Below are 72,089 nucleotides of genomic sequence, written 5' to 3'. Positions count from 1 at the left end.
CTGCTTTTCTCCTTCCTCACCTCTGCCCGGGGAGAAATTCCAGCGGCAGGTATGGGTGACACATCCTCTTCTTTAGCAGGTGGCAGCCCGGCAACGCCTGCAGAAAGTCCAGCAGAGCCCCACTCACACCGGGCCACCCACAGAGCCGTGGGCCCTACTCCCTCCCACCAGCCCAGCCCCGAGACTGCTGATGGGGCAGAGAATATGGCGTCAGGCACGGCTGCAGGGGCTCTTGCTGCCTGGATCGGTGTTTATATTGGTCTCAACCCAGGCACACCTGGGGAGGGCTGGCGGGCCAGGTCAGGCTGCCCAGGTCACCCAATCCTCGCCCCTCAGGGGCTCATAGCTGCAGAAAACGGGCCTTGCTGTACTGGCCAGGTCCAAGGAACAGGTGTGGGGTCCTGAGAGTCAGGATAGACACGGGGCTGCAGCCCTGCTTGTTTTCTAATCATTTTCTCTGGCCCATGAGTGGGAGACAACTTCAAGACCCTCTCCTAATGAAAGGAACCCAGGAGTCAGGGAGAGGAGGGGTGGTGGGTGGAGACAGAGACCTGGTGCCCCAGCTGCAGTGCAAGCCTCTGGAAGACCCGGTGGAAGGAGGCCGCACAGACTGAAGCCCAGGGTCACAGACCTGTCGGAGCTGCTGTTTGTTAGTTCAGGTCCTGCTCTGAGGTGCTCAGGGTCAGCTCTGAGCGACAGGTGAGCTGGGGGTGCTCTGCAATGAGGGCTACATGCACGGTTCCTGTGTGCCCAGCCTTGCTGGGTGCCTGCCCAGGTAAGCTCCATACCTGGGGAGGGGCCTGGCCATGAGGGCCCCAGGGGCTGCTGGGTGCCTGCCCGAGTGAGCTCCATATCCAGGGAGGGGCCTGACCATGAGTGCCCCGTGGGCTGCTGGGTGCCTGTCCAGATGATCTCCGTATCCTGGGAGGGGCCTGACCACGAGAGCCCCGTGGGCTGCTGGGTGTCTGCCCAGGTGAGCTCCATATCCTGGGAGGGGCCTGACCACGAGAGCCCCGTGGGCTTCTGGGATCCTGCCCAGGTGAGCTCCACATCCTGGGAGGGGCCTGGCCATGAGTGCCCCGTGGGCTGCTGGGTGCCTGTCCAGATGATCTCCGTATCCAGGGAGGGGCCTGACCACGAGAGCCCCGTGGGCTGCTGGGATCCTGCCCAGGTGAGCTCCATACCCGGGCAGGGGCCTGACCACGAGAGCCCCGTGGGCTGCTGGGTGTCTGCCCAGGTGAGCTCCGTATCCTGGGAGGGGCCGGACCACGAGAGCCCCATGGGCTGCTGGGTGCCGGCCCAGGTGAGCTCCATACCCTGCGAGGGGCCTGACCACGAGAGCCCCGTGTGCTGGGGGGGGACCTGCCCAGGTGAGCTCCACATCCTGGGAGGGGCCTGGCCACGAGAGCCCCGTGGGCTGCTGGGATCCTGCCCAGGTGAGCTCCACATCCTGGGAGGGGCCGGACCACGAGGGCCCCGGGGGCTGCTGGGGGACCTGCTCAGGTGAGCTCCATACCCGGGGAGGGGCCTGGCCACGAGAGCCCCGTGTGCTGGGGGACCTGCTCAGGTGAGCTCCATACCCTGGGAGGGGCCTGGCCACGAGAGCCCCGTGTGCTGGGGGGGGGCGTGTGTATGAGCGCCCTCTCTGTACAGCCGGCACTGAGTTGCTTAGCAGCTTCCCTGTGGGCAGTGCTGGGATGAAATGAGAACCAGGAGATGCCACGGGCCCCCTGAACCCCTGTCCATCTAGAGTGATGAGGTCAGTAGGCGGGTGCTGGCCACTGCGCTGCGTGAGGGAGGCCCCATGGGTACCTCTTGTGTCTTCCACCTGACACCACGGAGGCTTCCCCAGGACAGAGCAGACAGCCTGACTGGGGCAGGTGGGAGCTCCTGGTGACCCTGCAGGGGACATGAGAGGGACAGACCAGGCAGGAGGGGGTGGGAGCCCAGGCAGAGCCATGGGACTCGGGGCCGAGGGGGCCTTTCTGGGTCTGAGCTGAGAGTGGACATGCAGGTGGTGCGTGTGATCCAAGAAAGCTGCCCTGGTGACATGAGGCTGATCCTGCTTCAGTGACAAGCCTTCCGGGTGATCCCAGAACAGGACAGTGAGACGGATCCTGTTAGAAGAAGGTAAGTGAGTCCCCCCAGGAGGAGGCTCTGTGAGCTGGCCCCGGGAGGGGGTGAAGGGAGCAGGCGTGGAAGCTGTGGGGAGTGGGCAGTCCCCCTGGGCGGGCGGCGGGTGCAGACCCCACTCCGTGTCCCACAGCTGTGCTTCCGGCTGGGTTACTTGGCTTCTCGGAGCCTCAGCTTCCCGGTCTGCTCGTGGGGTGATGGTAGCATGGACTGACTAGTGATTTGCTCAGAACAGGGTAGAAAGGGGTCTAGTGGAAATTCCACAGAACACCATCAGTGTGGGAATCGCAGGCCCTGCTTCCCGCAGGTCTGTCTTCAGGATCGGGAGAGCAAAGTCGAGCAGACTTGCAGCAGAGCCTGGGGACGGGCTCCATTTGGTGGGTCCCCCTGGTTCCCGAATCTCGGAAGGAGCAGCTCCAGCGGGCAGTGGCAGGTTCATCCCACACCTGGGAGCATCCAGACCTCAAGGCCCAGCAGCCCCCGAGCCCTGTGTCTGGGCCCCCGGGAGGCAGACGGGACAGGCCAGCGTCCTCCTGAGCTCTCTTCCTGCCCAGAACATTCGGGGTCCGGGCCGTCATTAGGGAGAAGCAGGGATGGGGGTGTCCCATGCGGGAACAGGACATGGAGCGGCTTGTGAACGTGAACGTCCACACCGGGAATGTGGGTCGGTGGGACGCGGGCACCGGGAGGGACAGGCGGTGGGCCTGAGGAAGCAGGGCGGGGCCGGCGTTCGGGGGGGGCGGGGTACGAGCTTCGCCTGTGCCGGACCTCAGACTCCACGGGGCTTCCCTCCCCTGGTCACTGGGCAGGAGGGGCCGAGCAGCGTTGGTGGAGGGACCCCTCGCGTCCCCAGGCCCTAGCAGCATCAGCCCTCCAGGCTCTGGGTCGGGGAGCCTGAGGGGTGCAGGTCCAGCTGTGCCCACAGGGAGGCCTGGAGGGGTCGGGCGGGAAGCACGGGTGTGGTCTCGCCTGTGCAGAAGCTCCCGAGCCAGTGTCCAGTGGGAGCCCTCACCTCGCACGTGGGTTTCAAGTTCACAGCTCAGATCACCTTCTAGCCGTTTGGTTTGTTTTCTAGACACAAAGTCCTAATATCTCCTATGTCCCCTGCCCGTGAAAAGGCACATCTCACCTGGCACCAGGTGCTGCCTCTGGTCCCCCCTGACTGGACACCCAGCAGCCAGTGTCACCACGTCACGACTGTCAGGGGGTGTCAGGCGTGGGGGGATGAGAGCACACGGTCCAGGCCCACGAGGCGCCGTGCCGTCCACGGAGCCGGTGCTGTGGCTGTAGGTGTGCCCTCCCCACCACATGGGCAGAGACCACCGTCCCCTTACAGACTGTTACCAGGTGAAGTCATGTGGACCCTGCTCGGGCCCCAGCCTGCGAGGCGCTCTGCCTCAGCGGGGAAGGTTTCCTTTTCCCACGTGGGTTCAAGTAGGCAAATAACAGAACCAAAGCCGAGACCAACACAGCACAGGCTCTACTCAGTGGCCAAAGAATGGAGAAGCGGGAACTGAGTTCACAGGTAACCTTCTCGCCCTCCTGGAGAGAGAGGTTTAATTTTAAAGAGTAAAGACAAAGGGAGGAGGAGGGAAGCTAGTGATGGGATGAAGAGGCCTTCCGGGGAAGGGGCGGGGCTTCTTCCAAGGCGCTGGGGTACCACCTCCTTTTACCCGTTTCTGGTCCTTCATGTCCAGCCATGGCCGCCGGTGGGTGTGTCACTTAATATGCTGATATAGTAAATTCAACATGTGATGAGACTCAGGGTCAGCTGGAGGTCACATTCGTTGCCATCTTGGTCCCAGCTGGGTCCATCTCTTTGTTTGTTTGTAGCTTCCTTTCTTATCTCTGGACCCCTTAACTTAAATACTTAGGGGAACTCCTGCTGAAGGTGGGGGTGCAGGACAGCCCTGTGAAAAGTGGGTACACGGGTCCTGAGCAGAGCCTGGAGCAGCTCTGACAACAACAGGAGGCTGAGACGGGCGGCCGGTCTGACGCCCACACTGGGGCCTGTGGTCGACATGCGGAGGGGGTCAGCCGGGGGCACGTGTCAGAGAAGGTTCTCGGTGTTTACACAGAAGATGTGAACGTGGGCCCAGATGCACAGCTGCCTGCAGACGCTGCTACAGAAACCCCTGATTCTTTCCTGAGAAAACTGGTGGGCGGTCATTCAGGCAACAGGGCAAACAGCTTGCTCTGGAGGCTCTTGTGGGGAAGTGGGGACTTAGCAACAGGGGCTCAGCCTGCGTAACCCCAGAAGCCCTCCCAGGACAGCCCACTTCTGGAATGGCAAGGAGAAGCGGGTCTTCCACCTACTAGGCGTGGTGGAGAGGGCTGGGGTCTACAGGGCCGCCCTCACCTTCAGGGACTGGCTGGGAGGCTAACAGGACCTAACATATGCTTGTGGCTTGTGTCCTCACAGGTGATATGGGTCACAGCACGCAGTAGGCATTACCTCGAGGCAAGTGCGCACGCTGAGCGTCCCGTTAGTGAAACAGCACGGTAGCATGCTTTCTCCTTGAGAAGGGTGACTTCAGGTACGAGGTCCTTGAAGAATTCTAAGCAGAGTGTTTTATCATGGCAGCTCAGACGAGGGCCATGACAAAGACTTCCATGTCACATCAGACTAGCCAGAAATGTGGTCCTGAAGGCTATTCGTGGGCTATGGAAATGTAGCTCTCCTTAAGGAACGTGCAGTGTGTTGCCCATCACTCGGCATATGCAGAGGGCCTCCGAGGGACCGACCTATGGGCCTCGATGATGGTCAGCAGGCCCACAGGGGTCTGGAGGTACTCAGTGATCCTGGAGGGAAATGATGCACATCAGAGGGGCCTAGGAGTCCTGAAAAGGGTACTTCCTTTAAAATAAAGAGGCACAGCGACTAACACTTCATGGAAACAGCTGCATGTCTCCCTTTCTGTACGGATACTCAAGGCCTTTCCTCGAGGCAGGTACTCACGTTGCGTTTCCCTTTAGCAATAGAGCATGGCAGGCTGAGCTCCACCCCGGCCATAGAAGCACCCGCTTTAGATAGAGGAAACTCATTTTCTTCCCAGAACCAGGCCTACAGTGGGTAGTGGTCTGTCAACAGCAGTGAATTTCAGGTCCCTCAAGGCACCATGCATGGCGCTTTCAAAATGGGAAAGCAAGGCTACTTCCATCAGTCCCCCTTTTCCATGGGCACAAGCGGCATACATCCCTGTGGTTTCTAACAAGTCAAAAGGGACACAGGTTACCCAGTGTTTCCTTCCCCGTATCAACTCCTCGAAGCAGAGTGTTCTGCACCTACTTAACTGCCTCAACCAAGGTACGCCCTAGCTAGGCTTCCGGGCCTGTGGCTCTTCAAAAGCCTGCAGTGTTACATGAAGAACTGGGTTTTAGATGCAGTAGGAACGCAAGACGACTTTCCCCGAAGGCAGGATGACTTCAGGCAGGAGGTCCTAGATGGTACGGAAGCCGAGGGTTTCTCTCAGTGCAGCTCAGACTAGGGCCATGAGTCAGCCTTCCCTGGCATGTTGGACGTGCTAGACCAGTGTTGGTGACACTCCGGGAGAGCTGGGGATTTCAAGATGACCCAAGAAGGACTCCAGGGTGTTGCCCTACACACGGCATATACAGAGTGGCTGTGAAGGGCCACGGGCCTGGAAGTTGCTTAGCAGGCCCAGGGGGAAATGGGGCGACTCACTGTTCCTGCCGGGAGTAGGGTGCCCACGCTGGGCTCCTAGGTGTCCTGAAAAGTGTACTGCACTTAAGATAATGCAGAGCAGCGGTTTCGGCCTCATGGAAACTGCTGTACGACTCGGCTTCTGCACGGAAATTCAGGGCCTTACCTTGAGGCAAGTGCTCATGCTGAGTGTCCCAGTTGTGACGCAGCACGGTAGGATGCTGAATTCCACCTCGAGCAGAGTGAATTCAGGTACGAGGTCCTCGAAGAATTCTGAGCAGAGTGTTGTCCCATGACAGCTCAGACGATGGCCATGACGAAGACTTCCATGGCAGGTCGGACTGGCCAGAAATGTGGCCCTGAAGGATGTTCGCAGGCTATGGGAATGTAGCTCTCCTTAAGGAACGTGCAGTGTGTTTCCCATCACTCAGCATACGCAGGGGGACTCTGAGCGACCGACCTATGGGCCCCGATGTTGCTCAGCAGGCCCACAGCGGTCTGGAGGTACTCAGTGATCTTCAAGGGAAAAGGATGCACACCCGAGGGCCCTAGGAGTCCTAAAAAGGGTAGTTCCCCTAAAATACAGCAGACAGCGAGTAAGACCTCATGGAAACAGCGGCATGCCTCCCTTTCTGCACGGCTACTCAGGGCCTTCCCTCGAGGCACATACTCACGATGAGTTTCCCTTTAGCTGTAGAGCATGGCAGGCGGAGCCCCACCCCGGCCATGGAAGCACCCGGTTTAGCTAGAGGAAACTCATTACCTTCCCAGAACCATGCCTAAAATGGCTAGAGGCCTCTCAACAGCAGAAATTTCAGGTGGCATCAAGGCAGCATGAATGGAGCTTTCAAAATGGGAAAGCAAGGCTCGTTCCATCAGGCCCCCATTTCCATGGGCACACGCAGCATACATCCCTGTGGTTTCTAACAAGTCAAAAGAGACACAGGTTACCCAGTGGTTCCTTCCCTGAATCAACTCCTCGAAGCAGGGTGTTCTGCATCTAGCGAACTGTATCAACCAAGGAACACCCTAGCTAGGCCTCCGGGCCTGTGGCTCTTCAAAAGCCTGCAGTGTTACACAAAGAACTGGGCTTTAGATAGTTGGAAGCAAGCCGACTTTCTCCTGGAGGCAGGGTGAATTCAGACAAGAGATCCTAGATGGAATGCAAATCCAAGGGTTTTTGTCAGTTCAGCTCAGACTAGGGCAATGAGTCAGACTTCCACGGCATGCTGGACGTACCAGAACAGTGTTCGGGAACCTGTGGGCGTACTGGGGATTTCAAGCTGTCCCAAGAAAGAGTGCAAGCTGTTGCCCTACACGCAACATACACAGAGTGACTCCGAAGGGCTACGGGACTGGATGTTGCTTAACAGGCCCAGGGAGGCCTGTGGGTACTCAGGCTTCTGGCCGGGAATATGGTGCCGACCCGAGTCTCTTAGGTATCCAAAAAAGGGTACTGCGGTTAAGATAATGCAGAGCAGCAGCTGCAGCCTGATGGAAACTGCTGCACGCCTCCGCTTCTGCAGGGCAATACGGGGCATTACCTACAGGCAAGTGTTCTTGCTGAGTTTCCCGTTAGCGACACAGCATGGTAGGATGGTAAATTTCTCCCCCAGCAGAGTGACTTCAGGTACGAGGTCCTCGAAGAACTGTAAGCAGGTTTTCTCACGGCAGCTCCCCTTAAGTTAGGTGCAGTGTGTTGCCCATCACTCGATAAACAGAGGGCCTCCGAGGTTCCGACCTATGGGCCTCGATATTGCTCAGCAGCCCCACAGGGATCTGGAGGTACTCAGTAATCTTGGAGGGAAAATTATGCAAACCTGAGGGGCCCAGGAGTCCTAAAAAGGGTACTCCCGATGAAATAAAGCAGAACAGCGACTAAGACCTCATGGAAACAGTTGCATGCCTCCCTTTCTGCATGGATACTCAGGGCCACACCTCGAGGCAAGTACTCACATTGAATTTCCCTTTAGCTCTAGAGCATGGCAGGCTGAGCTCCACACCGGTCATAGAAGCACCTGGTTTAGATACAGGAAACTCATGTTCTTCTCATAGCCAGGCGTATAGTGGCTAGAGTCCTGTCCACAGCAGTGAATTTCACGTAGCTTTAAGGCAGCATGAATGGAGCTTTCAAAATGGGAAAGCAAGGTTAGTTCCATCAGGACACCATTTCCATGAGCACACGCACCATACAACCCTGTGCTTTACAACAAGTCAAAAGTGACAGAGGTTGTCAAGTGGTTCCTTCCCTGAATCAAATCAAATCCTCTAAGCAGGGTGTTCAGCATGTAGCGAACTGCCTCAACCAAGGTATGCCCTAGCTAGGCCTTGGGCCTGAGGCTCTTCAAAAGCCTGCAGTGTTACACGAAGAACTGGGCTTTCGTGGCAGTCAGAACGCAAGCCAACGTTCTCCTGGAGTCGGGTGACTTCACGCAGGAGGTCCTAGATGCAATGCGAATCCGAGGGTTTTTCTCAGTGCAGCTCAGACTAGGGCAATGAGTCAGACTTCCCCGGCACGTTGGACGTGCAAGAACGGCGTTCGTGAAACTCTGGGCGTGCTGGGGATTTCAAGCTCTCCCATGAAGGAGTGCAGTGTATTGCCCTATACTCGGCATACACACAGTGGATCCAAAGGGCAACAGGCCTCGAAGTTGCTTTGCAGGCCCAGGGGGGCCTAGTGGTATTCAGTGTTCCTGGTGGGAATATGGTGCCCCCGCGAGGTTCCTAGGTGTCCTGAAAACCGTACTGCCATTAAGATAACGCAGAGCAGTGGTTATGGCCTCATGGAAACTGCTGCACGCCTCGGCTACTGCATGGAAATTCAGAGCCTTACCTTGAGGCAAGTTCTCACGCTGAGTGTTCCATTAGCGACACAGCATGGTAGGATGCTGAATTCCTTCTCGAGCAGAGTGACTTCAGGTATGAGGTCCTAGAAGAATTGTAAGCAGAATATTTTCCCATGGCAGCTCCGATGACGGCCATGACGAAGGCTTCCATGGCACATCGGACTGCCCAGAAATGTGGTCCTGAGGCTCTTCGAGGGCTCTGGAAATGTGGCTCTCCTTAATGAACATGCAGTGTGCTGCCCATCACTCAGCAAACACAGAGGGCCTCTGAGGGACCGTCCTATGGGCCTCGGTTTTGCTCAGCAGTCCCTCAGGGGTCTGGAGGTACTCAGTGATCCTGGAGGGAAATGATGCACACCCGAGGGGCCTAGGAGTCCTGAAAAGGGTAGTTCCTTTAAAATACAGCAGTACAGCGACTTAGACCTCATGGAAACAGCTGCATGCCTCCCTTTCTGTCCAGAAACTCAGGGCCTTCCCTCAAGGCAAGTACTCAGGTTGAGTTTCCCTTTAGTTCTAGAGCATGGCAGGCTGAGCTCCACCCCGGCCATGGAAGCACCTGGTATAGAGAGAGGAAAATCATTTTCTTCCCAGAACCAGGCCTACAGTGGCTAGAGGGCTGTCAACAGCAGTGAATTTCAGGTAGCTTCAAGGCAGCATGAATGGAACTTTCAAAATGGGAAAGCAAGGCTAGTTCCATCAGGCCCCCATTTCCATGGGCACATGCAGCATACATCCCTGTGGTTTCTAACAAGTCAAAAGAGACACAGGTTACCCAGTGGTTCCTTCCCTGAATCAACTCCTCGAAGCAGGGTGTTTTGCATGTAGCAAACTGCCTCAACCAAGGTACGCCATAGCTAGGCCTCGGGCCTGTGGCTCTTCAAAAGCCTGCAGTGTTACACGAAGAACTGGGCTTTAGTGGCAGTCGGACTGCAAGCCGACTTTCTCCTGGAGGCAGGGTGACTTCAGGCAGGAAGTCCTAGATGGAATGAGAAGCCGAGGGTTTTCCTCAGTGCAGCTCAAACTAGGGCAATGAGTCAGACTTCCCCAGCATTTTGGACGTGCCACAGCGGTGTTCGTGAAACTCTGGGAGTGCTTGAGATTTCAAGCTGTCCCATGAAGGAGTGCAGTGTGTTGCCCTATATTCGGCATACACAGAGCGGCTCCGAAGTGCTACGAGCCTGGAAGTTGCTTTGCAGGGCTAGGGGGGCCTGGAGGTACTCACTGTTCCTGTCGGCAATAGGGTGCTGACACGAGGATCTCAGGTGTCCTGAAAAGCGTACTGCCATTACGATAATGCGGAGCAGCGACTACGGCCTCATGGGAACTGCTGCACCCCTCTGATTCTGCCCGGCAATTCAGGGCCTGACCTCGAGGCAAGTGCTCACTTTGAGTGTCCCGTGAGCGACACAGCATGGTAGGATGCTGCCTTTCTCCTTGAATAGGGTGACTTCAGTTAGTAGTCTTCAAAGAATTCTAAGCAGAATGTTTTGTCATGGTCGCCTAGACAACGGCCATGACGAAGACTTCCATGGCACGTCGGACTGGCCACAAATGTGGTCCTGAGGCAGTACGATGGCTCTGAAAATGTAGCTCTCCTTAAGGAACGTGCAGTGTATTGCCCATCACTTGTCATATAGAGGACCTCCGAGGGACCTATGGGCCTCGATTCTGGTCAACAGGCCCACAGAGGTCTGGAGGTACTCAGTGATCTTGGAGGGAAAAGGATGCACACCCGAGGGGCATAAGAGTCCTGAAAAGGGTACTTCTTTAAAATAAGGCAGAAACCCGATGAAGACCTCATGGAAACAGCCACATGCCTCCCTTTCTGCATGTCTACTCAGGGCCTTACCTCGAGGCAAGTACTCAAGTTGAGTTTCCATTTAGCTCTAGAGCATGGCAGGCTGAGCCCCACCCCGGCCATGGAAGAACCCTGTTTAGCTAGAGGAAACTCACTTTCTTTGCAGAGCCATGCCTACAGTGGCTAGAGTTCTGTCAACAGCAGTGAATTTCAGGTAGCTTCAAGGCAACATGAAGGGAGCTTTCAAAATGGGAAAGCAAGGCTAGTTCCATCAGGCCCCCATTTCCATGGGCACACACAGCATACATCCCTGTGCTTTCTAACAAGTCAAAAGAGACACAGATTACAACTGTTCCTTCCCTGAACCAACTTCTCCAAGCAAGGTGTTCTGCATCTAGTGAACTACGTCAACCAAGGAATGCCCTAAGTAGGAATTTGGGCCTGTGCCTCTTCAAAAGCCTGCAGTGTTACTCGAAGAACTGGGCTTCAGTTGCAGTAGGAACGCAAGCCGACTTATTCTTGGAGGCAGGGTGACTTCAGGTAGGAGGTCTTAGATGGAATGCGAAGCCAAGTGTTTCTCTTAGTGCAGCTCAGACTAGGGCAATGAGTCAGACTTACACGGCATATCGGACATGCTAGAAAGGTGTTCACGAACCTGTGGGAGTATTGGGTAAATCAAGCTGTCCCAAAACACAGTGCAGTGTGCTGCCCTACACGCGGCATACACAGAGTGACTCTGAAGGGCTCCGGGCCTGGATGTTGCTTAGCAACTAAGACCCTATCAGTGATCCAACAGAGGCCCTGATGCTGCTGCTACATCATGCCCTGACAGTGTCTCCAGCTAAGGGCCTGACGCTAGGCCTCACTCAGGCCCTGTCACTCTCCCTAAGTCAGGCTCTGACGCTGTCCCTAACTGAATCCTTGATACTGGTTCTAATTAAGGCCCTGATACTCTCAGTGACTAAGGTCTTGACACTATCCCTAGGTCATTTCCTAACACGATCCATAAACTTTACCCTAAACCTAACCGTAGCAAATGTCCTGCCTCTTATGCTAACTGAAGCCCTTACTCTGTGCCTAACACAGACACTGAATTTAGGCCCAAGGCCAGGACACTGTCACTAACTAAGGCCTAGATGCTCGTCCTAAATCCAGCCCAGAACTGTCCCTCACTAATGCCCTAACACTATTCCTAACTCAGGCCCTGACACAGTACCTAACAGAGGTTCTGATGCTAGTCCTAACGCAGGCCCTGACACTGTCTCTAACTAAGGCCCTGCTGCCTTCAATATCTAATGTCCTAACACTATCCTGAGCTCATTTCCTGACCCATCTCTTAAAAAGGTCTTGAAACTGTCCCCAACAGAGGCCCTGAGAATGTCTTTTACGAAGACCGGAAGGCTGATCCTACAGAGACCCTTATACTACTCCTACGTCATGCCCTGACACTGTCCCTCACTCAGGCCCTAAAGACAGGCCTCACTGGGCCCTGTTGCCGTACCTTAATTAGGCTCTGATGCTGTCCCTACATCAAGACATGACACTGGTCCTGATTAAGGCCCTGACACTGGCCCCAGCTAAGGCTCTGATGCTCTCAATAACTAAGGTCTTCACGCTATCACTAGCTCATTTCCTGACACTATCCCTGGCCTGGAAGCTGACTCTGTCCCGAGCTAATTTCCTGCCTCTTATCCTCACTCAAGCCCTAATGCTCTCCATAACTAAGACCCAGACTAGTATTAACAAAGGTCCTGACACTGTCTCTAACTAAGGCCCGGAATCTGTCCCTAATATAGGCCCTGTTACCGGCAATAACTAAAATCCGGACACTAACCTGAGTTAATATCCTGACCCATTCCTAACCAAGGTCCTGACACTGTCCCTAAGAAAGCCCTGTCGCTGTCTCTAAGTGAAGGCCTGAGGCTGTGCCTAACTCAGGCCCTGAAGCTATGCCTACCTGAGGCATTGACGCTGTGACTCCCTCAAACCCTGATCATGTCTTTAACTAAGACCCTATTGCTGATCCAACAAAGGCTCTGATGCTGCTGCTACATCATGCCCTGACAGTGTTCCCAGCTAAGGGCCCGACGCTAGGCCTCACTCAGGCCCTGTCACTCTCCCTAAGTCAGGCTCTGATGCTGTCCCTACCTGAAACCTTCACACTGGTCCTAAATTAGGCCCTGATGCTCTAAGTAACTAAGGTCTTGGACACTATCCCTAGGTCATGTCCTGACACTATCCCTAGACCTTAACCTAACCTTGTCTTTAACTAAAGTCGAGCCCCTTATGCTAACTAAATCCCTGATGCTGCCCTTAACTAAGGCCCTGAAATTAGTCCCGAGGCCATGACGCTGTCCCTAACTGAGGCCTGGAGGCTCGTCCGAACTCAGGCCCTGACACTACACCTAACTCAGTCCCTGACACTGTACCTAACAAAGGCTCTGATGCTCGTCCTAAGTCAGGCCCTGACACTGCCTTAAGGCCCTGTGGCCCTCAATATCTAAAGTCCTAACGTTGTCCTGAGATAATATCCTGACCCATTCCTAACCAAGGTCCTGACACTGTCCTTAAGAAAGCCCTGTCGCTGTCCCTAAGTGAAGGCCTGAGGCTGTGCCTAACTCAGGCCCTGAAGCTATGCCTAACTGAGGCCTTGTCACTGTGACTACCTCAGGCCCTCATCATGTCTTTAAGACCCTATTGCTGATCCAACAAAGGCCCTGATGCAGCTCCTACATCATGCCCTGACAGTGTTCCCAGCTAAGGGCCTGACGCTAGGCCTCACTCAGGCCCTGTCACTCTCCCTAAGTCAGGCACTGACGCTGTCCCTACCTGAAGCCATGATACTGGTCCTAAATAAGGCCCTGATACTATCAGTAACTAAGGTCTTGTCACTATCCCTAGGTCATGTCCTGACACTATCCCTAAACTTTACCCTAACCCTATCCCTAGCAAATGTCCTGCCTCTTAAGCTAAGTGAAGCCCTTATGCTGTGAATACCTCAGACCCCGTATTTAGTCCCAAGGCCCTGACACTGTCCCTAACTAAGGCCTAGATGCTTGTCCTAAATCCGGCCCTGACACTGTCCCTAACTGAGGCCCTAACACTATTCCTAACTCAGTCCCTGACACTGTACCTAACAAAGGCTCTGATATTCGTCCTAAGTCAGGCCCTGGCACTGTCACTAAGGCCCTGCTGCCATCAATATCTAAAGTCCTGACATTAACCTGAGCTAATATCCTGACCCATGTCTTACCAAGTTCCTGAAACCGTTCCAAAGTAAGCCATGACCCTGTCCCTAAGTGAGGCCCTGAGGCTGTCCCTAACAGAGGCCCTGAGAATGTCTTTAACGAAGACCCTAATGCTGATCCTACAGAGGCCCTTATCCTGCTCCTAGGTCATGCCCTGACACTGTCCCTCACTCAGGCCCTAAAGACAGGCCTCACTGGGCCCTGTTGCCGTACCTTAATTAGGCTCTGACGCTGTCCCTACATCAAGACATGACACTGGTCCTGATTAAGGCCCTGACACTGGCCCCAGCTAAGGCCCTGATGCTCTCAATAACTAAGGTCTTCACGCTATCTCTAGCTCATTTCCTGACACTACCCATGGCCTGGAAGCTGACTCTGTCCCGAGCTAATTTCCTGCCTCTTATCCTCACTGATGCCCTAATGCTCTCCCTAACTAAGGCCCTGACTAGTCCTAACTAAGGCCCTGACACTGGCTCTAACTAAGGCCCGGAATCTGTCCCTAATATAGGTCCTGCTACTGGCAATAACTAAAATCCGGACACTATCCTGAGCTAATATCCTGACCCATTTCTAACCAAGGTCCTGACACTGTCCCTAAGAAAGCCCTGTTGCTTTCCCTAAGTGAAGACCTGAGGCTGTCCCTAACTCACGCCCCGAAGCTATGACTAACTGAGGCTTTGACGCTGTGACTACCTCAGGCCCTGATCATGACTTTAACTAAGGTCCTATTGCTGACCCAACAAAGGCCCTGATGCGGCTCCTACATCATGCCCTGACAGTGTCCCCAGCTAAGGGCCTGACGTTAGGCCTCACTCGGGCCCTGTAGCTCTCCCTAAGTCAGGCACTGATGCTCTCCCTACCTGAAGCCTTGATACTGCTTCTAAATAAGGCCCTGATACTCTCAGTGACAAAGGTCTTGACACTATCCCTAGGTCATATCCTGACACGATCCCTAAACTTTACCCTAACCCTGTCCCTAGCAAATGACCTGCCTCTTATGCTAACTGAAGCTCTTACACTGTGCCTAACACAGACCCTGAATTTAGTCCCAAGTCCATGACACTGTCCCTAACTAAGGCCTAGATGCTCGTCCTAAATCCGGCTCAGAACTGTCCCTCACTAAAGCCCTAACACTATTCCTAACTCAGCCCCTGACACGGTACCTAACAGAGGCTCTGATGCTAGTCCTAATGCAGGTCTGACACTGTGTCTAACTAAGGCCCTGTTGCCGTCAATATCTACAGTCCTGACATTATCCTGAACTAATATCCTGACCCATGTCTTACTAACATCCTGAAACTGTCCCAAAGTAAGCCCTGATGCTGTCCCTAAGTGAGGCCCTGAGGCTGTCCCTAAAAGAGGCCCTGAGCATGTCTCTTTAACCAAGACCCTGATGCTGATCCTACAGAGGCCCTCATACTACTCCTAAGTCATGCCCTGACACTGTCCCTCACTCAGGCCCTAAAGATAGGCCTGACTTAGGCCCTGTTGCCGAACCTCAGTTAGGTTCTGACGCTGTCCCGGTATCAAGCCCTGACGTTCTCAATAACTAAGGTCTTCACACTATCCCTAGCTCATTTCCTGACACTGCCCCTGGCCTGGAAGCTGACTCTGTCCCGAGTTAATTTCCTGCCTCTTATCCTCACTGATGCCCTAATGCTCTCCCTAACTAAGGCCCTGACTAGTCCTAACTAAGGCCCTGACACTGGCTCTAACTAAGGCCCGGAATCTGTCCCTAATATAGGCCCTGCTGCCGGCAAAAACTAAAATCCGGACACTATCCTGAGCTAATATAATATCCTGACCCATTTCTAATCAAGGTCCTGACACTGTCCCTAAGAAAGCCCTGTTCCTTTCCCTAAGTGAAGACCTGAGGCTGTCCCTAACTCAGGCCCTGAAGCTATGCCTAACTGAGGGCTTGACGCTGTCACTACCTCAGGCCCTGATCACGTCTTTAACTAAGACCCTATTGCTGATCCAACAAAGGCCCTGATGCGGCTCCTACATCATGCCCTGACAGTGTCCTCAGCTAAGGGCCTGACGCTAGGCCTCACTCAGGCCCTGTGGCTCTCCCTCAGTCAGGCTCTGATGCTGTCCCTTCCTGAAGCCCTGACACTGCTCCCAAATAAGGCCCTGATACTGTCAGTTACTAAGGTCTTGACACTATCCCTAAGTCATTTCCTGACACGACCCCTAAACTTTACCTTAACCCTATCCCTAGCAAATGTCCTAAAAACGCCCCGAAAAAGGCTTTTGCAAAGCCCCTGAGGCTGATCCTACTGAGCCCCTTATGTTACTCCTAAGTCATGCCCTGACACTGTCCCTAGTTAAGGCCCTGACACTAGGCCTCACTCAAGCCCTGTCGCCCTCCCTAAGTCCGGCTCTGACAGTGTCCCTACCTGAAGCCCTAACACTGATCCTAAATTAGGCCCTGATGCTCTAAGTAACTAAGGTCTTGGCACTAGCCCTAGGTCATGTCTTGTCACTATCCCTAGACCTTAACCTAACCACGTCTTTTAACTAATGTCGAGCCTCTTATGCTAAATAAATCCCTGATGCTGTCCCTAACTAAGGCCTGAAATTAGTCCAGAGGCCGTGACCCTGTCCCTAACTCAGGCCTGGAGGCTCGTCCTAACTCAGGCCCTGACACAACACCTAACTCAGTCCCTGACACTGTACCTAACAAATGCTCCGATGCTCGTCCTAAGTCAGGCCCTGACACTGTCTCTAAGACCCTGCTACCGTCAATATCTATTGTCTCCAAGGCCGCGCTGCCGTCAATATCAAAAGTCCTGACATTATCCTGAGCTAATATCCTGACCCATGTCTTACCAAGGTCCTGAAACTGTCCCAAAGTAAGCCCTGACGCTGTCCTAAAGTGAGGCCCTGAGCCTGTCCCTAAAAGAGGCTCTGAACATGTCTTTAACCAAGACCCTGATGCTGATCCTACAGAGGGCATCATACTACTCCTACCTCAGGCCCTGACACTGTCCCTCACTCAGACCCTAAAGATAGGCCTCACTTAGGCCCTGTTGCCAAACCTCAGTCAGGCTCTGATGCTGTCCCGGTATCAAGCCCTGACACTGGTCCTGATTAAGACCCTGACACTGGTCCGAACTAAGTCCTTGATACTCTCAATCACTAAGGTCTTCACGCTATCCCTACCTCATTTCCTCACACTACACCTGGCCTGGAAGCTGACTCTGTTCTGAGCTAATGTCCTGCCTCTTATCCTCACTGAAACCCTACCTTTACCTTAACCCTATCCCTGAAAAAGGCTTTTGCAAAGCCCCTGAGGCTGATCCTACTGAGCCCCTTATGTTACTCCTAAGTCATGCCCTGACACTGTCCCTAGTTAAGGCCCTGACACTAGGCCTCACTCAAGCCCTGTCGCCCTCCCTAAGTCCGGGTCTGACACTGTCCCTATCTGAAGCCCTAACACTGATCCTAAATTCGGCCCTGATGCTCTAAGTAACTACGGTCCTGGCACTATTCCTAGGTCATGCCTTGACACTACCCCTAGACCTTAACATAAACATGTCTTTTAACTAATGTCGAGCCTCTTATGCTAACTAAATCCCTGATGCTGTCCCTAACTAAGGCCGTGAAATGAGTCCCGAGGCCGTGACACTGTCCCTAACTAAGGCCTTGATGCTCGTCCTAAATCCTGCCCTGACACTTTCCCTAACTAAGGCTCTGACACTATTCCTAACTCAGGCCCTAACACTGTACCTAACACAGGCCCAGATGCTAGTCCTAACTAAGGCCTTGACAGTGTCCCTAACTAAGGCCCTGCTGCCATCAATATCTAATGTCCTGACATTATCCTGAGCTCATTTCCTCACTCATCTCTTACCAATGTCCTGAAACTGTCCCTAAGTAAGCCCTGATGCTGTCCCTAAGTGAGGCCATGAGGCTATCCCTAAGAAAGGCCCTGAAAATGGCTTTAGCAAAGCCCCTGAGGCTGATCCTACCGAGGCCCTTATGCGACTCCTAAGTCATGCCCTGACACTGTCCCTAGTTAAGGCCCTAACGCTAGGCCTCACTCAAGCCCTGTTGCTCTAAGTCCGGCTCTGACAGTGTCCCTACCTGAAGCCCTAACACTGGTCCTAAATAAGGCCCTGATGCTCTAAGCAACTAAGGTCTTGGCATCATACCTAGGTCATGTCTTGACACTATCCCTAGACCTTAACCTAACCATGTCCTTAACTAATGTCGAGCGGCTTATGCTAATTAATCCCTGATGCTGTCCCTAACTAAGGACCTGAAATTAGTCCCAAGATCATGACCCTGTCCCTAAATCAGGCCTGGAGGCTCGTCCTAACTCAGGCCCTGACACAACACCTACCTCAGTCCCTGACACTGTACCTAACAAAGGCTCTGATGCTCGTCCTAAGTCAGGCCCTGACACTGTCTCTAAGGCCATGCTGCCGTCAATATCTATTCTCTCCAAGGCCGTGCTGCTGTCAATATCTAAAGTCCTGACATTATCCTGAGCTAATATCCTCACCCATGTCTTACTAAGGTCCTGAAACTGTCCCAAAGTAAGCCCTGACGCTGTCCCTAAGTGAGGCCCTGAGCCTGTCCCTAAAAGAGGCCCTGAGCATGTCTCTTTAACCAAGACCCTGATGCTGATCCTACAGAGGCCATCATACTACTCCTAGGTCATGCCCTGACACTGTCCCTAACTCAGGCCCCAAAGATAGGCCTGACTTAGGCCCTGTTGCCGAACCTCAGTTAGGCTCTGACGCTGTCCCGGTATCAAGCCCTGACACTGGTCCTGATTAAAGCCCTGACGCTGGTCCTGATTAAAGCCCTGATGCTCTCAAAAACTAAGGTCTTCACGCTATCCCTAGCTCATTTCCTCACACTACACCTGGCCTGGAAGCTGACTCTGTCCCGAGCTAATGTCCTGCCTCTTATCCTCACTGAAACCCTAATGCTCTCCCTACCAAAGGCCCAGACTAGTCCTATCTAAGGCCCTGACACTGGCTCTAACTAAGGCCCGGAATCTGTCCCTAATATAGGCCCTGCTGCCGGCAATAATTAACATCTGCACACTATCCTGAGCTAGTATCCTGACCCATTTCTAACCAAGGTCCTGACACTGTCCCTAAGAAAGCCCTGTTGCTGTCCCTAAGCGAAGGCGTTAGGATGTGCCTAACTCAGGCCCTGAGGCTATGCTTAACTGAGGCCTTGACGCTGTGACTACCTCAGGCCCTGATCATGTTTTTAACTAAGACCCTATTACTGATCCAACAAAGGCCCTGATGCGGCTCCTACATCACGCCCTGACAGTGTCCCCAACTAAGGGCCTGACGCTAGGCTCACTCAGGCCCTGTTGCTCTCCCTCAGTCAGGCTCTGATGCTGTCTCTACCTGAAGCCCTGACACTGGTCCTAAATAAGAGCCTGATATTGTCAGTTACTAAGGTCTTGACACTATCCCTAAGTCATTTCCTGACACGACCCCTAAACTTTACCTTAACCCTATCTCTAGCAAATGTCCTGAAAAGGCCCTGAAAATGGCTTTTGCAGGCCCCTGAGGCTGATGCTACTGAGCCCCTTATGTTACTCCTAAGTCATGCCCTGACACTGTCCCTAGTTAAGGCCCTGATGCTAGGCCTCCCTCAAGTCCTGTCGCCCTAGCTATGTCCGGCTCTGACGGTGTCCCTATCTGAAGCCCTAACACTGATCCTAAATTAGGCCCTGATGCTCTAAGTAACTAAGGTCTTGGCACTATCCCTAGGTCATGCCTTGACACTACCCCTAGACCTTAACATAAACATGTCTTTTAACGAAGGTCGAGCCTCTTATGCTAACTAAATCCCTGATGCTGTCCCTAACTAAGGCCCTGAAATTAGTCCCGAGGCCGTGACCCTGTCCCTAACTCAGGCCTGGAGGCTCGTCCTAACTCAGGCCCTGACACAACACCTACCTCAGTCCCTGACACTGTACCTAACAAAGGCTCTGATGCTCGTCCTAAGTCAGGCCCTGACACTGTCTCTAAGGCCCTGCTACCGTCAATATCTATCTCTCCGAGGCCCTGCTGCCGTCAATATCTAAAGTCCTGCCATTATCCTGAACTAATATCCTGACCCATGTCTTACCAAGGTCCTGAAACTGTCCCAAAGTAAGCCCTGATGCTGTCCCTAAGTGAGGCCCTGAGGCTGTCCCTAAAAGAGGCCCTGAGCATGTCTTTAACCAAGACCCTGATGCTGATCCTACAGAGGCCATCATACTACTCCTAGGTCATGCGCTGACACTGTCCCTAACTCAGGCCCCAAAGATAGGCCTGACTTAGGCCCTGTTGCCGAACCTCAGTTAGGCTCTGACGCTGTCCCGGTATCAAGCCCTGACACTGGTCCTGATTAAAGCCCTGACGCTGGTCCTGATTACAGCCCTGATGCTCTCAAAAACTAAGGTCTTCACGCTATCCCTAGCTCATTTCCTCACACTACACCTGGCCTGGAAGCTGACTCTGTCCCGAGCTAATGTCCTGCCTCTTATTCTCACTGAAGCCCTAATGCTCTCTCTACCAAAGGCCCAGACTAGTCCTAACTAAGGCCCTGACACTGTCTCTAACTGAGGCCCGGAATCTGAACCTAATATAGGCCCTGCTGCCGGCAATAATTGAAATCCTCACACTATCCTGAGCTAATATTCTGACACATTTCTAACCAAGATCCTGACACTGTCCCTAAGAAAGCCCTGTCGCTGTCCATAAGTGAAGGCGTAAGGCTGTGCCTAATTCAGGCCCTGAAGCTATGCCTAACTGAGGCCTTGACGCTGTGACTACCTCAGGCCCTGATCATGGCTTTAACTAAGACCCTATTGCTGATCCAACAAAGGCCCTGATGTGGCTCCTACATCATGCCCTGACAGTGTCCCCAGCTAAGGGCCTGACGCTAGGCCTCACTCAGGCCCTGAGGCTCTCCCTCAGTCAGGCACTGACCATCTCACTACGTCAGGCACTGATGCCGTCCCTACCTGAAGCCTTGATACTGGTTCTAAATAAGGCCCGGAAACTCTCAGTGACTAAGGTCTTGACACTATCTCTAGGTCATTTCCTGACACGATCCCTAAACATTACTCTAACCCTGTCCCTAGCAACTGTCCTGCCTCTTATGCTAACTGAAGCCCTTATGCTGTGAATACCTCAGGCCCTGAATTTAGTCCCAAGGCCGTGACACTGTCCCTAACTAAGGCCTTGATGCTCGTCCTAAATCTGGCCCTGACACTGTCCCTAACTCAGTCCCTGACACTATTCTAAACTCAGGCCCTAACACTGTACCTAAAAGAGGCCCAGATGCTTGTCCTAACTAAGGCCTTGACAGTGTCCCTAACTAAGACCCTCCTGCCGTCAATATCTAATGTCCTGACACTACCCTCAGCTCATTTCCTCACCCATCTCTTACCAAGGTCCTGAAACTGTCCCTAAGTAAGCCCTGACGCTGTCCCTAAATGAGGCCATGAGGCTGTCCCTAACAAAGGCCCTGAAAATGCCTTTAGCAAAGCCCCTGAGGCTGATCTTACCGAGGCCCTTCTGCTACTCCTAAGTCCTGCCCTGACACTGTCCCTAGTTAAGGCCCTGACGCTAGGCCTCATTCAAGCCCTGTCACTCTCCCTAAGTCCGGCTCTGACAGTGTCCCTATCTGAAGTCCTAACACTGGTCCTAAATTAGGCCCTGATGCTCTAAGTAACTAAGGTCTTGGCACTATCCCTAGGTCATGTCTTGACACTATCCCTAGACCTTAACCTAACCATGTCCTTAACTAATGTCGCGGCTCTTATGCTAAATAAATCCCTGATGCTGTCCCTAACTAAGGCCCTGAAATTAGTCCCGAGGCCGTGATCCTGTCCCTAACTCAGGCCTGGAGGCTCGTCCTAATTCAGGCCCTGACACAACACCTACCTCAGTCCCTGACACTGTACCTAACAAAGGCTCTGATGCTCGTCCTAAGTCAGGCCCTGACACTGTCTCTAAGGCCGTGCTGCCGTCAATATCTAATGTCCTGACATTATCCTGAGCTAATATCCTCACCCATGTCTTAGTAAGGTCCTGAAACTGTCCCAAAGTAAGCCCTGACGCTGTCCCTAAGTGAGGCCCTGAGGCTGTCCCTAAAAGAGGCCCCGAGCATGTCTTTAACCAAGACCCTGATTCTGATCCTACAGAGGCCATCATACTACTCCTAGGTCATGCACTGACACTGTCCCTCACTCAGGCCCTAAAGATAGGCCTCACTTAGGCCCTGTTGCCGAACCTCAGTTAGGCTCTGACGCTGTCCCGGTATCAAGCCCTGACACTGGTCCTGATTAAAGCCCTGACACTGGTCCTGATTAAAGCCCTGACGCTGGTCCTGATTAAAGCCCTGACGCTGGTCCTGATTAAAGCCCTGACGCTGGTCCTGATTAAAGCCCTGACGTTCTCAATAACTAAGGTCTTCACACTACCCCTAGCTCATTTCCTGACACTACCCCTGGCCTGGAAGCTGACTCTGTCCCGAGTTAATTTCCCGCCTCTTATCCTCACTGATGCCCTAATGCTCTCCCTAACTAAGGCCCTGACTAGTCCTAAGTAAGGCCCTGACACTGTCTCTGACTAAGGCCCGGAATCTGTCCCTAATATAGGCCCTGCTACCGGCAATAACTAAAATCCGGACACTATCCTGAGCTAATATCCTGACCCATTTCTAACCAAGGTCCTGACACTATCCCTAAGAAAGTCCTGTCGCTGTCCCTAAGTGAAGGCATTAGGATGTGCCTAACTCAGGCCCAGAAGCTATGGGTAACTGAAGCCCTTACACTGTGCCTAACACAGACCCTGAATTTAGGCCCCCGCCCATGACACTGTCCCTAACTGAGGCCTAGATGCTCGTCCTAAATGCGGCCCAGAACTGTCCCTAACTAATGCCCTAACACTATTCCTAACTCAGGCCCTGACACGGTACCTAACAGAGCTTCTGATGCTAGTCCTAACTAAGGCGTTGACAGTGTCCCTAACTAAGGCCCTGCTGTTGAGTTGAGACCCATTGAATGTGTAGCATGCAGTATTACTTCAAAGCGTCTCTATTTGCTCCCCGAACCTCATCAGTCCTCTCAGCCTCAAGTGTCCAGCCTTATGTCTCACCCAGCTGTGTGTGTAGATAATGTCCTGACACTATCCTGAACTAATTTCCTCACCCATTTCTTACCAAGGTCCTGAAACTGTCCCCAAGTAAGCCATGACGCTGTCCATGAGGCCCTGAGGTTGTCCCTAACAGAGGCCCTGATATTGGCTTTAGCAAAGCCCCTGAGGCTGATCCTGCCGAGGCCTTTATGCTACTCCTAAGTCATGCCCTGACACTGTCCCTAGCTAAGGCCCTGACGCTAGGGCTCACTAAAGCCCTGTCGCTTTCCCTAAGTCCGGCTCTGACACTGTCCCTATCTGAAGCCCTAACACTGGTCCTAAATTAGGCCCTGATGCTCTAAGTAACTAAGGTCTTGGCACTATCCCTAGGTCATGTCTTGACACTATCCCTAGACCTTAACCTAACCATGTCTTTAACTAATGTCGAGTCTCTTACGCTAACTAAATCCCTGATGCTGTCCCTAACTAAGGCCCTGAAATTAGTACCGAGGTCGTGACCCTGTCCCTAACTCAGGCCTGGAGGCTCGTCCTAACTCAGGCCCTGACACAACACCTAACTCAGTCCCTGACACTGTACCTAACAAATGCTCCGATGCTCGTCCTAAGTCAGGCCCTGACACTGTCTCTAAGACCCTGCTGCGGTCAATATCTATTGTCTCCAAGGCCGTGCTGCTGTCAATATCTAATGTCCTTACATTATCCTGAGCTAATACCCTCACCCATGTCTTACTAAGGTCCTGAAACTGTCCCAAAGTAAGCCCTGATGCTGTCCCTAAGTGAGGCCTTGAGGCTGTCCCTAAAAGAGGACCTGATCATGTCTTTAACTAAGACCCTATTGCTGACCCAACAAAGGCCCTGATGCAGCTCCTACATCATGCCGTGACAGTGTCCCCAGCTAAGGGCCTGACGCTAGGCCTCACTCAGGCCCTGTTGCTCTCCCTCAGTCAGGCACTGACGCTCTCCCTACCTGAATCCTTGATACTGGTTCTAATTAAGGCCCTGATATTCTCAGTGACTAAGGTCTTGACACTATCCCTAGCTCATTTCCTGACACGATCCCTAAACTTTACCCTAACCCTGTCCCTAGCAAATGTCCTGCCTCTTATGCTAACTGAAGCTCTTACACTGTGCCTAACACAGACCCTGAATTTAGTCCCAAGTCCATGACACTGTCCCTAACTAAGGCCTAGATGCTCGTCCTAAATCCGAACCAGAACTGTCCCTAAGGCCCAGATTAGTCCTAACTAAGACCCTGACACTGTCTCTAACGAAGGCCCGGAATCTGTCCCTAATATAGGCCCTACGACCAGCAATATCTAAAATCCGTACACTATCCTAAGCTAATATCCTGACCCATTTCTAATCAAGGTCCTGACACTGTCCCTAAGAAAGCCCTGTTGGTGTCCCTAAGTGAAGACCTGAGGCTGTCCCTAACTCAGGCCTTGGAGCTATGCCTAACTGAGGTCTTGACGCTGTGACTACCTCAGGCCCTGATCATGTCTTTAACTAAGATCCTATTGCTGATCCAACAAAGGCCCTGATGCGACTCCTACATCATGCCCTGACAGTGTCCCCAGCTAAGGGCCTGACCCTACGCCTCACTCAGGCCCTGTAGCTCTCCCTAAGTCAGGCACTGATGCTCTCCCTACCTGAATCCTTGATACTGGTTCTAAATAAGGCCGTGATACCATCAGTTACTAAGGTTTTGACACTATCGCTAGGTCATTTCCTGACACGATCCCTCAACTTTCCTCTAACCCTGTCCCTAGCAACTGTCCTGACTCTATGCTAACTGAAGCTCTTATGCTGTGCCTAACTCAGGCCCTGAATTTATTCCCAAGGCCATGACACTGTCCCTAACTAAGGCCTAGATGCTCGTCCTAAATCCGGCCCAGAAGTGTCCCTAACTAATGCCCTAACACTATTCCTAACTCAGGCCCTGACATTCCTAACAGAGGCCCAGATGCTAGTCCTAACGCAGGCCTGACACTGTGTCTAACTAAGGCCCTGTTGTCATCAATATCTAAAGTCCTGACATTATCCTGAGCTAATATCCACATCCATGTCTTACTAAGGTCCTGAAACTGTTGCAAAGTAAGCCCTGATGCTGTCCCTAACTAAGGCCCTGAAATTAGTCCCGAGGCCGTGACCCTGTCCCTAACTGAGGCCTGGAGGCTTGTCCTAACTCAGGCCCTGACAATACACCTAACTCAGTCCCTGACACTGTACCTAACAAACGCTCTGATGCTCGTCCTAAGTCAGGCCCTGACACTGTCTCTAAGGCCCTGCGGCCGTCAATATCTAAAGTCCTGACATTATCCTGAGCTAATATCCTCACCCATGTCCTACCAAGTTCCCGAAACTGTCCCTCACCTTAACCCTAACCCTCACCCTCACCCTAACCCTAACCCTGAAGTCTGACTGAGCCCCTCTCTGTGCTGCCCAGCCTCCCACTATTGCACACAAGTCCTGGCAAAAAGGTATTCATGGCATTCACCTGGCAACCTCAGTCCCTCTAGCACAGTAAGCATGACCACAATGAGGTACTTGCCCCGAAAGTGGGACAGGTGTGCCACCTTACCATCAAGGCACCCAAGAATGCTATGCACAGGACACACCACCACAGTGGTGACACAAGGGGTTTGCTGGGAATAGGAAACAGCACTGCTTGATTTTCAGCACCTGAGGGACAACCTGTACAACTCCAGAGGCACCACAGAGAGTAGGTGACATATGCTCACACACCAAGGAGGCATGCAGCAGAGCGGGGGATGGGTCTTGCAAGTGGCCCTCCGTGCCCTGGGGAGAACCATCCCACCAGTCTGCTGCATGCCTCCTAAGATAAAAAAAGCATCTGTTGCATCAGAGGACCACAGCCACACTGATGCCCTGAAGCAAAGGACAAGAGACTAAGGTCGGGATAGAGTCACCACTCCTGAGTTCCACACACCACCAATAGGCAGGGGGGAAGAGGCAAGGGCCCCAAGGGCAGGACCAGAGTGGCCCCATTTGCTTTGAACTTCCAGCCCTCATCTTGTTCAACTTAGCCCCAGCCCTGGAGAGCATGACATAACCACCAATCCATGTGCATGGAATCCCCAAAGGGGAGACCCAGGGAGACCGTCACCAGCAGGCCCTGCTTCAGCCTCACCAGCCACCTCTTCTCAGGTGACAGTGCCTAACAATTCTGGGAATATTACATCTCACGTATGACATGACACCTGTGAGATGAGGTTATCACAGCCACAAGAGACTAGAGGACCCACACTGCATGGCCTCACTGCCCTCGGGCTGCCAGGGGCCAGAGATGGAGTATGATGTAGGATTGGGTCAGCTGGACACACACCTAAGAGCCGATGCACACGCCCAGCAGGCAGCTCAAGAAGCAAGGGGAGAGCCAGGTGCAAAGTTGTGGTCAAACCCAGAGCACTATGCACGTCCAGAAGCCCAATGTCCCTGGCAACACACACTGAAGAAAACCACACCTCTCTAGCAGCAAAAAAACCCCGCCAACATTAGGTGAAAAACTTGCCACACCCAGCAATGGGGGCTGGCTATTCACAAATTACAGGGGTCCCCCAGCAGCTCAGTCCAGCCACCGGTCCCCAGCACTACCCCATCACTGCCAGCCCGAGAGCTCTCACGGCCATCTCAGGGGTAGCGTGGCAGCAAAGGGGGGCGGGGGGGGGAGGAGTGCCAGGAATGAGGGGCAGAGTGGGCGGGGCATGCCCTCTCCAGTTCGCCCAAGTTGGCAGGTACCGGTCCATCAATGTCTCTCGACGGCGACTTGGGGAAAATTCTGCAGACGCACCTCCGACGACTGGGCCCTAAGAGGGACAACACCCACACCCGTGCCACCCTACCCAGGTTACCTCTCATGGCCCGGGGCGGTCCCCACCTCCTGCGTGCGACTCCGAAAACTCTATCAGAAAGAATCCAACCACTGGGACTCAAGCGTGCCCGCCACTGCGTCCATTCCACACTCCACGGGCCTCAGCACGTACCCGTCGGCCTTCTCCTCTGGAGCAGGAAGTGTAGAGGGAGTGGGGAAATTAATACGGTCGGCAAAGAACACCCGCGCCACGGGGGTCTGCGTGGGTGCACGACGCCCTCCCTTTCCTCCCCGCAGCGCCGGGCCATGGCAGGGTGGCTGATGCAGCCCAAGGGGCGCTGGTGGGTACCGGTACGCCGGGCCAGGCGGCTGCACGTCCGGGCGGAAGCGCGGCGCGACCACCCCCAGTGAGCCTGCGCGCCCAGAACGCGGCGAGCGAATGCCGCGCCCACGCCCCTGCGTGACCCGGAGAGGTTCCGCCAGCTTCGCCGGGCGCCCGGGACTCCGCTTCACGCTCGGAGGCCGCGTCCCATCCATCGCCAAGGGCGCCAGAGCTCCAGACGGAAGAGGCGATATAAAAGAGGCCGCCAGAGGGCGGCCGACAACCGGCGCGAGCGTAAGCGGGACAGACCCCGAGCGCCCGGGAGCGAGGACGCAGCGCTGGCCGCCCCAAAGCCAGAGCTTGTCCCGGGGCGGGTGGAGGGCGTCCGCCCCGGCCCTGAGGCATCCTCGTGGCACTTAGCTCCCGGTTTCGCATGGCATAGCACGGCACGACCGACCCCGGCAGCAGACAGGGGGAGCGGGGGTGGGGAGAGGAGGCTGGGAACATATTGGCGGGCATCTGCCGCCTTGGAGACACACTAGCCACGCGATTTCCAGGTGGTTAAAATTCCACGGAGACGCCAGCGGGGCCTGGTGGCCAGCAAGGGCTGCCCAGAGTGCAAGAGCGAGATCCTGGCTCCTGCGAAGGAGGGAAGCCGTGGACTGGCAAACCGAAACCAAGCAAGTGCTCAAAGAACAACAATGCATGCATCGGTTTTCATTCCATACTTTCGAACGGAGGAAGTCTTTCAAATGTACAGGGAAAGCCCAGAAGCTGGAAAGGAAAGGCTGATACGCTCAAACCGATACAAGTGGAAATAAAAATCTCTCTCTCCATAGACCGTGACAAAGTCCAAAGACAACAAATTGGTGTGTGGGGGACACTGTGGAAAATGCACTTGCGGTCACGATGACATGGATTTCAGTGTGACTTACCACAATAACAGGGGGGAAAGAAGTGTGTGTGTCGATAGCTACCCACTATACACCAAGTTCCAGTACATCTATACAATGCAACACTGTGTGTTGTGTGTGTTTGAAATACGTTAAATGATGATGATAAACTGTAGTCCAATAAAAAAAATAAATAAAACAACCACCCAAAACTCAAGATGTAGAACTTCCAATGTCAGGCATTAAAAAATAAATTTTACAAAATGGAAAAAATATATATATATATATGATAAGGGGTTCCTATCCTATCCCTAACCCTAACCCTAACCCCTAACCCTTAACCCTAACCACAACACTGTGAGATTAGAAATCAACTACAGGAAGAAAAAAACAAAACACTGTAAAAAACACAAACACATGTAGGCTAAACATTATGCTGCTAATAACCAAGAGATCACTGCAGAAATCAAAGAGGAAATTTTAAAAATACATAGAAATAAATGACAATGAAACCACAGTGACCCAAAACTTATGGGATGCAGCAAAAGCAGTTCTAAGAGGGAAGTTTATAGCAATTCAGTCTCACCTCAAGAAACAAGAAAAATCTCAAAGAATCTAAGTGTACACCTAAAGCAACTAGACAAAGAAGAACAAAAAGTCCCCAAAGTTAGTAGAAGGAAAGAAATCATAAAGATCAGAGCAGAAATAAATGAAATAGAAATGAAGAAAACAATAGCAAAGATCAATAAAACTAAACGTTGGTTCTTTGAGAAGATAAACAAAATTGATAAACCTTTAGCCAGACTCATCAAGAAAAAAAGGGAGAGGATTCAAATCCATAAAATTAGAAATGAAGGGCTTCCCTGGTGGCGCAGTGGTTGAGAGTCCGCCTGCCGATGCAGGGGACTCAGGTTCATGCCCCAGTCCAGGAGGATCCCACATGCTGCGGAGTGGCTGGGCCTGTGAGCCATGGCCACTGGGCCTGCGCGTCTGGAGCCCGTGCTCCACAGCGGGAGAGGCCGCAGCGGTGAGAGGCCTGTGTACCGCCAAAAAAAAAAAAAGAAAAAAAAGAAAATTACAATCCAATATCACTGATGAACATAGAAAAATCCTCAACAAAATACTAGCAAACAGAATCCAGCAACACATTAAAATGATCATACACAGTGATCAAGTAGGACTTCTCCCAGGGATGCAAGGATTCTTTAATATACATAAATCAATCAATGTGATACACCTGGGGTCCTCAACCCAGGGCCATGGACCAGTACCGCCCAGCACGAGGTGAGCGGCTGGCAAGTGAGCGAAGCTCCATCTGTATTTACAGCCGCTCCCCATCACTTGCGCCACCGCCTGAGCTCCACCTCCTGTCAGGTCAGTGGCATTAGATTCTGTGTCCCCTGCACTGGCAGGCAGACTCTTAACCACTGTGCCATCAGGAAAGTCCCTTTTTTTATATTTAAATATTGAGCCATCTGGAAATTTATTTTAGTGAAATGTAAACAGGTTAAGAAACAATGACATCGAGTGCTTTCTTCAATCAAAAATTGTGCTACCTTCCCATAATACAGAATTTAACTGAAACATGGCTGCCCAATCAAGGACTACATTTTCTAATTCCTTTGATTTATACGTGTGGCCATGTAACCAGTAGAATATGGTCAAAATATGCATGGAAGTGATGTGTTTCATCTATAGGCCAAGACCTTTAAGAAGTTCCCTGTCCCATCTGCCATCTAGACACAGGCAACAAAAGAGGCCATTTGGACTGTGACACCATAAGTTGGCAGGAACCTGGGTCCCTGAATCACCATGGTCAGGATAGGTACTCACTCACCAGGAACATGTACAGTGACTGTTACATGAGTGAGAAATACACTTCCATTGTGGTAAACCACTAAAATGTTGGAACTTACTTATTAGAGTGGCCAGTTTTGCTTCACCACTAAAGAATCCAGTGATGAGATAGCTGTCCCTAAGCACTTGTGTCTGAGCACACTTCATTTTATTCAGCGAGCACCCTGCCCACTGCCAATGTATTGTTCCTGAGCCCTAGGGGATCAAGAACTTCTAGAGTTAAGTCTCCTCAAAAAAGAAGCACACAGAAGAGGAGAAACACAAAAAGGAACCAAGGAAGACAAAAGCGATTGACCCCCCTCATGAAGTACATGATGGGGTGATTGGGAGAGGGCAACCTAGATGAGTTTATCCGAGTCAAGGAGGTGAAAATGGGCAAGCTTTAGCTAAACAATGAACGGTCTGATAATTCAGTAACTCATTGACTTCATATTTCTGCCTATGCTAGACCTTCCACATCAAGATGAGAGGACTATGTTAGAAAACAAATATCTGAGCCCCAAATCAAGGGAAATTACAATAGTCCTTTGGTATCCGAGGGAGATTGGTTCCAGTACCCCCTGCAGATACCAAACTCCGTGGATGTTCAAGTCTTTTATATGACCTAGCCAGTACAGTCAACCCTCCACAACCTCGGTTCTGCATGGTTCGAGTCAACCGACTGAGGATCGATAATCGGTTGGTGGAATAGAGGATCTCACCCACGGATATGGATTGTAATCAAGGGAGAGCACTCAGTCCTAGCAAACAGAGCTGGTTTACAGGTTTTTCAAGAAGGCAAGGGATCAATGTAAGGGTCAGGATAAGAAGTATAAACCTAAGGGAATTTTCCTGAAAGGAGACAGGGAAATGTAGCCACTGAAATGTTGGGGCTTATTTATTAAAGTGGCCAGTATGGCTTCACCAATAAAGAATCCAATGAGGAGATAGCTGTCCCTAAGCACTTGAGTCTGAGCACACTTCGTTTTATTCATTGAACACTCTGCTCACTACCAATGAAAGGGAAATGTTAGTTACATAGTATTTGTAAAGGATCTGGAAGGGAGGCAGTTTATCAGTGGATGACTTTCACAGTTAACTACATGTTAAAGTGAAAATTCTATTCAGGGCACTTGTGTCATCCACATCACTAGACTAGACCATGGAAGAATCTGAAAGTAAAAAGCAGAGGTATATCAAACCAATCCAGGCTTATTTCAATTCATCTCTTAATAATAATACTTCATTTAAAACAAGACGTCCAGGACAAACTTAAAATAGGTGGTATACCAGAACAGCAGTAGAAACCAGTTTTAGCTACTAGACACAGAATTAACAATTGCATATGGATTTATCAATGACCTGAGCAAAATAGGCTTCATTTGTAAATATGAATGGGTAACCAAAGATTCCTCCAGAGGGATACATGAAGAAGGAGGTGATGAGCTAATAAAATACCTAAAGTTAGTGAACAATTATTTGCCATTTAAGTTGAGGTTGAATTAAAAATATTCAAGCATTACAGTACACACTTGTCCCTCTTAGCTGCCCAATATTACACAGATTTTACAAATGTTTGATTCTTTGAGGAACTACTTTGAAAAGCAATCTAGTGCCCTACAAAGTTATTCAACTAGTTTGTGAACTAGTCTTCTATTATTTTTTGTTGCAATTTGCTCAAAATCACTTGTGAATCTTTAATCAAAGTGTTCAGTGAGTGGAACTTAAAGTTTTGAAGCCTTTAGCAAATTGGAATTCTCGAAAACATGGTGTATAAATAGGAAGTCATTGAATCTGTCACTACAAAAGTGAGGAAGAAAAAGACCAAATCAAATAAGGGAGTTCAAACAGTGTACCTGACGGACATTTTATAATTATGCTTTGTAATCTCATAACTTGTGAGAAAAAGTTTTGGCTGAGCTTCCATTTGGGGGATAAATTTACATTCTGGAATGAATAGAAAAATTGAAAAGCTCTATTATTTTGTGATATCTCTATTTTGTTTGGCAAAATATTCAAGATAATTAGAAATAGAGACAACATAGTTGATGAGTTTTGTGTTAAAAAATATTTGTCTAAGAATGACAGTCTCAATGAAATAAAAATGGACAGTATGATGAAAATATTTGGACCAAAATATTTAAATATCTCCATACATAAAAGCATAATTAAGTACATTTACTGAGCAGAATTTTCCTGAGCTTACCAAGAATCTCACCGTAAGTAGAAAGAGTATTTTTCCAACAAAATATGGGCTACAGAGAAGAGTTTATCAAAGGTATCAATAAATTTCAATTTATTAATAATAAAATGCAACCTTGGAGACAATTACAATTTTAAGAACCAACTAAAAATCATGAGAACATATTTGTAATTAAAGTCGCTGAAGGAGAGGGGAAAGACAATGTGGCAGGAAAACATTTGAAGAAATAAATGCTAAAATATTTCCAAATATGACAGAAACTATCAAGCCACAGGTCCTCAGTGCTTAAAGATACCTAAGAAGATTGAATAGAAAAAACACCATATACAATCTCATCATAGTCAAATGGCTGAAAACGAATAATAAAAAAAGCTTAAATGAAGCTAGAAGAAAAAAAGGCACATTGCATAAAGAAGATCAATATAACACTGAAGGGGAGAAAATATTTGCAAATGAAGCAACTAACAAAGGATTAATCTCCAAAACATACAAACAGCTCATGAAGCTCAATATCAGAAAAAAACAACCCAATCCAAAAATGGATGAAAGACCTAGATAGACATTTCTCCAAAGAATACACACAGAGTGCCAACAAACACATGAAAGGATGCTCAACATCACTAATCATTAGAGAAATGCAAATCAGAACTACGGTGAGGTATCACCTCACACTGGTCAGAATGGTCATAATTAAAAAAAAATGTACAAAAATGCTGGAGAGGGTGTGGAGAAAAGGGAACCCTCTTGCACTGTTTGTGGGAACGTAAATTGATACAGCCACTATGGAGAACAGTATGGAGGTTCCTTAAAAAACTAAAAATAGAACTACCATATGACCCAGCAATCCCGCTGCTGGGCATTTACCCAGAGAAAACCGTAATTCAAAAAGACGCATGTACCACAATGTTCATTGCAGCACTATTTACAATAGCCAAGACATGGAAGCAACCTAAGTGTCTATCAGAGGAATGGAAAAAGAAATTGTGGTACATATATACAATGGACTATTACTCAGCCATAAAAAGGAATGAAGTTGGGTCATTTGTAGAGACATGGATGGACCTAGAGATTGTCATATAAAGTGAAGTTAAGTCAGAAAGAGAAAAACAAATACTGTATGTTAACAGACATATGTGGAATCTAGAAAAATGGTGTCGATGATCTTATCTGCAAAACAGAAATAGAGACACGGACATAGAGAACAAACATATGGACACCAAACAGGGAAGGGGGTGGGATGAATTGGAGATTGGGATTGACATATATACACCACTGATACTATGTATAAAATACATAACTAATGAGAACCTATTGTATAGCTCAGGGAACTCTACTCAGTTCTCTGTGGTGACCTAAATGGGAAGGAAATCCAGAAAAGAGGGGATACATGTATACATATAGCTGATTCACTTTGCTGTACAGTAGAAACTAACACAACATTGTAAAGCAACTATGCTCCAATAAAAATTACTTAAAAAAAATAACAGTGAAGGATGAATTCTAATCAAAGCATTGCATCAAGAAGACAATGCAATGACATTTTTAAAGGGCTGAAAGAAAAACATCTTCTCAACCTAGAATTCTATATCCAGTTAAACCAGGGGTCCCCAATGCCCCGGGCCACAGACCAGTACAGGTCCGTGGCCTGTTAGGAACTGGGCCACACAGCAGGAGGTCAGCAGCGGGTGAGCGAGTGAAGCTTCATCTGTGTTTACAGCCACTCCCCATTGCTCCCATTACCGCCCGAGCTCCACCTTCTGTCAGATCAACAGTGGCATTAGATGCTCATAGAAGCGCGAACCCTACTGTGAACTGCACATGCAAGGGATCTAGGTTGCGTGCTCCTTATGAGAATCTAATGCCTGATGACCTGAGGTGGAGCTGAGGTGGTGATGCTAGCGCTGGGGAGCGGCTGCAGATACAGGTCATCATTAGCAGAGAGGTTTGACTGCACAGAGACCATCATAAATCAATTGCTTGCAGACTCATAACAAAACCCTATCGGTGAGTGGCAAGTGAAAACAAGCTCAGGGCTCCCATTGATTCTGCATTATGGTGAGTTGTATAATTATTTCATTATATATCACAATGTAATAATAATAGAAATAAAGTGCACAATAAATGTAATTTGCCTGAATCATCCCAAAACCATCCCCCACCCTCCCTGGCCCATGGAAAATTTGTCTCCCATGAAATTGGTCCCTGGTGCCAAAAAGGTTGGGGACCGCTTAGTTAAACTATTCTTAAATGATGAAGAGAAAATAAAGGTATTGTTTGATTCATGGTCAAAGAAGAAATCACAAGGAAAATACGAGCTTATTTCAAAATGAACGATAATGAACACCCCTCATATAGAAATTTGTGGATAGTTAAAAGACTAGTTAGAAGGAAATTTATCACATTAAAAGCTTTCTTAGAAAAGAATAAATGTTAAAATCAGTGACTTATCCTACCACCTTAAAAAGCTAGAAAATGAAGAGAAAGTTAAACTCAAAGAATGAATAAAGAGTGTGGCAATCAAGTAGCACATAGAGAAATAAAAGAAATCAATAAAGCCAAAAGCTGGTTCTTGGAAAAATTTAATAAAATTGATAATCCCTTGATCAAGAAATAAAAGGTACATAATACAAATTACCAATATCAAGAACTGCACATGGGACATCACTAGACATTAAAATGGTAAGAAAATAATCAATTAGCCAATTAGCAAAATGGGCAAATTCCTTATAAAACCAAACATGCCAAAATTGACCCTAGAAGAAAAAGAACATCTGAATGGCCTTCTATTTGTTAAAGAAAGTGAATCTGAAATAAAAATCCTTCCCAGAAAAGCTCCATGCCCAGAAGACTTCACTGGTGAATTCTACTGAACATTTAAGTAAGAAATGAAAGAATTATACCAACCATACATCATATATTTCAGAAAATAGAAGAGGAGGAATATATATTTACTGGCTTGTTTCCTGAGGACAGCATAACCCTGATATAAAGACCTGAGAAAGGCATCACAAAAAAGGGAATTGTAGACCAATATGCCTCATGAACACAGGAACATATACCATTGACAAAATATTAACAAAACAAAGACAGCAATATATGAAAATAATAACATGCCACGACTAAATGTGAGTCATCCTAGGAAGGCAAGGTTGGTATGATATTAAAAAATCACTCAATATAAATTGTCACATTCACAGATTAAGATAGAAAAATAGACATGATAATCTCAGTCAATGGACAGAAATTATTTGACAAAATTTAATACCCATTCATGTTAAAACATCCCAGAACACTATATGTAGAAAAGAGCTTCCACAATCTGACAGAAGACGGCTATGAAAAACTTCCAGGTAATAATCATACTGCCTGAGATATTGCACGTTCCTTACAAAGTTGAGAACAAGGCAATGATGTCTGCTTGCAGTACATTTTCCCACATTTTACTGGACATTTTAAGCCAGTGCAATAAGATAAGTACAAGATAAAGTTTATGTAGGGAGAAACAGAATTGTCCTTATGTGACCTTTACATAATTGCATAGATAAAAACTATTAGAGAAACTAAAAAACTCTACATGAACTAATAAATGAACCTAAAAAGATTACACAGTATAAGGTAGGTATACCAAAACCAATTTTATTTTTATGTACTAGTAAAAAAAATGGAAAGGGGATTTAAAATATTTACAATGATATAATAAATTAATGTTCTTAGAAGTAAATCCATGTAAATCTATAAGACATGCCTGAGAGAAATTAAAGAAGATATAAAAAATGGAGAGATAAACCATGCTCACAGATTGGAAGATTCCATACTGCTAAGATATCTATTTTCCCCAAATTGATCTGTAGATTCACCATAACCCAATCACGATCCCAATCAAAAATCCCAGATTTTTTTTGATGAACTGACAAATGATTCTAAAATTAGTATCTAAATGCAAAGAAACTAGAATAGCCAAAACAATTTGGAAAAGAGGAAAAATGTTGGATACCTTACCTAATTTCAATAATTAATAGAAAGCTTCAGTAATCAATGCAGTGTGGTATGACAGAAAAACAGATCAATGCACAAAAACAGAGCCACACATAAACTGTCAATTGATTCTCTGACAGAGGTGCCAAATTAATCCCTATGGTGAAAGGACAGTCTTTTCACTAATGCTGCTGGGACAACTGGATAACTAGAATGGGAAGACAATGAACCTCTATCCATACTTCCCAACAAACATGGGTCTATGAATTATAGACCTAAATGTAAAAATAAAACTACTAGCTTTGAGAAGAAAACATAGATGAATTTTTTGTAATCTTGGATTAGGCAAAAATTTCTTAGAGAGGACACAGAAAACACTAACCATTAAAAAAATGATAAATTGGATTCCAAAACTTAAAAACTTCAGTTCAGCAAAATACAGCACTAAGAATATGCATAGAAAAACCCCAGACTAGGAGAATAAATAATAATCAGTTGCACTTTTACATAATAATGCATATGGGAAGTACAATGAAAATAATATTCCATTTATAGCATAATACATAAAATATCTGAATTCCAGACATAAACTACTAATGATGAAATAAAAGGAAAAAATAACTGGAAAGTTATACTTATGCTTGATTGTATAGACCATAATAAAGATGACAACACTTCCTAATTTAGCAAAGATATTTTAATGTAAGACTAATTAATTTGTCTCAGGATATTTTAAATAACATTTTAAAATGGGATCTCCACACCAAGGAAACATCCCTTTGTTTTTAGTTTATTGACTATTCTTAATAGCACATTTTTATCAGATTGGATTGGGGCAATCAGGAATTCTATAATTGGTCTTTGATTGGTTAGTGACTAGTCAAACTTTCAAAAAAAGGTTAAGAATACCGGAATAAAAATTAGGCCATGAGCAACTCCAAATACCATAACAAGAAACATAATCTTAAAAAATGTCCTGAAGATGTATGCTTTAGCTGCAGATAAGACACACACTCCTATTATTGTTGAAATTGCACTTTGCAACACAGGGTAGCCTAGCAGATACAATGCCTCGATGGTTTTTTGGTTTACTGAGGGCTTTGAACTGGAAATAAATACATAGGAAATGTGGGCAGAAAAATCAAAAGAAAACCCTATACAAATGACAAGATTAATCATGGATATGGAATCAAGATTGATGTTCCAGAATGCCATGAAACCCGTTACTCCCAAAATCACAGAAGCGATAGCAAAAGTTACCCACAAAGAACACAGCAGGTGAGGGATTAACAGTAAGGAAACAATGAACATGGGTGTTGAGGCAACAATTACATTTCAAACAGTGTTTTCTACTATTGCAGAATACTGATCAAAATATATGAACGCCTGGTTATACACCATTAGGGGAATTTCACACTTTTCGGCCATGTCTCGGAACTGGAGTAACATCAGCTTCTTATTGGTTGAAGAAGAAACACCCATGGTCTGAATGAAGGCCCGGGAACAGATGATTTCCTGTGATGATGTAATGTTAATATCATACATAAAAAGTGGAGAATCTATTACAAAATTGGGAATATTTTTTACAAAAGTTATCATTTACATCGTGATGGTGGTTTTCCATATATTTCACATATTCTCGTAATCAAAACTCTGTAAGATTTTAATCTACATAGTCACTGTTTTCAAAATCTACAAGACATTTTTCCAATTTTTGCCTAGCATCTCCTTCCCAACAGTCAAGAGCTTCAGTAACAATAAGCATAACCCTGGGACCATAAGTTGAAAAATGTTCTTCTTCTACATTAAAATACGGTGTGATGTAGGAGTCATCACTTGCCAAATTTCAGAGGTCTAAACCTTTCTGCACTTGGAAACACCCATATATACTACTTATGATGTACAAAATGTATACAAGCACTACAAAAACTTGGACTCAGTGCTTGTGAGAAAAGGACCAAAATAGTCTCTAAAGAACAAATTCATTGGGCGGATATCAGCTTTATGTTTGTCTCGGAGAGAATTACATGGGAGGCCGCAGGGCTTTTTTAACGAGGAACATTTTTGGTCAGGAGTTTCTGGTTTCTTCAACCAGCATAGACAAACTACTTCTCTATTACCATCCAGGGCCATAAATGCTCCAAAACAGGTGATGTTATAAAAATAACAAAAGAGAAGGGTTGTTCCTGTATAGATGCAGAAGTACTGTACGGACCTGAAAGAGGTCATAATTCCTGTATAGAAGGCCAGGATGTTGGTGATGGTGGTGATTGTAATGGACACTGCCACTTTTGAATAGACATTGGACATCCGTTCTTTTATGCTATCCATGAGGTTGGTCTTCTGCCAGGCAGAAATCATGATAAACATGTCATCGACCCCAACGCCTGTTAAAAAAAGAAACAGAATCTTCATACATATGAACATCCATTAAACATTAAACAGATCAGTTCACACCATTTCTTTGTCCATCTCTTAAGGTCTTATTTATCTTCCTCAATCTGTGTTTTGATACTTCTTTCTGTGATCCTTTCTCTGGTTGCCTCTGAATCCACAGCAGAACTTATCGCTCCTTGCTCTGTAGTAGCTCTGTGCTTTGCACGTACTCCTATTTGCACAGAGCACAGTATACTCTACTCCTAGTCATCATTTAGGGTGTTTCAATGATGAGTCAGGAAACCTGGCTGCTCGGTGTTAGGTGAAGTGGGATTAGCAATGTATCCTTGACTCCATTAGAATACTTGAGAGACCATTTTCTCCCATAAACCATTTTATTCTAGTGCAGTAATGTTGAGCCAACATACTGTTGCTTAAAATATGAGCTGGATTTATCTGTTCTACAGTTAGCATCTAGCTATCAATGTGCTGATTGTAGAGGCACCCCATAGTTTATAGACACACACACACACACACACACACACACACACACACACACACACAAATGCAGTTTTCCTGCTAGTCTGTTTTTGATACCCAGAAGGCTATCATTCAAACTTCACTTGCCCAGGTTAAGGCATTATCACAATAAAATGCAGGCTCTCTTGAGATCAGAAATATGCACCAAAGTAAATATTAAGAATCCTTTACATATTAAATGCCTACTAAGGTAATCAGTCTTTTCCACAATGACGTTTCCTGATTGGTTTGGAATAAAGAGGACAGGAGAACATCTGAGGACTTTGAAACCATCAATGAAGGCTAGGAGAGGAGGACCACAGAGAAGAAATAGGATTACAAAGGACAGCATGAGCATGTTGCAGACAAATTTCGTCTGCCTCAAGCTTTCTACTGCTTTCATTCATGTACACCTCTGTTTCTGTGTACATTGATACAAAATCAGTACTTGGAACTAACATGCGGTACGAGGGCCTACACTGACACAGGTTTACGTAGTGTGTCATAAACTGCATCCCGACACTCCCCCTGCTGCCAGCTTTGTGGATTTCAGTTGTATTCAGCTGAACAAAAGGGAAGAATCAGAGGTACTAAGGACGACGAATAAACTCATTGATATTTATTAGGTATTTAAAAACCAGTTTTTTCTTTATAGAACCTTGTTCAAAAATTGTCCTCGTATATTTCTTGAGTTACTGAAATCACAACCCCCACACACACACACTCATACACACACACACCCCTACACTCATACTTCAATGTATACACAGACAGTATGAAGATGCTTTATATTAAATCGGTTGCATAGATTTTAACTATAGTTATGTATGACTGTGGGAACACTGAGAGCTTTCTTATATTTTAAGTGTGAGTGTGTACTAGGAAGGTTTCCTCCACTGTCTCCCCTAAGAAATCAAATATTATTTCTTCCAAGTTGCCTACTTTCCAAAATATAAACATATTTATCTTCTCATGCTTATTGTAAAATAAATCCTGAAAGTACAGGAAAATGTAAAGAAAAAATTTAAACAACTGTAATTCCACCCTTCGGGGATAATCCTTGCTAATATTTTAAGTATAGCCATCCAGAATTTGCTCTATACAAATATACACATATATTTGTATATCTATTTTAAACATCTTGTTTCATAGCTAGCATTTTTCATTTAACACTTTATATCTACCTCTTTTTAAAGAGTGAATAGGATTCCAAAACTTTAATATGCTATGTTTGAGTGGACCGATCCCATGTCGATATGGGATTAGGTTGTTCTTGTTTTTTCCTATTCTAAATCACACTGAAATGAAATACACGTTCTACTTTGTGAGCACTTGTCCAATAATTAGGACAAACTCCTAGAAGTGGAGTTGGCAGGTCAAAGGTATTCCCTTTTAAATTTTTAACTCTTTTGATCTGTTGCAAAGTTGTATTTTAAAAGTGCACCAATTTACAAACTTCCCCCAGCAGAACATGAGTGTTCATTTGCATACAACATTCCCCAAACCTTTAATCTTGCTAATATTCATTAATAAGAAAAGAAAACAAAGGTGTCTCACTTTTGTTTTAACTTGTATCCCTTGATTTACTGAAAGGTCAAATATTTTTTCTTATATTTTCAGTGACTAGTATTTTGGATTTTGTGTGTGTGTGTGTGTGTGTGTGTGTGTGTGTGTGTGTGTGTGTGTGTATGTGTGTGTGTGTACTGCCTGTTCATGTCCCTGGTCTGTGTTTTTCCATTTGGGGTACTAGATTTTTCTAACTCTAAAGACTCAGAATTCCACCTGATTTTCTTCTTTCCTGATACCCCATTTTGGTATTTTTTTCAGTGACTAGTATTTTGGATTTTGTGTGTGTGTGTGTGTGTGTGTGTGTGTGTGTGTGTGTGTGTGTGTGTGTATGTGTGTGTGTGTACTGCCTGTTCATGTCCCTGGTCTGTGTTTTTCCATTTGGGGTACTAGATTTTTCTAACTCTAAAGACTCAGAATTCCACCTGATTTTCTTCTTTCCTGATACCCCATTTTGGACCTGTAGAGCCACCTAAATATACTTATTCTGCTTAATCTACACAATCCCCTTGCATTATCCACCCCACACCCCCACATACACAATGTGCAGCCTCACCTAGAATAAGAAATGGTGAATTTGCAACTATGATCACAAATGGCACCCCAATGTACAACATCAGGCCAAAGCCACTCACCACTGCCAAGGCAGCAGAAATCACTCCAAAGGCTGCAACCCACATTTTGTTTCGTATACAGTCACACCTGTAAATTTGGAGGGAAAAATCATGGAACTTGTAGTGGTAGCTTCCATACTGAAATTCCAGCAATTCATAACATTCTTGAATTGGACACCTATACAGAGCCCTCTTGGGCAATAATTCTCATACCTGTCTGCTGGAGAAGTTTAATTTCCAGGCACTAGCCCAGACCAGCTGAAAAAAAAAAGGGAGTTTGGAGACAGAAAATTTGGGAACCTGTACTTTTATCAAACTATACTGGTTGATTCTTACACATCTAGCCAAGCACAAATCCACTGACTGGCATTTCAGGACCACAAAGATATACTAAAACACTGCAGATGGTTAATTCCACTCTGATCTTCAAAGGAGTGTGAATGGAACGCAACAGCAAATGGAAGTACCTATATCCAGTTGTCTTCTCACCCACCTGTGACTCCAGTTAGCCCTAAACATGATCCTAAATAGCTCCTGTATTTCAAAGCTGGTTCAATATGTATCTGGCTAACAAAAAGTATGAAAGCCTCCTTCTAGAAGCAAAAAGAACTACAGCCTGTGGAACAAAAACCACATTCACAGAAAGATAGACAAGATGAAAAGGCAGAGGGCTATGTACCAGATGAAGGAACAAGATAAAACCCCAGAAAAACAACTAAATGAAGTGGGGGTAGGCAACCTTCCAGAAAAAGAATTCAGAATAATGATAGTGAAGATGATCCAGGACCTTGGAAAAACAACGGAGGCAAACATCAAGAAGATGCAAGAAATGTTTAACAAAGACCTAGAATAATTAAACAACAAACAAACAGAGATGAACAATACAATAACTGAAATGAAAACTACACCAGAAGGAATCAATAGCAGAATAACTGAGGCAGAAGAACGGATAAGTGACCTGGAAGACAGAATGGTGGAATTCACTGCTGTGAAACAGAATAAAGAAAAAAGAATGAAAAGAAATGAAGACAGCTTAAGAGACCTTTGGGAAAACATTAAACGCAACAACATTCGCATTATAAGGGTCCCAGAAGGAGAAGAGAGAGAGAAACGACTCAAGAAAATATTTGAAGGGATTATACTCGAAAACTTCCCTAACATGGGAAATGAAATACCACCCAAGTCCAGGAAGTGCAGCAAGTCCCATACAGGATAAACCCAAGGAGAAACACTGTGAGACACATACTAATCAAACTGGCAAAAATTAAAGACAAAGAAAAATTATTGAAGGCAGCAAGGGAAAAATGACAAATAATATACAAGGGAACTCCCATAAGGTTAACAGCTGATTTCTCAGCAGAAACTCTACAAGCCAGAATGGAGTGGCATGATATACTTAAAGTGATGAAAGGGAAGAATCTACAGCCAAGATGACTCTACCCAGCAAGGATCTCATTCAGATTCGATGGAAAATTAAAACCTTTACACACAAGCAAAAGTTAAAAGAATTCAGCACCACCAAACCAGCTTTATAACAAATGCTAAAGGAACTTCTCTAGGCAGGAAACACAAGAGAAGGAAAAGACCTACAATAACAAACCCAAAACAATTAAGAAAATGTTAATAGGAATATACGTATCGATAATTACCTTAAACGTCAATGGATTAAATGCTCCAACCAAAAGACACAGACTGGCTGAATGGATACAAAAACAAGACCCATATACATGCTGTCGACAAGAGACCCACTTCAGACCTAGGGACACATACAGACTGAAAGTGAGGGGATGGAAAAAGATAGTCCATGCAAATGGAAATCAAAAGAAAGCTGGAGTAGCAATATGCATATCAGATAAAATAGACTTTAAAATAAAGACTGTTACAAGAGACAAGGAAGGACACTACATAATGATCAAGGGATCAATCCAAGAAGAAGATATAACAATTATAAATATATATGCACCCAACATAGGAGCACCTCAATACATAAGGCACCTGTTAACAGCTCTAAAAGAAGATATCGACACTAACACAATAATAGTGGGGGACTTTAACACCTCACTTACACCAATGGACAGATCATCCAAGATGAAAATTAATAAGGAAACACAAGCTTTAAATGACACAACAGACCAGATAGATTTAATTGATATTTATAGGACATTCCATCCAAAAACATCAGATTACACTTTCTTCTCAAGTGTGCACAGAACACTCTCCAGGATAGATCACATCTTGGGTCACAAATCAAGCCTCAGTAAATTTAAGAAAACTGAAATCATATCAAGCATCTTTTCTGACCACAATGCTATGAGATTAGAAATGAATTACAGGGGAAAAATGTAAAAAACACAAATGCATGGAGGCTAAACACTATGTTACTAAATAACCAAGAGATCACTGAAGAAATCAAAAAATACCTAGACACAAATGACAATGAAAACATGACAATCCAAAAGCTATGGGATACAGCAAAAGCAGTTCTAAGAGGGAAGTTTATACCTATATAAGCCTACCTCAAGAAATAAGAAAAATCTCAAATAATCTAACCTTACACATAAAGGAACTAGAGAAAGAAGAACAAACAAAACCCAAAGTTAGCAGAAGGAAAGAAATCATAAAGATCAGAGCAGAAATAAATGAAATAGAAACAAAGAAAACAATAGCAAGGATCAATAAAACTAAAAGCTGGTTCTTTGAGAAGGTAAATAAAATTGATAAACCATTAGCCAGACTCATCAAGAAAAAGAGGGAGAGGACTCAAATCAATAAAATTAGAAATGAAAAAGGAGAAGTTACAACAGACACTGCAGAAATACAAAGCATCCTAAGAGACTACTACAAGCAACTCTATGTCAATAAAATGGACAACCTGGAAGAAATGGACAAATTCTTAGAAAGGTATAACCTTCCAAGACTGAACCAGGAACAAATAGAAAATATGAACAGACCAATCACAAGTAATGAAATTGAAACTGTGATTAAAAACCTTCCAACAGGGGCTTCCCTGGTGGCGCAGCGGTTGAGAGTCCGCCTGCCGATGCAGGGGACATGGGTTCGTGCCCCGGTCTAGGAAGATCCCACATGCCACGGAGCAGCTGGGCCCGTGAGCCATGGCCGCTGAGCCTGCGTGTCCGGAGCCTGTGCTCCACAACGGGAGAGGCCACAACAGTGAGAGGTCCGTGTACTGCAAAAAAAAAAAAAAAAAAAAAAAATCTTCCAACAAACAAAAGTACAGGACCAGATGGCTTTACAGGTGAATTGTATCAAACATTTAGAGAAGAGCTAACACCCATCCTTCTCAAACTCTTCCAAAAAATTGCAGAGGAAGGAACACTCCCAAACTCATTCTATGAGGCCACCATCACCCTGATACCAAAACCAGACAAAGATACTACAAAAAAAGAAAATTACAGGCCAATATCACTCATGAATATAGATGCAAAAATCCTCAACAAAATACTCGCAAACAGAATCCAACAACACATTAAAAGGAGCATACACCATGATCAAGTGGGATTTATCCCAGGGATGCAAGGATTCTTCAATATATGCAAATCAATCAATGTGATACACCATATTAACAAATTGAAGAAGAAAAATCATATGATCATCTCAATAGATGCAGAAAAATCTTTTGACAAAATCCAACACCCATTTATGATAAAAACTCTCCAGAAAGTTGGCATAGAGGGAACCTACCTCAACATAATAAAGGCCACAGCAAACATCATTCTCAATGGTGAAAAACTGAAAGCATTTCCTCTAAGATCAGGAGCAAGATAAGGATGTCCACTCTCACCACTATTATTCAACATAGTTTTGTCCTAGCCACAGCAATCAAAGAAGAAAAAGAAATAAAAGGAATACAAATTGGAAAAGAAGAAGTAAAACTCTCACTGTTTGCAGATGACATTATACTATACATAGAGAATCCTAAAGATGCCACCAGAAAATTACTAGAGCTAAGCAATGAATTTGGTAAAGTTGCAGGATACAAAATTAATGCACAGAAATCTATTGCATTCCTATACACTAATGATGAAAAATCTGAAAGAGAAATTAAGGAAACACTCCCATTTACCAATGCAACAAAAAGAATAAAATACCTAGGAATAAACCTACCTAGGGAGACAAAAGACTGGTATGCAGAAAACTATAAGACACTGATAAAGAAATTAAAGATAAAACAAACAGACGGAGAGATATGCCATGTTCTTGGATTGGAAGAATCAATACACTGAAAATGACTCTACTACCCAAAGCGATCTACAGATTCAATGCAATCCCTATCAAATTACCAATGGCAATTTTTACAGAACTAGAACAAAAAATCTTAAAATTTGTATGGAGACACAAAAGACCCCAAATAGCCAAAGCAATCTTGAGGGAAAAAAACGAGGCTGGAGGTATCAGGCTCTCAGACTTCAGACTATACTACAAAGCTACAGTCATCAAGACAATATGGTACTGGCACAAAAACAGAAAGATAGATCAGTGGAACAGGATAGAAAGCCCAGAGATAAACCCACGCACATATGGTCACCTTATCTTTGATAAAGGAGGCAAGAATATACAGTGGAGAAAGGACCGCCTCTTCAATAAGTGGTAATGGGAAAACTGGACAGGTACATTTAAAAGTATGAGATTAGATCACTCCCTAACACCACACACAAAAATAAGCTCAAAATGGATTAAAGACCTAGATGTAAGGCCAGACACTATCAAACTCTTAGAGGAAAACAAAGGCAGAACACTCTATGACATAAATCAAAGCAAGATCCTTTTTGACCCACCTCCTAGAGAAATGGAAATAAAAACAAGAGTAAACAAATGGGACCTAATGAAACTTAAAAGCTTTTGCGCAGCAAAGGAAACCATAAAGAAGACGAAAAGACAACCCTCAGAATGGGAGAAAATATTCACAAACGAATCAACGGACGAAGGATTAATCTCCAAAATATATAAACAGCTCATGCAGCTCGATACTAAAGAAACAAACCACCCAATCCAAAAATGGGCAGAAGACCTAAATAGACATTTCTCCCAAGAAGACATACAGATGGCCAAGAGGCACATGAAAAGCTGCTCAACATCACTAATTATTAGAGAAATACAACTCAAAACTACAATGAGGTATCACCTCACACCAGTTAGAATGGGCGTCATCAAAAAATCTACAAACAACATATGTTGGAGAGGGTGTGGAGAAAAGGGAACCCTCTTGCACTGTTGGTGGGAATGTAAACTGATACAGCCACTATGGAGAACAGTATGGAGGTTCCTTAAAAAACTAAAAATAGAATTACCATATGATCCAGCAATCCCACTACTGGGCATATACCCAGAGAAAACTACAATTCAAAATGACACATGCACCGCAATGTTCATTGCAGCACTATTTACAATAGCCAGGTCACGGAAGCAACCTAAATGCCTATCAACAGATGAATGGATAAAGAAGATGTGGTACATATATACATTGGAATATTACTCAGCCATAAAAAGAATGAAATCAAGTCATTTGTAGAGATGTGGATGGACCTAGAGACTGGCATACAGAGTGAAGTAAGTCAGAAAGAGAAAAATAAACACCGTATATTAATGCATATATGTGGAACCTAGAAAAATGGTACAGATGATCCAGTTTGCAGGGCAGAAATAGAGACACAAATGTAGAGAACAAACGTATGGACACCAAGGGGGGAAAGCAGTGGGGTGGTGGTGGTGGTGGTGTGATGAATTGGGAGATTGGGACTGACATGTATACACTGATGTGTGTAAAACTGATGACTAATAAGAACCTGCTGTTTAAAAAAAATAAAAATTAAAAAAAAAAGTAAAGCCTCCTTCTAAAAGATTTTCATACTCTCCTCTGATGGAGAAGTGGGCTCTAGAGAAGTGGCTACTAATTGCAAAAAATATGTGATATGTACTCCATTTTGAGTAACACAAGCTATGCCTGTTTCTTGGTTGGACCAACAGAAATGGGAATACATACACAGCAATTAAGGAATGGGTTTAACACTTTTCCTCCCAATACTCATGACTTTACATTTTAAAATACTGACAACAGCCTCTGGTTTTCTACTTTACTCATTTGCTAACTGCTCCAAAACAAATGACTGATACCTGCCTCTAGATATTTTTAGCAGGAGAGAGAAACTAAGTCTGGTTTGAAAACTGGGAGAGTCAACTAAGCCAATGGAGCTACTGATTCCAAAACAGCAAGAATATAACTAAAGACCTTATTCAGGCAGGACCACATTAAAATAGCTAAACTTTCTTATTACTACCAAAAAAAAAAAAAAAAGAACCTACACTGTGCCTGTATCTCACTTTTTCTCAAACTGCTGATGCTGTCAGTTAAACTCAGGGCCCAAAAATACACACACACAACACACACACACACACTCACACAGTCTCACTCCAGAGCAAAAGTAAATGTCTTCGTTATGACAAACTTTGATTATAACAAACACTTCTTAAAGTAACAATACTGGTTTATAGGAGTTTAAGATAAGAAAGTAACACAGATGAACTGTGAAATCAGAAAGATTAATGAGGATAAAAGCTACATGTGACATGTTTATCCCCATTCCCTCTTTCAGGTTTCTGGATTTTGTTGGTGTAAATTTTTCAGAGGATGGGGGAATGAAGTAGTTTATTGGCTAGAGTGACTTGACTTTGACTAGTTGCTGTGTTGACTTTTTCTAAATGACCTTTATTTTAATGTTCAATAGGCAATGGAGGGAAGATGTGAATGTAGAGCACTGTTTGGTGAACACACTTGCAGATTTTCTAGTCCCCAAGAAGGACCTTGGTTAAGCAGTTTATCAGAATGACTTAGGAGAGTCTTAGAACTTTAGATTCCTACAGTCCTGGAACACAGCTCTGCAGATTCTGATCTATAGGTTTGTAGAGAAGCTGCAGAATCCAAGCGTCTAAAAATGTCTTCATATGATTCCAATGCTCAGGCAGTTAGGCATCACTGGCAGCAAAATGGCCAATTTTCTGAATTTTCTATTCATTTAAGGGGAGGCTAAATTAGAAATCATCCCACTTAGAATACAATCTATGTATACGCTTGGTGAGGGATCCACATCTTCCTTGAAAGATAATGATGTCTATCAAGACTAAAGAATAGTTTACAGTGTATTTGAATCCGAAAGATTCTCTGGATTTTTTTCTGAAATTGATCTCACATTTGGTGTAAGTTTTGTCATTTCCAAAATGTCAGACAATTTTGAAATAGTCTGGAAGCTCAACATACCAGTACTTACTATAGAATGAAGTTCAATTTGGAGTATACCTTTTGAGAAAGTCTTACTACTGTTTAAATGACTTCACTGCAAGACAGTAAATATGGAACCACAAAATGTGTTTGAATAATGGTTCTGTATGAGGTAAATGCATGTAGGCAAGGAATAACTTTCATATATAAGTGTGTGAGACAGGCAGGATGAGGATATCTTAGGGACTGTCTAGGAGGCCCCACCCAGAACAGAGATAAGATTCTCAGTGATAACAGAGAACTGGGAGTGAGAGATGTCAAGGAACTTACAAAAGCTCTCACAGGAAAATCAGTTGTATATTCAAACCCAGAAAAAGCATCTATTAGACCATCACTCAGCATGTATGGCTTGAGAATCTTCCTCTTCCCTTTCCTCTTCTCCTTGGGCATGTTCCAACCCAGGAACTAGTACAGCAAGATAAGAAGTGATAGAAGAGGGCAGGGAAGCCCTTTTTTCCCCATAAAAGGCTTTCCCATGCAGTGTGCTCCAGCTAAGAGAGGGGGAAACCTCAGCTTCAAATCAAGTTACCACTTTTTGTTTATTACATGGACATGGACATTTTAATTCTGATTGGAGGACTCTGTCTTACCTAAGAATGACAATGAAAGTCACAGGGCCTGCCTCAGTTTTTATGGGGCAGAGGAAGAACTTGCTCTACCTACAAAACTTAAAGGGAACAGAGGGAGATGAAAATAAAGTTGCTTTATGTTTACACCTCATGTGTCCTGTGTGTCCAATATGTTGGTTATATAAGCATAAAAAGTCTTCAAAGACAAATGTAAGTCATTTTCTAATTGCCTTCAATATAAGATTTTCTGCATTACTATTCACAATTATTTGCTACAGATAAGCAAGAATTGACATAACTTTGTATATTCAGAACCAACTATCCAGTAGAAGACTTTTGTCAAACTAGTTCTTGGTACCTTATAGATTCCGTACTAATTTAAAAAATTATTTATCCTACTAACTTTAACACGGCTGAATTTTGCTTTCCTTCTTCCCCCCTCCCTCCCTTCCTCCCTTCCTTCTTTCCCTTCTTCCTCTTTTTTTCTTCCTTCCTTCTTTTTTCATTTCTTTATTTTCTAAGGGATGTGATCTTCCTCTCCAGAATAACAAAGTAATAAATTAGCCTACTGACTCTAAAGATGCACCCGGTGTGGTTACGTCCCTTTACCTATTGGAGCCTCACATCTTTCTCCACCTTAAACTAGAGAGTTAAATTATATCATTTTCCCCCAAACTTATGTACTTATGAGAATAAGTTGGAGAAATTTTTGAAATATAGATTTTCAGACTTAGCCTCCAGATACTTGATTCAATAGGGCAGGGTCTCAGAATATGTGGTTTTAGGGCTCTCTCTGTGACTCTGATGTGAGAATCATTAGAAAAATATTATTTGTGAGGTTCTTTCTACATCTAAATTCTACTTTGTTTTTGGCTTATATTTTTCATATTTTAGCTTTCCGGCCATAAGAGCTCAAACTAACCCTAATGCCTAGATAACAAGTGCTTAACAAAGTAAACTCCACACCAGAACAATGGAGATGCCCGTGTCAATTAAATTAGAGCTTACTTTTTTGTATAGTTAAAAGTACTAGTTCAAATTTATAATAGAAATAAAGACTTGTTTCTTAGCTCTATCAGCATATCTGCCTCCAAATGACACAACTAATCATAACTGGCAAACATGTAAGGTAATAAACATATACGAAACAAACAAAACCAGCCAAAAGTTCTTGTTACTATTCCATTTGATTGCATACTATTGCTAATGGGCAACATTTGTTTTAAGTCATTAGGTTTAAAAAATAAGAGTTTACTGCTAGACATCAGAAAAATGTAGAGTAAGAATTTTCCATTTCTTGCCTCCCAACCGATACATAGAAAAACAAGCAGAAGTTGTCAGAACCAACTCTGTGATCTCTGGAAAACAGTCAAAAGTTTACAGAGGGCTGAAAAAAAAAAAAAAAGGCAGGGGGCCTTTAAAACAGTAGGAAAGTTTGTAGTGAGTTTATATGCCCTACTTCACCTCCCTCTCCGGTGGGATAGAAGTTTTAAAGTGGCAGTGACAATAAAGTGGCAGATGTGTTAAACTGGCCATAGTCTTAAAGTGACAAGAGTCTTAAAGCTAAGTCTTAAAGCAACAGCAGTCTTAAAGCATCAACAGCCCATGTTACCAGTGTGGGACTATGTCCTTATTTCTGGAAGGAGCAGAGCAGACCTTATTCACGTAATATTTTATATATCAGTTCTAAACTGCCTAGGGACTACCTGAAGGACTGATGCAAGGCACTCCTCTGTTTTGTCTAACACAAAACTCAGGTTGAGAAAGGTGGAAACACCACAAACTGAATAAACAAACTTCACATGCATAGGGCAAAAGATTACAGCCCAAACATACAAAAGACTGCCTAAGGCAGAAGCTGGGGAGCATTTCTCTGGGAGTTTAGAATATTCACAAGTGCCTGTGTATACTGGGGAATTTAGAAAGTCACCCAGGGCAAGATATAATGCTCAAAAAGGACTTAAGACACTAAGCTTTTCACCTATGGCTAATCCCCAGTCATGGCATAACCCTGGGTAAGTGTTGAAGGAGAGTCCAGGCACACAACCATTTTGAAAAGACTGCGAGAGCTCCTGGAATGCAAGGAAATTTCTGTCAAAACACTAGCTGAACACAAGCTAAGGAACGGGACTTCAGTGACAACATAAACAAGGAATACAATCTTTGCAATAATAGTTTGGGAAAGTCACTAAGAAGATCAACTACTACAGTATTAAACAAACAAGCAAACAAACATCAGGAAACCCTGGGGAGGTAGGAAATCTGATTTCCAGTTACCACATTATAATAGTCAAATGCCAAGTTTTCAACAACAACAACAACAACAAAATCCCAAGGCAAACAAATAAATAGGAAAGTATTGATCAGGCAAAGGAACAAAATAAATTGACAGGAAAGACAGAGACAGGACCTAGTAGATAAAGACTATAAAATGCTGTCCTAAATAAGCTTAGAGAACTAAAGGTGAGCACTGACAAGGATATAAGGAAAATAATGTATGAACAAAGTGATCATTTAAATAAAGAGATAGAAAAAAAACTTAAAAGGAACTAAAATTCTAGAGCTGAAAAGTACAACTGAAATAAAAAACAAAACACTAGAGATGTTCAATAACAGATTTAGCAGGCATAATAAAGAACCAGTGAACTTGAAGATAGGTCAATTGAAATTACTGAGTCTGAGAGGCTGAAAGAAGTAAGAAGTGAAAACTACCTCACTGACCTGTTAGATTCCAGCAAGCAAACCCACATACATATAATGGGTGTCCCTGAAAAAGAAGAGAGGGGAAAAAAGGCAGAAAGACTATTTAAAGAAAAATGACTGAAAACTTCCCAAATTTGATAGAAGACATGAAGCTACAAATCCAAGAAACTTAACAAATTCCAAGTAGGATAAACTCAAAATGATCCACACCAAGAGACATAATCAAACTATTGAAAGATGAAGACAAAGACAGTCTTGGAAGCAGCAAGAAAGAAGCAACTGATCACGTACAAAGGATACTTAATAAGTATCAAGGTTGATTTCTCATCAGAAACCATGGAGGCCAAGGACAATGGATGATATTGAAAGTGTTAAAAGAAAAACCGATCAACTTCAAGGCAGTGTCCAGAAAACTCTCCTTCAAATATGAAGGAGAAATTAAGACATTTACAGATAAAGAAGAGCTGAGGGAATTTGTTATCACTAGGCCTGTCTTATAAGAAATGCTGAAGGAACTCCTTCAGATTGAAATGAAGGAAAAAGAAAAAGTAACCGAAGTCATGAAGAAATACAGATCTCCAGTAAAGGTAAATACATGGGCAAATACAAAAACAAGTATTATTGTATTTTTGGTTTGTAACTCTACCTTTTACTTCCTACAGAATTTAAAAGACAATGACATAAAAATAACTATAAATCTATGTTATAGTGCATACAATTTATGACAACAACATAAGGGAGGGAGGACAGAGATGTATAGAAGCAGCATAGTTAAAAGTTAAGTAGGTATTAATTTAATATAGATCATTTTAAATTTAAGATGTTATATGAATCTCCATGGTAACCACAAAGAAAGTCTCTAAAAACCATCACAAAAGGAAATGAAAAAAGAATCAAAACAGCTCACTAGAAAAATAGAAACTAAACATAAAAGAAGGCATAAATCAGGAATTCACTGGTCCAGTGGTTAAGACTTGGAGCTTTCACTGCCTGGGCCTGGGTTCAATCCCTGGTCGGAGAATTAAGATCCCACAAGCTGGGCTTCCCTGGTGGTGCAGTGGTTGAGAGTCCGCCTGCCTATGCAGAGGACACGGGTTCGTGCCCCCGTCCGGGAAGATCCCACATGCCGTGGAGCAGCAAAAAAAAATAAAATTAAAAAAAAGAAAAAGATGAGTATTAAAGAAAACATCCCACAAGCTGTGCAGCATGGCCAAAAAAAAAAAAGGCATAAGTGGATGAAATGAAGAACAATAAGCTATAATATATATAGAATAGAAACAGCAAAACAGCAGGAGCAAGTCCTTCCTTGTCAGCGATTATTTTAAATCTAAATAAATTAAACTTTCCAATCAAAAGGCAGATATTGTCAGAATGGATAAAACAGCATGATTCAACTATATGCTGTGTACAAGAGACTCACTTTATATCCAAAGACATGAATAGATTGAAAGTTAGAGGATTTAAAAAGATACTCCATATGAATAGTAACCAAAAGAGATCAGGGGTGGCTATACTGATATCAGACAAAAATGGACTTTATTTCAAAAACTGTTAAAAGAGACAGAGGGACACTATATATTGATAAAAAGGTCAATGAATCAGGAAGATATAACAACTATAAACATAAATTAACCACAAAACAGAGACCCAAAATATATGAAGCAAATATTAACAGAATTGTAGAGAGAAATATATAGCTCTACAGTAATAGTTGGCAAATTCAGTACATCACTTTCAATAATGGATAAAACATCTAGGCAGATAATTTATAAGGAAAATGAAAACAAACATACAAAATACCATAACTTATGAGATGTAGTGACACCAGTGCCCAGAGGTAAATTTATAGCTACATTAAAAAAGAGAAAAGATCTCAAACCACTTTGTGGATTTAGACATCTTGTGGAACCAGAAAAAGAAGAGAGAACCTAACACAAAGCTAACAGAAGGAAGAAAATAATAAAAACTAGAACAGTGATAAATTGAGAATAGAAATTGAGAATAGAAAAACAATAGACAAAACCAACAAAACCAAAAGTGGTTATTGAAAAAGATCAACAAAATTGACAAACATTTATCTAGAGTGACAAAGGAGAAAATAAAAAAGATACAAATAACTAAATCAGATATGAAAGTGAGGACATTACTACTGAACTTACAGAAATGTAAAGGATTATAAGAGACTACTATTAACAACTTATGCCAACAAACTGGATAACCTAGATAAAACGCACAAATTCCTAGAAATACACAAAGACCTAAACTGACTCAAGATGAAATAGAACATTTCAACAGACATGTAACAAGTAAAAGGATTGAATCAGTAATCAAAAACCTCCCAACAAAAAAAGTCCAGGACCAGATGGCTTCACTAGTGAATTTTACCAAACATGTAAAGAAGAATTAATACCAATCCTTTTCAAACCCTTCCAAAAAGTTGAAAGGAAGGGAACACTTCCTAACTCATATGATGAGGCCATCATTACATTGATATCAATTCCACACAAAGGTATCACAAGAAAGCTACAGATAATACTTCTTATAAATATAGATACAAAAATCCTCAACAAAATTCTAGCAAACACAATTCAATAGCATATTGAAAGGATTATACATCATGACCATATGGGATTTACCCCAGGAATGCAAGAGTGGTTCAACATGGGAAAATCAATCAATGTAATACGCCACACTAATGGAACAAAGGATAAAAACCACATGATCATCTCAAAAGATGCAGAAAAGGCATTTGACAAATTCCAATATCTTCTCATGATAAAAACACTCGAAAACAAGGAAGGAAAGTTCCTCAAAGTTATAAAGTCAATAATGAAAACTGCATAGCTAACATCATACTCAATGGTGAAAAATGGAAAGCTTTCCACCTAAGATCAGGAACAAGATAAGGATGCCCACTTTCACCAATGATATTCAATATTGTACTGGAAGTGCTAGCCAGAGCAATTAGACAAGAAATCGAAATAAAAGGAATTCAAATTGGAAAGGAAGAATTGTAACTATCTCTTTGCACAGATTATATGATTATATATATGAAAAATCCAAAGACTCCACAAGAAAACTACTAACGTTAGTAAACAAATTCAGTAAATCTGCAGGTTATAAGATAAACACACAGGATTCAGCGGTTTCTATCCATGCACAATGAACAATCTCAAAACGAACTTAAAGAAGTAACTCCATTTAGTGTTTTAAATAATGAAATACTTAGGAATGCATTTAACCAAAGAAGTGAAAGATGTGTATGCTGAAGACTACAAAACATTGATGAAAACTAAAGAAGACCTAAATTAATGGAAAGACGTTCTTAGTTCATGGGGAGGAAGACTTAATATTGTCAAAATGACAATCTCACCTAAGCAATCTACAGATTCAACACAATCTCTATCAAAATTCCAATGGCGTTTTCTTCCAGAAATGGAAAGGTCAACACTCAAATTCACAAGGAGCCCTGGATATCCAAAATAACCTTAAGATGAAAAAAAAATGGACAGCTGAGATTTCCAGATTTCAAAACTTATAAAAAAGCTACAATAATTAAAACAGAGTGGTACTAGTATATGGATTGACATATAGACCAATGGACTAGAACTGAGCATCTGGAAATAAACCCATACATCTACAGCCCATTGTTTTTTGACAAGGATGCCAAGTCCATTCAACTGGGAAAGAAGAGCCTCTTCAACAAATGGTACTTGGACAACTGAATTTCCACATGTACAAGAATTAAGTTGGACCCCTACTCCACATCACATACAACTATGAATTAAAAATTGCAATCACCTAAATTTCAGAGCTAAAACCATAAAACTCTTGAAGGAAACACAGGGTAAATGTGCATGACCTTGGACTTGTCAATGGATTCTTAGATATAACACCAAAACACAAGTAGCAAAAAGAAAAATAAATACGTTGAATTTCATCAAAATTAAAACTTTTGTGCATTAAAGGACATTATCAAGAAAGTAAAGAGATAATCTACAGAGTGGGAGAAAATATTTGCAAATCATATATCTTGATAAGGATTTAATATCTAAAATATATAAAGTACTCATCAAAAATAGGACTCAACACAACAAAAGGACAAACAATTTCATTAAAAATAGGCAAATGTGGGAATTTCCTGGCAGTCCAGTGGTTAGGACTCCACGCTCTCACTGCCAAGGGCCTGAGTTCAATCCCTGGTCAGGAAACTAAGATCCTGCAAGCTGTGTGGCACAGACAAAAAAAAAAAAAAAGGGCAAAGGAACTGAATAGACATTTCTCCAAAGAAGATATACAAATGACCAGTAAACACATAAAAAAGATACTTAACATCATTAGTTACTAGGGAAATGCAAATCAAAACCACAATGAGATGTCACTTTATACCTACAAGGATGGCTATAATCAATAAAACAGAAAATAAGTGTTGGTGAGGATGTGGAGAAATTGGAAAACCTACACATTGCTGGTGGGATATAAAATGGTGTAGCTTCTGTGAAAAATAGTTTGGTGGTTCTTCAAAAAGCTAACCAGAGAATTATCATACAACCCACTAATTCTACTCCTAGGTATATGCTGAAAAGAATTGAAAACAAGTTCAAACAGAGATTTGTACACCAACGTTCATTGCAGCATTATTCACTATAGTCAGAAGACGGAAATATTCCAAGGGCCCATAAACAGATAAGTAGATAAAATGTGGTATATACATAAAATGGAATATTATTCAGCCATAAAAAGGAATTCATGCTACAACATGGATAAACCTTGAAAACATTATGCTAAGTGAAATAAGCCAGTCACAAAAGGACAAATACTGTATGATTCCACTTATATGAAATCTCTACAATAGGCAAAATCATGGAAACAGAAAGTAGATTAAAAAGTAACCAAGACTTGGGGGAGACAATGGGGAGTTATTGCTTAATGGTTACAGTTTCTGTTTGGGGTGATGGAACATATTTATAAAGAGATAGTTGTGATGGTTGCACAACAGTGTGAATGTAATTAATGCCACTAAATTGTACACTTAAAAATGGTTTTTAGGGACTTCCCTGGTGGTCCAGTGGTCAAGACTCCATGCTCCCAGTGCACGGGGCCCAGGTTGGATCCCTGGTCAGGAAACTAGATCCCGCATGCCACAACTAAGAGCCTGCATGCCACAACTAAGAGCCCACATGCTGCAAATAAAGATCCCATGTGCCGCAACTAAGACCTGGCATAGACAAATAATTAAATAAATAACTGTTTTTTAATGGTTTTTAAAATGGTACATTTTATGTTACATATATTGTGTATACATTATATACATATATATTACCACAATAAAATATTTTTTAAAGTTAGTGTTTAAAAAACTAATAAAATTCTTTTACCTGTAGCATGATGTGATTGCAAATAATATGATTAGAAGGTATGCCAAGTGAAACAAGGGGACCACTGTCATAGAAGTTGGCTCAAATTCCAGTTGTCTAGAAAGTGATGTAAAGTAGACCATCTGCCACAAAAAGATACTCAGATAAGTAACTTTTAATTCCGATATTGTGTGTGTTACAAATGATATTGAAACACTATAGCTTATTGACTGAAACATTAAAATTCAGTAAAGAATCAAACTATGTGGATTATGATTTTAGAATAAAGAAGGTAATAAAGATTTGCTTCTTCCCACAAATCTCTGGCATGCTTTCCAAAGTTTATTTCAAAAATCTAAAGTTTAAAACTCCTGAATATATGAAATCTGAATCTTATATAAAAAAATCATTGATAACTATAGACATTTTGGCTTTTCTAAATTTTTATTAGGTTGTTATCTTTTACTATTTTAACTGCACAAATATCATTTCATTAAGGACTGGGTATTCAAAGGCTTTTTCCAGAAGGTGTCTCACTTTCACCAGTTTTGTTCAGAGTATTAGGTTGGCCAGCCCAGCAATTACTGAACAGCTAACATGTGCCTGGCACTATGCTATAATTTACTTTTAAAATGCTCAGCATTCTTTTTCAACAAAACCATGGAACTTTTGCTTATAGATTTTTTTTTTATTCCACTGAACTCTAAACAAATTTTAGGGGGCTCCCAGAAACAGCAAAGACTTTAACTAAAAGTAAAAATGTCAAAGTAATTTGACCAGAAAACCAACTAAACCTTAAGATCAATGTCTGTACTGAACAGAACAACCTTGAGGATGTACAATTTGTGTTTTTCAGCAAAATGTTACCAAGGATTTAAGATTTCTGGCTTTTTTTTTTTTTTTTACGTCTTAGCTCTCTTTTTTATTTTATTTTTTAAAAATTTTGTTGTATAGTTGATTTACAACTATGTGTTAGTTTCAGGTGTACAGCAAAGTGAATCAGTTATACATAGGCATATATCCACTCTTTTAGATTCTTTTGTGGCATTCTTCAGTGCGCTATGTTAAGAAAGTTGGATTAAGGACCAAATACAGCAGAACACACCCAGCTTCAAGTCAAGGGCTCCATCAAGTAATTAGGGAGTGCTGTTGGAAAAGTCTTCTTATCCCTCCCACCTTCTCCTGGCCTCCCTGTAAAGCCCCAGCCGCTAGGTACCTGGATCTTCTTCAAGGCCAGACTCTTTTCAAGGTTGCCAACTTGGTTCAGGAAGTGGATCAGCCACGCCTTGCTGCGTTCGCTGTCCTCTCCTTCGCCAGTCTTCAGGTAGTACTGCAGCCGCATGGCTTTGGCCTCCAGGAGTAACTGGCTCAGTCCCATGCTCTTGCCTAACACAGTTCCTCCAAGGATGTTGGCCAGGTACACGACTTGGCCGGCTAGGCTGTAGATGGGGAAGGTGATGTTTTTCAGGTTGAGGACACTGTTCGTTTTCCAGGCGAACAAGAGTGGGTGGAACGGTACACAGTAGCCCTGGTTCTTCGAGTACACCTCATTGTAGAGGATCTGGGTTCCGTTTGCCTGTGTCACAGTCAAAGCCTGAACCGCGTCGTCCACTTCACTAATTTCTGATAAGATTTCTTGTTCCAGCAGCGAGTTGGTGTTGGAGACCACTAGAATGGAAGCATAATTGACCCCGGTGCTCTTCCTGGCGATGGAGAAGAGATTGGAGTCGTTGGCGGTGAAATGTCCCTGCACGAAGCGTCGCTCAGCCTTGGCGGGGCTCCCTATCGGGGTGTACTGCTCCTCGACGTCTTCTTCTTCCTTGGGCAGGTGAATCAGGCCAGCGCCGAGGACGGCCGTTAAAACCATGGGCAGCAGAAAGAAGATCCAGGGGTGCGAGCCCACCTCCCATCCCAGCCGCCGGAAGGCCCGGGAGAGCGGCACCTCCAGGCCGTCGGTGTGGCAGCGGGGCCTCTCGGACACTCCGTTCTCAGACTCCGACGCCGGCAGAGGCTGCGACTCCGGCGGGGCCCCTGCGCGCTGCCCCGCAGCCCAGCCCAGCTCGAGCCCCTGTCCCGGACCCGACGCCGAGACCGGCTCCGGCTCGGGCTCTGCAGCCGGGAGAGGCTCGGAGCCGGGCCCTGCCGGCGGCTGCGGCCAGCTCTCCGAGTCCGGCCCCGGCCCCGCCTCCGGCCCCTGCGCTACGGGCCCCGGTTCCTGCCCCGCCTCCCGCCCGGGCGCCGCCTCTGGCGCAACCTTAGCTGCATTAAGGCTCATTTCCGGGAAGGAAAGGCGACGTTCTCAAAGAGGACAGCAGATTGGAAGGGCGCTGCTGGACGGAGCGCCCATCTCCAGCCACCCGACGGTTTCCTGGAGAAATTCTGAGGGAGTCTGTTTGAGCCCAGGCTGCTCGCGCCCGGAGGCTGGAGCTTTGCTGGCGGCCACATGGTAGCCTAACCAGCCCCAAATGTGTCCCTGCGCCCAGCCTCTCACGATTCAGTGAATACAAGAAACACGTGTTACAGGCGAATGGAATCGTGCCTGTCCTACAGGACTCACAATTTATTGGCAGAATTTGGCTGGTTCACGGTCGCCCCCCCCCGCACGCGCGCGCGCGCACACACACACACACACACACACACACACACACACACAAATGGCACAGATATGTCATGTGTTCTAAGTGGCAGCTTTTACCTTTGGGCGGATCATCCAGAAGCATGGTTCTCAGGGTAAGGCTTTGGTGAACCTGGTACACCTAATTTAGTTGTTTTTATTCTTTAACTACAGACATAATAACATTCTCCTTGTAAAAAGTTAGAAGTAAATGCATAGAATGAAAAGTGAAAAAGAAGAAAATAACCCAGAAGCCAACCCTAAAACTTCCTTCTGTCCCATTCCTCCTCTTAACGGAAGTGTTAAAAAGTGGGTGTTTATCCTTTCAAACCGTTTTCTTTGCATTTGCAGGCATATCAAAATATATGCAGGTATCTTTTCCATGAGTATTATTGCACTGTGTATGCAGATTACATTGTTCACCAAATATGTCAAAGGATCTTAACATGACTGCATGTAGAGTTATCTTACTCTTTTGAATTGCTTTATAATTTTCCAGTGTATGGGTGAAACATAAATTAATGAGCCATAACCCTATTGATAGATCTGTGGGTCTTTTAGAGTGTTTTGCTGATATAAACAGTGCTAAGTGAATGAATGTCTTTTACTTAGAGCACAAGAACTATATTTGTGAGATGTTTTTGTAGAAAGGGATTTACTGGGCCAAAGGATATCCCCTTTTTTTTTTTTTTGGCAGTACGCAGGCCTCTCACTGTTGTGGCCTCTCCCGTTGCGGAGCACAGGCTCCGGACACACAGGCTCAGCGGCCATGGCTCACAGGCCTAGCCGCTCCGCGGCATGTGGGATCTTCCCGGACCGGGGCACGAACCCGTGACCCCTGCATCGGCAGGTGGACCCTCAACCACTGCGCCACCAGGGAAGCCCAAGGATATCCCATTTTAAATTTCAGAGTTAATGATGAAATCCATAGAAGCTGTATCAGTTTACACCCTCATAAGCAGTGCATGAAGTTTTGTTTTGCCACAGCCTGTCCCAGAATGTCATTAAAATGTTTGAGTTGTGCCACTGGTATCTTATTTTGATTTTACTTTTTTAATTTGTTGCTTAGACTCACCATATTTCCTCTCTGGGTGAACTATCATCTTATATCTTTTCCTGGTTTCCCTTTTGGACTGTTAGAATTTTCTTCTTGATTATAGAAACCATTCATATACTAATGAAATGACCATTTTGAGCCATGAGTCTCCCCACCCCCCTACTCTCCCATCCCCATTTTGCTGGTTGCCATGCCTTCTGTTTGTAGTTGAATTAACTAATGTTTTTAAAATGAGTTCTGGATTTTGTTTCATAATAGACAGCTGTTTCCCTTTCAGTGATTATGATCTACTTTAAATTTTTAAAATTCACTCCTTTTTTTATTACTGAAGTATAGTTGATTTACAATGTTGTGTTAGTTTCTGGTGTACAGCAAAGTGATTCAGTTATACATATAAATACATATTCTTTTTCATATTCTTTTCCATTTTGGTTTATTACAGGATGTTGAATACAGTCAATATCCAGTAGGATCTTGTTGTTTATCTATTTTATATATAGTAGTTTGTCTCTGCTAATCCCAAACTCCTAATTTACCCCTGCCCCACCCCCTTTACCCTTTGGTAACCATAAGTTTGTTTTCTATGTTTCTGTTTCAAAAATAAGTTCATTTGTGTCATATTTTAGATTCCATATATAAGTGATATCATATGGTATTTATCTTTCTCTTTCTGACTTACTTCACTTAGTATAATAATCTCTAGGTCCATTCATGTTGCTGCAAATGGCATTATTTCATTCTTTTTCATGGCTGAGTAGTATTCCGTTGTGTATATGTACTACATCTTTTTTTATTCATTCATCTGTCAACGGACATTTAGGTTGCTTCTATGCCTTGGCTATTGTAAATAGTGCTGCTGTGAACATTAGGGTGCATATATCTGTTTGAATTAGAGTTTTCTCGGGATATATGCCCAGGAGTGGGATTGCTGGATCATATGGTAGTTCTATTTTTAGTTTTTTAAGGAACTGCCATGCTGTTTTCCATAGTGGCTGCACCAATTTACATTCCTACCAACAGTTTAGGAGGGTTGCCTTTTCTCCACACCTTCTCCAGCATTTGTTATTTGTAGACTCTTTAATAATGGCCATTCTGACCGGTGTGAGGTGGTACCTCATTGTAGTTTTGATTTGCATTTCTCTAATAATTTTTAGCAATGTTGAGCAGCTTTTCATGTGCCTATTGGCCATCTGTGTGTCTTCTTTGGAGAACTGTCTATTTAAGTCTTCTACCCATTTTTTGATTGGGTTGTTTTTTTTTTTGTTATTGAGTTGTAATGAGCTGTTTTTATATTTTGGAAATTAAGCCTTTGTCAGTCACATCATTTGCAAATATTTTCTCCCATTCTGTAGGTTGTCTTTTTGCTTTATTTATGGTTTCCTTTGCTGTTCAAAAGCTTGTAAGTTTGATTAGGTCCCACTTGTTTATTTTTGTTTTTATTTCTATTGCCTTGGGAGATTGACCTAAGAAAACATTGGCATGATTTATGTCAGAGAATGTTTTGCCTATGTTCTAAGAGTTTTATGGTGTCATGTTAACAGGTCTTTAAGCTATTTTGAGTTTATTTTTTTGTATGGTGAGAGGGTGTGTTTTTTTGTTTGTTTGTTTTTTGCAGTACGCGGCCTCTCACTGTTGTGGCCTCTCCCGTTGCGGAGCACAGGCTCCGGACGTGCAGGCTCAGCGGCCATGGCTCACGGGCCCAGCCGCTCCGCGGCATGTGGGATCTTCCCGGACCGGGGCACGAACCCGTGTCCCCTGCATCGGCAGGCGGACTCTCAACCACTGCGCCACCAGGGAAGCCCAGAGGGTGTGTTTTAACTTCCCTGATTTACAGTGGCTGTCCAGCTTTCCCAATACCACTTGCTGAAGAGGAGAAAATGTGCATTTAAATATTGATCCATCTGGAAATTTATTTTAATGTAATGTAAAGAAGTGACATTGAGTGCTTGCTTCAACCAACATCGTGCTACCTTTCCGTAATATGGAATTTAATTGAAACATGACTGCCCTATCAAGGACTACATTTTCTAATTCCTTCGACTTACACATGTGACAATGAGATCAGTAGTCGACTACAAAATAGGCATGGAAGTGATGTGTTTCACCTATAGGCCAAGACCTTTAAGAAGTTCTCTGTCCCATCTGCCATCTAGACACAGGCAACAAAAGAGGCCATTTGGACTGTGACACCATAAGTTGGCAGGAACCTGGGTCCCTGAATCACCATGGTCAGGATAAGTACTCACTCACCAGGAACATGTACAGTGACTGTTACATGAGTGAGAAACACACTTTCATTGTGGTAAACCACTAAAATGTTGGGACTTATTTATTAAAGTGGCCAGTATGGCTTCACTAAAGAATCCAGTGATGAGATAGCTGTCCCTAAGCACTTGTGTCTGAGCACACTTCATTTTATTCAGCGAGCACCCTGCCCACTGCCAATGTATTTCCTGAGCCCTAGGGGACCAAGAACTTCTAGAGTTAAGTCTTCTCAAAAAAGAAGCACAGGACTTCCCTGGTGGAGCAGTGGTTAAGAATCTGCCTGCCAATGCAGGGGACACGGGTTCGAGCCCTGGTCCGGGAAGATCCCACATGCCGCGGAGCAACTAAGCCCATGCACCACAACTACTGAGCCTGTGCTCTACAGCCCACAAGGCACAACTACTGAACCCACGTGCCACAGCTACTGAAGCCCCTGCACCTACAGCCCATGCTCCGCAGCAAGAGAAGCCACTGCAGTGAGAAGCCACGCACCGCAACGAAGAGTAGCCCCCGCTCATCGAAACTAGAGAATGCCCGTGCACAGCGACAAAGACCCAACACAGCCAAAAATAAATAAATAAATAAATAAATTAGAAAAGAAAATGTATTTTTTTAAAAAGAAAGAAGCACAGAGAAGAGGAGAAACGCTAAAAGGAACCAAGGAAGACAAAAGCGATTGACCCCCCTCATGAAGTACATGATGGGGTGATTGGGAGAGGGCAACCTAGATGAGTTTATCCGAGTCAAGGAGGTGAAAATGGGCAAGCTTTAGCTAAACAATGAACGGTCTGATAATTCAGTAACTCATTGACTTCATATTTCTGCCTATGCTAGACCTTCCACATCAAGATGAGAGGACTATGTTAGAAAACAAATATCTGAGCCCCAAATCAAGGGAAATTACAATAGTCCTTTGGTATCCAAGGAAGATTGGTTCCAGTACCCCCTGCAGATACCAAACTCCGTGGATGTTCAAGTCTTTTATATGAACTAGCCAGTACAGTCAACCCTCCACATCCTCGGTTCTGCATGGTTCGAGTCAACCGACTGAGGATCGAAAATCGGTTGCTGGAATAGAGGATCTCACCCACGGATACGGATTGTAATCAAGGGAGAGCACTCAGTCCTAGCAAACAGGGCTGGTTTACAGGTTTTTCAAGAAGGCAAGGGATCAATGTAAGGGTCAGGATAAGAAATATAAACCTAAGGGAACCTTCCTGAAAGAAGCAGGTGAGATGTAGCCAGAAAGAGTCCCAGTCTGTGTCATGTGTCGTGGGTCTCCACCACAGAAGGCGCTGTGGCAAAGGGAAGGCCATCTGCATTCCATTGAAGTGAAGTAAGTTACTTAGGGCATGGAAAATATCCAAAAGTTGAAAAAAAGTTAGATTTTGGGGGGAGAGAACATGGCAGGGGCATTGATCCTCACTAGGCCCCAGAGGGTACAGACTTCAGAAGGACAAATAATAGGTTCTCTTCAGGAATCTGCTGAGGATGATTCTAAATCTGAAACAGATGTTGGGACCTTAGGGGAAAGTGCCCCTGAGACACAAGTTCTAGGATCTACATAAATTCTGCTTAAATAGAACTAGACAGAATCCACACTCAATCCAAGAATGCATGGTCTATGTGGGCAACAGAAATTAAGAGGTTTTGGATCTTTTTCAAGGCATTATGGCATCCTAAAGTGCCAGGGTTCAAATCCCAGCTCTAGCTCTTACTACCTGTGTGATTTGGGGCAAGTTACTTAACCTCTCTCTGCAACACTTTTTCCATCTATCAAATGGAGAAAATAATACCTAGCTCATGTAGTTCTTATGAGGATTAAATTATTTAATATACGCAAAATTATTTAAAATATGAAATTCAATACGAGCCATTATTATTTGAAATACTTTGACCACTGAGTGGTTTCTTGGTTTTTGTTTGTAGTTTGATACCTTATCAAGGTAAGGACATTTTGCTACAATGTTATTTTGTTCTTTTTTGTTAAATGAATGAGTTAAAATTTTGTCAAATCACATTTGTTATTTCATTGGCAAGATCATATGGCTTCTTTTCTTCAATGTATGTACAGGAAAACAGTGTTATTATATTTTTCTAATTTTGAAAAATGCTAGAAAACCCTAAATTTCAGAATATAATGTGGGTTCAATTTATTGATAGTTTATAGAGCATTTCTGCATTCATGTTTATAGTTTAGATGGGCCTATAATTTTCTTTTATTGTCCGATTTGGGTAACAATGTTATGTTAGCCCCTTAAAAAGTTGGATAGCTTTCTCTCTTTTTCTATTCCCTGCAAGAGTTTCTGTAAGATAGAAATAACTTGTGTCTTGGAGGTTGCTAAATCTCTTCTGTGAAATATCTGGGTCTAGTTCCTTTAAGAGGTGGACATTTTTATTTTTCTAAAAATGTGTTAATGTCACTTGTTTAAAATTAATTGTCGTAACATTGTCATGTGTTTTTGAAGGTTAAAAAAATCTGTTCTTTATCTGTACTTACCGGCCTTCCTCCATTCCTAATGTTAATTTGCATGTACTCTCTTTTTTCCTTAAGCAGACTTTTTCTATTTGCTACTCTTTTAAGAGAAACAGGTTTTGATTTCCAATTTAACTCTATTTTAAAATTCTTTGATCTTTCTGTTTCTGTAATTCTACCTTTGCTTTTATTTACTTCCTCCAATTTTCGTTGTTCTTCTTCTGATTTCTTAGGCTCACTGCTTCTTGTTTTATAATAAACACATTTAAAACTACACATTTTCACTTAAGTATTGGATTAACTATTTTACAGGTTTTGATGAGTAGTGTTCTAAAGATAAATTTTCAAAAATGTACTAACTTCCTTGGAAGTTATCCTATTTTGTGTCATCTGTTTACCATGCTTTTATCCCCATTTGCCTTGTCTATTGTTTTCCTTTGCTCCTTTTGTTGGATTAGTATGTTTTTCTTAACTTCTGTGGTATTCTTTAAAAGGTACTCTTACATTTTTAACATGTGTGTTAGCTTCACATTTCTTTAACATATTCTAAGGTTAATTATTAACTCTGTTCTCTTCCAAAAGCAACAAAATATTTATAATTTTTTTATTTCATGCTGAAACACTTCACCATCAACTTCCATAGTATTGTTATCCAGAATTTTCATTCTGATTTTTAAACACATCCATGAAAATTATTGTGGTTTTTTTCAAACTCAGTACTTAATTTAGTTTAGCAATATGTTATCCAAATGGATTTGCTCACCATTGCATTTCCCTCCTACCTCTTTGATACGTATTCTTCAGTAGTTTCTTCACAAATGTCAGTGAGGAGTAAACTATTGTATTTTCATATTTGTTTTTTTTTCCTAACAACTTCATTAAGATATAATTCACATGCCATACAAATTAGCCATTTGAAAGTGTACATTTTAATGACTTTTAATACAGTCACAGAGGTGTGCTTCCTTCCCCATAATATGTCAATGCTACTCTCTCACTTCATCCTACATTCCCCTTCCCCCCCCACCCCACCGTGCCCTCAAGTTCATTCTCTATGTCTGTGTCTTTTATTCCTGCCCTGACACTAGGTTCATCAGTACCGCTTTTTAAAATCCCATATATATGCATTAGGATACGGTATTTGTTTTTCTCTTTTTGTCTTACTTCACTCTGTATGACAGATTCTAGGTCCATCCACCTCACTACAAATAACTCAATTTCGTTCCATTTTATGGCTAATATTCCATTGTATATCATATTTGAATACATATTGAATTATCTTCCTTCTTGAATGATAATTTATTATGTATTGAATTCTAGGTTCAGCGTTCTTTACTTTGGGTACATAAAAGATATTTTTCCGCTTTTATTTTTGCTGATGAGAGCTCTGCTACCAACCCGATTGCTATTTATTTGTAGGTAATCTGTCATTTTTTAAAAAATAGACTTTATTTTTCAGAGTAGTTTTAGGTTCACAGAAAAATTGGACAGAAAGTACAGTGATTTCCCAAATACTCCCTGGTCCCACACATGCATTCTCTCCCCAGTATCAACATCACCCACCAGAACTATAAAGAGTAAAAAGTTAATCTCCTCTTTGCCCTACACCACTCCCCTTTTCATCTCCCCGCATACACTCTCTTCCATTGTTATCATTTTAGTGTGCATCCCTCCTGAATGCTCCATTTGTCTGTCTACACACACATAGTGCAACAGTGCATCTGGATCATAATACAGATGTATATATACATTCATATACATGTGATTGTTGTAATGGCCAGTTTTGTGTGTCACCTTGGCCAGGCTGTAGTCCCCAGTTATTCAGTCAAACGCTTATCTAGGTGTTATTGTGAAGGCATTTTGTAGATGTGATTAAAGTCCACAACCAGTTGACTTTAAGGAAAAGGGATTATCCTAGATAATCTGATGGGCCTGAATCAGTTATTTGAAAGATCTTTAGAGCAGAGCTAAGTCTTCCCTGAAGAAGAAATTCTGCCTGAGCACAGCAGCTTCAGTTTGTGCCTGACAGTTCTAGACTGTTGTGGACAAAGAATGTCGCCTGCCCTGTCAGAAAACAAAGGATGTTGCTGCCGCCAGGCCCGCAGCCACTGCAGCTGCCCCCAGCTGTGCACCCTGAGGGGATTCAGGATGGAGAAGAGCAGGGTACTGACCCCAGATCACTGAGGTGCACGTCAAAGGGATGATTTCAGTGAGCCCAGGCTCCTGCATCCTCCCATACACAGAAAAGCACTAAATTCCTTAACTTGAGATGTCTGGTTTTCTTTAATGAACAGTCACCTTTTATGTTCTGACCGTCAGGACTGAGTGAAGGAAAGATTTCTCGGAGACTCTAAGACATGTGTTCATGATGAAACAATTCACGTTACACCAATCTAGTGTTCCTTCTTTTAACACAGTTGTATCATATGTGCATTGTAAACCTTAGTGCAACCATTTTTAGTTTTTCTCTAACTTTGTTTTTGAGTAAATCACAATACTAATTTATTCCTTTATCATGAGAAATATAACAAACAGGCCAGGTTTTCTTTTATGGATTAAGATTCTTCCTATATAAGTTATGTGGGAAATCACAATTTTACAATTTAAAAGATTTTAGTGCAATGGTTCTTCATGTTTTGGGATGCGAATATCCAATATGTGACCTCTCCTCAGGCACAGTGCACATGTGTGCATGTATTCAAGGATTTTCGTGTTTCCAAAACTTATCCCCTGGACTTAACCTTGACTCAGCAGTTTGGTGAATGGAGAGCAGTGCAGGTTCTTTGATACCTATTCTGCCAGTACTGCAAGTGGGAGAGCCGTGTGATTTCAGGCCTATTTTTTCTTCAAATTTTCACTGTGTGGAATTTGCATGTGCAGTACTAATTGGGATAAACCACATTCTGTAAACATTAATATAAGACTAAAAATCTCAGACCAGAAAGTCTGCTTAGTTACATCCCTGATAACATAGCGTAGGACAAGAAGGCGGGAAGTTATGTTTGTGTCATTTGTACCAATAAATCTGGCCATTTACACTTGGTTATTTGGAGGGAGCATTATGGACCGGTCAGGGCACCAGCTCCATAGTCAGACACACCTGTGTTCACCCCCAGCGGGGCAACTTCTTAGTTGTGTAACCTTGGGCGAGTCAAATGGGCATAATTAGAGCACCTGCCTCCAAGGAGTTTAGGACGTGCTGGCTTTATAATTGCTCAATCGTTGTTCAACAAACAACAAATTACTAAGCCAATATTTATAATATTTAGAACAGTTGTTTTGGTTATGGGAAGGCTTTCTGACCTCCATTTTTGTGCCAGGTTGGTGAAATAGACTCACCTAGAAAGGGTTTCTTAGACTTCTCTGTGTTGCTCTGGCTGAGGTCTCTTCCTCCAGCACAATCCCTCAGAAGGATGGGGTGGGATGGGGACAGACGGGTCCCAACATGAAACCAAGCTATGGTGACTTCCTAGAACACGAACAATCTGCAATGCCTTCCAAGCCTGCAGATTGAAATTGTAACACATTCTGCATTCCCTTTCTGCAAGATGTAGTTTGAATTTGAGGTCATTAGATATAGTTCTTTGTTTTTACTTTTCGGAGAACTTAAATCTACCAAACAGAAGACTTGCGACAGCACCACTAAAGCTCTTATAAGGAAGATTTCAGAACTTGAACTTTAATTTTAGAAAATAGATATCTAGAAGTAAATGACAATACATGTTACACAAATAAATTTAAATAATTATAATTTTTAAAACTTCCCAGAGTGAAGCTCTGGAAGAGACAACATTTGTGCACTAATTTTGATAATGGGTAATTTAAACAACATATGGTAACATTTACAAAAATGTGTAAGTAAGTGATCAAAATTAATTCATTAGACATTTATATTTCTGTCATGTACTTGCATAGGCGTTTCCTGATTCTGTAGGCTCAGTGGTTCTTTTGGTGACATAGCATGCAGCAAACAGATGGAAAACATTAACTACTATTTTTCCATACTTGTCAAAAATATTCTGTAATCGTTACTCTAATTATATATACATATATATATAGTACTAAGTCACAATAAAGAAAATATTCTTGATAAAGTGAATCATTGGTGTGAAAGGAAAAATAAACTAGACTTTGAAATGGAAATAAATACGAGCTGGATCTTGAGTAGTGATTTTAATTTAAAAGCCATGGAGAAATAAAATGATAGGGATTGGATTTTGCTTTCTTGGATCTTTACACAACATTTCTATATATGTTTAGCATCTACAGAGCATGGGCTATATCTGATACTTCACAAGTCACCCAAACTTGTTCACTAGCCAATAAAGCATATTCTGAACCACTTGGTCTGATTTTATCATTGGTATTAAGTCAGCTAAGACCTCCATTTTTGACAGTGATGTTCAATGTGAAATAATTTTTGTCATATTTTCAGGACTTTACAAAAGTTGTAAATTGCTATTAATGTTTTTAACATCAGAGCTAACGAATTTTAGAGGTAGTAAGGAGGTAGACAGTTATCTGGTCCACCTCCTTTATTTTACACAAAACTGATGCATTTGCACAGAAGAATTTCTATGGTTTATTCCTGTTGATTGGGATCCATTATTCCTACTTTGCCTCTCAATTGTTTTTTAGTTTTTAAAAATTCTTTTTTTTTTTTTTGGCAAAGGAAGTTCTGCAACTCTGGTGATTTTACTTTTGTCTGGTTTTTTTTGTCATGACCAGTAGGGTATACTTCTTTGTTTGCTAACTGTATTCTCTTTTGGCTGTTCAGTATAAATACCTGTTGTGGGTCTATAACCAATTAAACTCTCAGTGGCTAGCACAGGAAGTCCTTATTGTCCTGATAGCTGTCTGCTTATACCTTTGCAGCACCACCTGCTGATTAATTGACCTAAGGAAATTAGAATTCTCTCAGGTAAAACAGAAACTTTTTTTTTTAAGTACTTTAGAAAAAAAGTAATTTATTAAATGGATACTGTGGGACTCTTACAAAACAACTTAGCTCTGGAAGGTCTTGGGTGTAGCTGGGCCTCAGGAACATCTGGAATCAAGCCTTGAATGCCATCAAGACTCCCTGTGGCTTGTCGGTTTTTTTGTTTTTTGTATTTTTGTCTGCCTTGTATTCCTTCTTTTTAATGCAAATGAAATTTTCTCCAAAAGTCTACTAGCAGAGAGACTTTCCTGGTGGCGCAGTGGCTAAGAATCCACCTGCCAATGCAGGGGACACGGGTTCGATCCCTGGTCTGAGAAGATCCCACACGCCACAGAGCAACTAAGCCCGTGAGCCACAACTACTGAGCCCGTGCGCCACAACTACTGAAGCCCACGTGCCTAGAGCCAGAGCTCCGCAACAAGAGAAGCCACCGCAATGAGAAACCCATGCACTGAAATGAAGAGTAGCCCCCACTCGCCACAACTAGAGAAAGCCTGCATGAAACAATGAAGACCCAACACAGCCAAAAATTTTTTTTAAAAGAAGTCTACTAGCAGATTTGAGTTTGAATCTTAATAGTTTCCCAGTTCTGGTTCTAAAATTCTAGGTAAAGGACACTGATTGGCTTAGCCTGAGTCATGTGACTGCTTATAGACCAGCTGACTCAGGCCAGGAAATGAATTACCAGAGAAACAATATCTTGTCCCAAGGGTCCTCTCTTGGTCCAATCAACTGTATCCAGGAAGTAGGATCATTATGTCTCCCACCATAACCATGAATACTGGGAAAAGAATAGTTCCTAGAAAAGGGATGTCAGATGAATAATTGCCGTGGTGGTCACTATGTGACCAGAGTTGAGATTTGCTCTCCATGGCTTCCTAAATCACCATTGCAATCTCTCCTTTCCCCAGCCATGTAAGAATAGGTCAGAAATTTTAAAGCAATCTGAAGAACTTGTCCTTAGATTTTACCCACACAACTTTTTACCAGTATTGGGATTTTTAACAGTTTTAATTGTGTAATAGATGATACATATGAAAGTTCATATGTGACATTGACGTAAATTAAGAAACACAAAAATAAACAAATGCTTTATGTTTCAAAAACAAACCACAAAAATAGATACGTGCGAATCCATGACCTAAGCTAAGGCAATAACATATTACAAACACTCCTGAAGCCCCAGTCTGTACACTCTGCAGCATGCCTCCAAAGCCTTACTTAACATGGTAGATAAATACTAATACAGTTCCCCTTGTTGGCAGGAAGACAATGGAAGGTAGTAAAGAATGCAGGCTCTGGATTAGAATTGTACATTTTCCACTTACTACATGCATGAGATTACGCAAATTACTTCATTTCCCTATCCCTCTCTCTAGTCTTCATCTGTAAAATGGGATTAAACTGTTCCCCTCTCATAGAGTTTGAGGATTATATAAGAAATGCAACATTCTTTATAATAGTGAAAGCCTGGAGCCTGGAAACAATATAATATAGATATTCTTTAACAAGGGACAAATTAAACAAATTGGTAGACTCGAACAATTGACTAGCATTGAGCATAGAGAAAGAGATCAGATTTGTGGTTACCAAAGGCAGGAAAGGGGTGTTGGGTGGGGGGAGGAATTGGTTGAAGGCATCAAAAGGCACAAACTTCCAGTTATAAGATAAATAGGTAGTAGGGACGTGAGGTACAATGGGATAACTATAATTAACACTGCTGTATGTTACATATAAAAGTTGTTAAGGGAGCAAATCCTAAGAGTTTTTACCACAAGGAAAAATAATGTTTTTCTACTTCTTTTATTTTGTGTCTACATGAGATGATGGATGGTCGCTAAACTTATTGTGGTAATCACCTC

The 72,089-nt window shown here is 44.0% G+C and overlaps 1 protein-coding gene across 1 annotated transcript; it reads right to left on the bottom strand.

Moving 5' to 3' along the window:
* Nucleotides 1–37,504: 37,504 nt before the first annotated feature.
* On the bottom strand, nt 37,505–59,151 carry LOC132527670 (patched domain-containing protein 3). The gene is made up of 4 exons (XM_060163595.1): nt 58,093–59,151; nt 56,898–57,019; nt 40,896–41,041; nt 37,505–38,265 (listed from the first exon to the last, which is right to left on the bottom strand). Exons 1-4 carry the CDS (start codon nt 59,149–59,151, stop codon nt 37,799–37,801), a joined length of 1,794 nt encoding a protein of 597 aa, XP_060019578.1. The 3' UTR covers nt 37,505–37,798.
* Nucleotides 59,152–72,089: the final 12,938 nt, after the last annotated feature.

This window comes from Lagenorhynchus albirostris, chromosome 1, assembly GCF_949774975.1.
Source record: "Lagenorhynchus albirostris chromosome 1, mLagAlb1.1, whole genome shotgun sequence".
NCBI classification, from domain to species: domain Eukaryota; kingdom Metazoa; phylum Chordata; class Mammalia; order Artiodactyla; family Delphinidae; genus Lagenorhynchus; species Lagenorhynchus albirostris.
The sequence above is the reverse complement of the archived record's forward strand: the minus strand, read 5'-3'. Positions and strand labels throughout refer to the sequence as shown.

Excerpts from the sequence above, each read along its gene's own strand:
- LOC132527670 (XM_060163595.1), bottom strand. The coding sequence starts at position 59,151 with ATGAGCCTTAATGCAGCTAAGGTTGCGCCAGAGGCGGCGCCCGGGCGG. Across the intron at positions 41,042-56,897 it reads GCAATCACATCATGCTACAG|GTGTGACTGTATACGAAACA; the intron begins GTAAAAGAATTT and ends CCAAATTTACAG. Across the intron at positions 38,266-40,895 it reads TTCACCATTTCTTATTCTAG|GCGTTGGGGTCGATGACATG; the intron begins GTGAGGCTGCAC and ends TTTTTTTAACAG.